General features: G+C 28.5%; 5 protein-coding genes across 12 annotated transcripts in view; 1 reads left to right on the top strand and 4 right to left on the bottom strand.

The window, feature by feature from the left end:
- The first annotated feature begins 20,569 nt into the window (after nt 1-20,569).
- Nucleotides 20,570-27,165, top strand: AGO5 (Argonaute family protein). Its single transcript, XM_012209259.4, has 22 exons — nt 20,570-21,347; nt 21,771-21,982; nt 22,097-22,249; nt 22,341-22,474; nt 22,582-22,691; nt 22,797-22,900; nt 23,397-23,535; nt 23,636-23,752; nt 23,846-23,956; nt 24,044-24,115; nt 24,204-24,326; nt 24,441-24,582; nt 24,682-24,803; nt 24,900-25,037; nt 25,114-25,256; nt 25,349-25,411; nt 25,485-25,548; nt 25,819-25,945; nt 26,028-26,101; nt 26,213-26,307; nt 26,416-26,447; nt 26,542-27,165. Exons 1-22 carry the CDS (start codon nt 20,640-20,642, stop codon nt 26,715-26,717), a joined length of 3,159 nt encoding a protein of 1,052 aa, XP_012064649.3. The 5' UTR covers nt 20,570-20,639; the 3' UTR covers nt 26,718-27,165.
- Nucleotides 27,166-28,491: 1,326 nt separating this feature from the next.
- LOC105627978 (aspartic proteinase 36) lies at nt 28,492-34,074 on the bottom strand. The gene is made up of 11 exons (XM_020676988.3): nt 33,535-34,074; nt 32,753-32,882; nt 32,387-32,628; nt 32,068-32,295; nt 31,308-31,470; nt 31,074-31,147; nt 30,878-30,974; nt 29,452-29,518; nt 29,132-29,203; nt 28,802-28,926; nt 28,492-28,698 (listed from the first exon to the last, which is right to left on the bottom strand). Exons 1-11 carry the CDS (start codon nt 33,768-33,770, stop codon nt 28,600-28,602), a joined length of 1,533 nt encoding a protein of 510 aa, XP_020532647.1. The 5' UTR covers nt 33,771-34,074; the 3' UTR covers nt 28,492-28,599.
- A 4,686-nt stretch (nt 34,075-38,760) lies between these two features.
- LOC105627979 (ATPase complex subunit) lies at nt 38,761-43,688 on the bottom strand. 5 transcript variants are annotated; one of them, XM_020676975.3, is made up of 8 exons: nt 43,280-43,688; nt 43,153-43,193; nt 42,973-43,036; nt 42,235-42,423; nt 40,104-40,175; nt 39,316-39,491; nt 39,106-39,224; nt 38,761-38,887 (listed from the first exon to the last, which is right to left on the bottom strand). In XM_020676975.3, exons 1-7 carry the CDS (start codon nt 43,439-43,441, stop codon nt 39,107-39,109), a joined length of 822 nt encoding a protein of 273 aa, XP_020532634.1. In that variant the 5' UTR covers nt 43,442-43,688; the 3' UTR covers nt 38,761-38,887; nt 39,106. The 5 variants fall into 5 exon arrangements, with proteins under 5 accessions (XP_020532634.1, XP_012064652.1, XP_012064651.1 ...); XM_012209262.4 differs by having other exon boundaries at nt 38,761-38,983; nt 43,280-43,687; XM_012209261.4 differs by having other exon boundaries at nt 38,761-39,224; nt 43,280-43,685.
- Nucleotides 43,689-54,304: 10,616 nt separating this feature from the next.
- LOC105627981 (uncharacterized) lies at nt 54,305-57,226 on the bottom strand. The gene is made up of 9 exons (XM_012209264.4): nt 56,770-57,226; nt 56,472-56,658; nt 56,248-56,381; nt 55,944-56,056; nt 55,571-55,820; nt 55,242-55,394; nt 55,072-55,151; nt 54,932-54,981; nt 54,305-54,635 (listed from the first exon to the last, which is right to left on the bottom strand). Exons 1-9 carry the CDS (start codon nt 57,178-57,180, stop codon nt 54,493-54,495), a joined length of 1,521 nt encoding a protein of 506 aa, XP_012064654.1. The 5' UTR covers nt 57,181-57,226; the 3' UTR covers nt 54,305-54,492.
- Nucleotides 57,227-63,623: 6,397 nt separating this feature from the next.
- LOC149498872 (uncharacterized) overlaps nt 63,624-66,778 on the bottom strand; it is a 3,372-nt gene continuing 217 nt past the window's right edge. The window contains exons 1-9 of one of the 4 annotated variants that reach the window (XM_089719430.1): nt 66,582-66,778; nt 65,994-66,183; nt 65,425-65,558; nt 65,170-65,282; nt 64,679-64,928; nt 64,305-64,457; nt 64,120-64,199; nt 63,952-64,001; nt 63,624-63,879 (exon numbers count right to left, since the gene is read on the bottom strand). The exon at nt 66,582-66,778 is cut by the window's right edge and continues 217 nt beyond it. In XM_089719430.1, the coding sequence (XP_089575556.1) occupies nt 63,737-63,879; nt 63,952-64,001; nt 64,120-64,199; nt 64,305-64,457; nt 64,679-64,928; nt 65,170-65,282; nt 65,425-65,558; nt 65,994-66,183; nt 66,582-66,778 (1,310 nt within the window). In that variant the 3' untranslated portion in view covers nt 63,624-63,736. The remainder of the gene's footprint in view (nt 63,880-63,951; nt 64,002-64,119; nt 64,200-64,304; nt 64,458-64,678; nt 64,929-65,169; nt 65,283-65,424; nt 65,559-65,993; nt 66,184-66,581) is intronic. The other 3 variants (XM_089719432.1, XR_016320113.1, XR_016320112.1) reach the window with 3 other exon arrangements.

The raw sequence follows: 66,778 nt of genomic DNA, 5'->3' as shown, positions 1-66,778 counted from the left end.
ATTGATTAAATTTTTTATTTAGATGTTATGAATTTAAATTTGAGTTTTATATAATATATTTATAAATTCATAATAGTTTGAAAAAAAAAGTAATAAGAATAAGACCCAATTGTTCTTTTAAAAAAATATTAATATGCGCAAGAGTTTCTAGAAATCCTCTTTTAAAATTTTATTTACCATCTAAAATTATGTCTTCAAAATTCTTAAATTTCTTTTTCAATTTTTTAAATAATATATAATTATAACTTTCTTTGGTATAAAACTTCTTATTTTTTAATCTACTTAAATTATATATATTAAAATTAAACTAAAATATTTCTTATTTGGAATTGATAGATATGAATACAAAGATTTTTATTTTTTTTATTTATTTTTTATGTTTTATAAAAATAATATTTAATAATAATTATATTATATTTTATTGTTAAATAATTAAATTAAAATAATATTTATCTATATATTATCCATATTAATTTATTTGAATCGTAAACTTTATCTATATACTTATTTCTTATAAGATATAATGTGTAATTGTTTGAATTATTATAGACTTTAAACCTAGATAGTTAAATTATATTACTAATTAAATTAAAAATAATATTTATCTATGATAAGATACAATATTTAAATTGTTTGAATTATAAACTTTATCTGAAACCTAGATAATTAAATTATATTTTAATAAGTAAATTAAAAATAATATTTTTTATAGATTATCCATGTTGAATTATTTTAATTGTCAAATTTTATCTGTATAGAATTATTTATGATAAGATAAAATATTTAAATTATTTGAATTATAAACTTTAAATGAAACCTAAATATGACTAATTGAATTTTTTAATTATCTAAAATAAGTTAATTGCGTTACAATTTCTATAACATGATAATCTAATAAATAGCCTATGGAAAAACAGATATTTTAATAATATACTAAACATGACTTATAAAATAAAATGAAAATATGCTTAAAAAAATACAATAACAATAAAATAACTTAAAGGAAAAATAGGTTTTTAATTTGTATTTATAAATTATAAACTATGAAAGCAATTTGCGCATAGCGCAAGCCTTCACCTAGTTGTTCTGATTATAATTTGAAATATTTTATTTAGAAAGATATAGGGGAGTCTTTTCTCTTGTCTCTCATGACAAGCTCTTGACACTCTTGTTCTGGTAACATGTTTTTTCTATTTTTTTCATCTGAACTATTATCTTCATCTACTACCTACATTGATCAAGCTGATAACCCAAACATGGACTTACCTCTTGTAGAAGAGGTTTATGCCAATCTCAACCTAAAGGAGAGGACCGAAAGACTAGAAGTGATGGAGGAGTCAGAGGATGTGGAAGAACTTGTACCTCAAACTGAATGGTGTGTAATAGGACGTATACTCACTGACAAACCTGTTAATAACCTGGCTTTTAAGGAGACTATGGCCTAGATTTGGAGATCCGTTATGGGACTGTTGATCAAAAAACTGGGGAACAACGCTTTTATCTTTCAATTTTTTCATCATATTGATCATGATTGTGTTGTTAACAGTGGACCATGGAACATTTCACAAAATTCACTTTTGTTAAAGGCACTAAATCCAGGGGAGAATCCACGCAAAGTTGAGTTGACAACGATCGAATTTTATATCCAAGTGCATGACCTCCCACTTGGATTCATGTTTGAGAGAATTACAAAGAATATTGGAAATTACATTGGTGAATTTTTATTAGCTGACCCAAAAAATTTTACTAGTGCATGGCGGCAGTTTATATGGATCAAAGTTCGAATGGACATTCCGAAACCATTGAAGTGACGAATGCAGATTAAAAAAGCGATTTGTGATTGGTCCTCAATTACTTTCAAATATGAAAGACTATCTACATTTTATTTTTTTCTATGGACTTTTAAGCCATTCAGATCGACTTTACGGCCATTTAGGCCATAAGTTGTTTATGACTCCAGGCATTAGTAGTGAACAATTTGCTTATGGTTCATTCATGAGGGCTGATAGCCGGTGGACTAATCAGGCCGGTGCACAGTGGTTGAGAATGGAGAGGCCAACAGAACAGGGAGCTATTGGGCGGGATAAGGCTAGAAATTTGTATGACTTTGAAATTCCTATATCTAAGGATTTCACATCAACTCAAACTCCTAAAGTTAAGGGTCAAGAAGTAAATAATAAGGTACAAACCAAGGGGAAGGATAATGTAACAGAATCAGGGCAAGATAAGGACTTTATAGAAATAGAAAATGATATGGACGGGCAATCTGAGGGATTGGTCATAACTGATCCTAAAAGGAGACATCAAGATACTAAAAATCAGAGGTCGTTAATGATTCTTTTAAGAGTGCCAATCAAAAAAACGGACATTGGGTGGGTCCTACACTTCAGGCCCACCAGACATTATGAGTTCTTTATCATGGAACTGTCATGGGCTTGGGAACCCACGTACCGTTTTCAAAACTAAAAGACATAATGCCTACTAAAAAGCCTAACCTAATTTTCTTAATGGAGACAAAAGTAAATTGGGTTCGTATGGACCAAGTTAGACTTGTGCTAGTTTTTGACGGGCTATTTACTGTTTCTCCTGAAGGCCTAAGTGGTGGTCTTGCCCTACTTTGGAAAGATCGTGATATGTGCTCTCTTATCATCTATAATAAAACTTTATTAACGTTAAATTTTCTATGCTAGGCATACCTTCTGGCCGATTCATTGGCTTTTACGGTATGTTGGAAAGACATCGTCAAAAGGAGTCATGGAAATTATTAGAGTCATTGAAAACAAAATCTAATCTACCATGGTGCATTGCAGGTGATTTCAATGACATGCATTCTTATGGTGATAAAATGGGAAAAGTAGTACAACCTGCATGGTTAATAAATGGTTTTTGGATGACTGTGGCGAACTGTGGGTTACATGATCTCAGTTTTACGGGTAATAAATATACTTAGGAGCGAGATAAGGACAGTGATGATTGGGTTTGTGAACGTCTAGACTGAGCGCTTGTTAATGATAATTGGCATTCAATTTTTCAGAATGCGATTCTTCATAATATCGAATATGCACATAGTGACCATGCTGCAATTTTCTTATCACTGGGTATTATTGTGTTTTGTTATGTTTAAAGACCCTTTCAGTTGGAGAACACATGCCTTCATGAGGTAGATATTAAGAAGACATTAGGGAAGATATTTGAATTATAAATTTGAAGAACACAAAACAAATAAATTTGAATTATATTATTTGTGCTAATATTATTTTATGCAGAATTCTTATGGAAAGAAATCGTACAAGGCAAATCCTACAAAATCCATGATGTGTGTGAAGATATTTTGAAGACCTAGTAGTTAGACATTTAGGATACATTGTAGGATAGAGAGAGAATTCATCTATAAGCACATAAATTAATTTTTTCTCTCATCAAAAATATTTTTCGGAAATTAGATTCTTCAAAATAATTTCTTTCGTAAAAATTTTTTGTTTTCGAAAATATGCTTTAAGAATCGAAATGATTTAATTACCTAAAACTAAAGAGATTTTATCTCTAAACGATTTTGGTAATAAATCATACATTATCTTTTTTCGGAAACTCCTCTAAAAAAAAAAACTTCAATTTATTCTCTTACCTAAAACGAAGGAAGATTGTATCTTTTTGTTTTTAGTAAGCTTTATCTCTTCGAAAAATATTTTGCAAATAATGCTGCCGAAAATCTTTTTATTTTAAATGAAAGTAGAATCGTCTTTTATTCTCTTACCAAAGGGATAAGATAAACTTTTGGTAACCAAGATTTTCGTATCTTCATATTCTAATTTCAAAATGAAATATCCACTTTCCAGAAACAAGAGACACGAAGCTCTCTATATAAAGGAGTGTTTCACTCTTGGAACGTGGAGGAAGAAAGAGTTTTCGTTTTAAGAGCATTCTCTCATTGATCACATCTTTTATCTCTCAAAACTTACTCTCTATCCCCATTTTTCTTTTCATCTTTATACTTCACGTTTTTATCTTTAAAGAGAAAAGAATTTTGTTAACTACTTTTGAAAAACGGTTCTGTGTTCTAAACGATTTTCTAATCTGATAAACTGTTTTTCCTGTGCTTATATGTGCATTTCTTTCTGTCTATTTAGATTCTGTAATCTATAGTAGACAGGTTTTTATTTGATAAACATTTGTGTAATAGCTTAGGTTAGAAGCTATTGTGAAAGAGGTTATCAAGCAACCTTCTCCGTGAGAGAGATTCTAATGTCTTGAATTGAGTTTTTGTACTCTGCCAAAAACAGAAAGGGTTGAAGTTAACTAGAACCTGTGAAAAATCTAGTGGAATAAAGGGTATATCTAGGTGTTGATCTATTGCCTTGTACTGTTGGTTTGTCTCTTACCCTTGAAAAGAGATAACATAGTTGAGGATCTCAAGATGAGTCTTGGGGAGTGGATGTAGGCGAGTTAGTGCCGAACCACTATAAATCAATGTGTTGATCTTTTTATTTTCTGAAGATTTGCTTGATAGTACTTTACTTACACTTCTGTTTATATTTTAGAAATGCTAAAGTTGTTAATGATTTCTGATGTTCTAAAACTGGAATAAGTCTTATCTTCTCTGAATATTAGAACTCTGGATTTCTGATAAGTAAATATATCGAGTTCTAAACAGTTCTTCTATTTACAGTATATTTCACCACTTGGGTTTCTAATTTGTTTTCTAAACCTGGTTAAGGCTCTATGAAGCAGTTCTAATTTCAATAACTGTCTCTCACACAGTTTTATATGATTTTCTAAACTTTATGAGGAAGTTCTAAATACAATAAATTTCCGTCATAAAGAAGTTCTTATATTGAATAAGACATTGTGAAGCAGTTCTAATTAATAGCTGCACTTTGCATAGTCTTTCTATTCTTTATAAATAGAACATTGTGAGAAAGTTCTAATCCATAACTTATTCTCACAAGTTCTTTATATTTTCCGCTGCACTTAGAATTTGATATTCTGTTTTTAAATTCTAAAATATTTTTAGAAAACCCAATTCACCTCCCCTCTTGGGTTGTGCCATACACACACGGGACCCACAAAAAGCAAAGGAGAAATCAGTTTCGAGATAATCTGAAAAACTGCAAGGCTCAGATGCGCAGGTATCGTTGTCATTTTGATCTAGTCTCTACACAATTATATCGAACAGCAAAAAATGCATACATGTTGATTTTATGTCAGTAAGAACTTTATTGGAAGCAAAGGGCCAAGCAACACTGGCTTCAGGATGGCGATGCCAACATAAAATATTTCCATTTTATGGCCAATTCACGGTGAAAAAAGAATTTTATTCAAAAATTGAAGAATGATGTTGGAGATTGGCTCACATGGGAATCGGGCTTAGGGGACTGGATTGCTCGTTATTTTGAGCAATTGTTTACGTCGAGCCAAGGAGATTGTGAGGAGATTTTGAATTGTATTGAGCAGCGGGTTAGTGCAAGTCAGAATGAGGTGCTATTATGTTCGTTTACAGAAGTAAAGGTTAAAGAAGCAGTCTTCATTATGCATTCGGACAAGGCTCCAGGATCTGACGACTTTAATCCAGGTTATTATCATTCTTTTTAGTATACTATTGGTAGTGATATCAATCAATCATGTTTAGATTGTTTAAATAATGAAAATTCGGCTCCTAGTAAAAATATAACCAATGTTATTTTAATTCAAAAAAAAGAAAGAATCTGAACTAGTAATCAAGCTAGACCAATTTCTTTATGTAATGTGATTGACCGTATCACTTGTAAGGTTTTAGCTAATAGAATGAAAAGTTGTTTGGATTTTCCAACGATATCTGAAGTCCAAAGTGCTTTTATCACGAGACGATTAATCATAGATAATATCATGATAGCATTCGAGGCACTTCATTATTTAAAAAAGAAGACGTAGGGTAAAGACTCGTATGCTGCATTGAAAGCGGACATGAGCAAAGCCTATGACTGGGTGGAATGGGATTTCTTGCAACTTATGATGCCCAAACTGGGATTTCACAAATATGGGTGCAAAACATCATGAGAATGGTTACTACAGTCACCTTTTATTTGTTTCATGGTGGGAAGCAATTCAAGCTTATGATTCCATCTAGAGGTCTTCGATAAGGAGATCTTCTCTCCCTATACCTTTTCTTGATAGTGGCGGAAGGATTATCGGCTCTTTTACGGAGTTTTGAATGTCGATGCCAGTTACATGGCATTTGTATTATAAGGTTAGCTCCCTCCATCTCACATCTTTTCTTTGCAAATGATGCATTTTTTTTTTTAAAAAGCTAATCTCCGTGAGACTTTTATTGTTAAGCATTATCTTGCTATCTATCAAGTTGCTTCAGGGCAACAGGTGAACTATGAGAAATCAGAAATCTATTTTAGTAAAAATATTAAAATAGGTAATGCTGAAAAAATTTGTAATTTAATGGGGGTTAAAGAAGGTGATGAATCCAAGCAAGTATCTTGGCTTGCAGTTTGTTGTTAGCTGAAATAAAACAGAAATCTTTAACTATGTTGTGGATAAAGTGTGGACAAAGCTGTAAGGATGGAAAAGAAAGCTTCTTTCACGGGCGGGAAGGCGGTACTCTTAAAAATAGTTATTGAGTCCATTTCTAACTACTTAGTGACGGTTTTCTATTACCATTGAGTATCTGTCATTGATTGAAAATACAATGAATCAGTTCCGGTGGAAAAATGATTCTAATGGTGAGTCGAGAATCCATTGTTATCCATGGGCAAGTATTATGTAGAAGCAAAGATCATGGTGGAATCGAGCTCAGATCGCTGGCTAACGTCAACATTGCTTTACTTACAAAAACAGGGTGGCAATTACTAAAAAGACCACAAGCTTCAATTAGCCAAATTTACTAAGCTCATTATTATCCAGAGTTGAATTTTCTTGGTGCGTCTCTAGGCACGAATTCGAGTTATTTATGGTGATCCATCATCATTACAAGCCAAGCTTTGTTGAAGCAGGGAAGTGTCAAACGAATTGGTACAGGATAAGACACTTTAATTTTCACTGGAGCAGGGTTGCTTAACCTGCTGGATCCATATATTCGCTCCATAAATACAACAGGTATGGAGGGAATCTATGTTGCAGATCTGTTCTTGCCAAGGCAACACCAGTGGGATAAGGAATTGCTGCATAATTGATTTGGAGCTGATGAAGTTCAACTCATTCTTTAGATCCCACTTTCTATTAATGCTCACCAAGACTTATGGAATTGGAAATGGGAAACAAAGGGGATATGTTCAGTGAAGAGTGGCCATGGGATTCTATAATCGCAAAATAATTCTCATGCAGGTACATCATAGGATATATGGAAATTTCTATAGAGTTTAACAATTCCAGCAAAGGTTTTAAACTTCATGTGGAGGGCATTATCGAATATTTTGCCAACAAAGGAGGTGCTATGTTTAAAGAGAGTTGATATCCCTGGTCTGTGTCCACTGTTTAATATTGATGATGAATCAATTTTGCACTATCTAGTTTTTTGTTCTTATGCTAAAGAATGTTGGCTGACGTCGAAGGTAGGATGGAGGGGGACAGTCTCAAGCTTTGCAAAATGGTTCCAACATATTCAGACCAATTATGATAAGAATGCATGTGGCGAAGTAGTTGTTTTAGCCTGGAAAATCTGGTGTTCACGAAATAGAGTGGTATGGCAGAATCGTAGAACTAGTCCATGGACAGTAGTATTTAAAGCTCAATAATTTTTGTGTGAGTGGTTATCTGCACAAGCTTCCAAGACATGCTATCATGTAGCTGTGGGACCAAAAGATACGTCCATATGATAACCTCCCCCACTAGGTACTTTTAAACTCAATATTGATGCAGCTTTTGATCTTGGCTCATATAAGGCTAGTGGTGGATGGATCGTATGTAATTATCATAGCTTTTGTTTAGGTGGTAAGTTAATGGATTTTGGTGTAGTGGGCAATTCATTGATGGCAGAAGCTTTATCTATTAGGGAAGCATTAAGTTGGTTGAAGGCACATATGCAATTGATGATGACATACATGTCACGTCCGACTCTAACCACCACAGGAATTGTCCGCTTTGGATCAAGCCAATTCCATCCCATACTGGATTGGCAAGACTCGCACAGTTTTGTCCCGCATGTGAAAGGGGGAACTTCCCAAGAGGTCACCCATCCTAGAATTTCCGTTAAGCAAGCAAGCTTAACCCTGGAGTTCTTCTAACTCTCCAAGCCATTCCACCAAAAGGCGCCTCTGATGATTAGTTTCCTTCTTTTCGATTTATTCCTGTGTCCCGCATTCCACTACCCATAGCTAGTCTATCATCCTAGAAGCTAGCCAGGAGCTTTACTCTACCCGCCCTCTTAGGATCGCTTTGCCGGGTCAGGATGTCACAAGCCCACCAGTTTCCGCATGGTTCGTCTTCAAATCATACATCAATTAGAGGGGGTCTGGCTCTAATACCAATTGTTGCACCCAACTCCAATCACTAGAGGAATTGTCTACTTGGATCAAGTCAATTACATCCCATACTGGATTAGCAAGACTCGTACGGTTTTGTCTTGTAGGTGAAATGGGGAACTTTCCAAGAAGTCACTCATCCTAGGATATCCGTTAAGCGAGCACGCTTAACCCTAGAGTTCTTCCAATTTAATTTTCATAACAAAATTGGTTTCCATTAAATATCATATCTTCTAATTAATAGTTCCTCATTAGCAAATTAAAGTAATTCCAATTATTCTATCCTTTCGAATAACAATAATTACCATAATAATCAGAACATTTGATACTGTTAAATTCGGCGCATTACGATACAAGTGGAGAGTGATTGCTATCAAGCAATTTAGGCCTTGCATAGATTAGATGCGGATTGTTCTTATATTGGGTCTATGGTTTTTGATTGTCAAACTCTAAATAGAGAGTTTCATGCTTTGTCTTCTGATTTTATTAGGAAATCGGCGAATCAAGTAGCTCGCTCGTTAGCAAGAGCTACTAATTCTATGTCTAGTTCGGTAGAATGGACAATCCTCCATCTTTTATTTATGATGTCTTGCTTTTTAACTCTAATAATATATGAGGCACTTTGCATTTTTAAAAAAAAGAAAGAGATGAGGAAAAATATAGATAATTTTTACTTTTTTTCTTTTCCTTAAATCTTTCATAAATAAAATTTTTAAACATTAGCAAAATATTTAAAAATAAAAAGAAGAATGTGAAATTTTCAAATAACTTATTATACACGTGTATCTTAAAGAGATAGAAATTTGAAGAAGTAAAACTTTAAAAATTTCAAATGTCTTAATTATTTATATATGTTCAAATTAAAATTGAGTATTATAAATATTTTTTAGATTAAATTTTTTAAATTATTTTAGAATATCTTAAATTTCATTAAATATATTACTGGAAAATCTATTGTCTCCTCTCCCAAATGAAGTATAAAAAAACCACCTTTCCTTTAAAACCTGAAAAAAGAATATATTTTACGTACATTTATTCCTTTTTCTTCTTAAACAAAAATTTTTAAATTATAATTAAAAATTTTAAAAATAATTATGAAAAAGAACAATGTAAAAACATTTAAATATTTCAATATCATACATAATTATTTTTAAAAAAAATAAATTTAAAAATAAAAAACTTTAAACGCTTTGAACTGCTTGATTATCCATAATTAAAATTAAATTTTATAAATTATTTTTTAAGATAATTTGGTCATGTTTAAAGTTATTTCATAATATTTTAAATTTCGTTAAGGATATTATCAAACATTTTACTATTTTTCTCCTCTCAAAAGAAATAAAAATTAAAAAAACTAATTGGTCCTTCAAAAATTTTTTAAAAATAATATTCAATCTATATTTTTCCTTATCTCTTTCTAAATAAAATATTTTTAAATTATATTCAATATTTAAAAATAATTTTGAAAAATACATTTAATAAATTTCATATATCTCGTTATCTGACATATATTATTTTCAAAAATTATAAATTTAAAAATTTTGAATTGTTTAATTATATATATATATATATATATATATATATATATATATATATATATATATATATATATATATATATTGAAGCAGAAGTAGCTGAGTCGGGTACTGGTGGAGACAAGACGCATTGCTGGTTTTCCAAGCCTTACAATCTCACCAGGTGGACCTTTATGAGTTTGGTGGCATTACAGATGATTGCAAACTCAGTCTCAATGATTTGGCTGATGTTTGTGTCATGGGTCAGAAGGCAAGCAAATAAGCCTATGTCTCTTCTTGTGTTGAAGCTGATCTAGTTTTGGACTTGCGTGTTGCTCTATAAAGCTTCTATTTTCCTTTGTCCAAAAAAAAAATATATATATTCCACTAACTGAAATGGCCATCAAAATACAAATTTTTATTTTACTACATAAATGAATAGAATTATAAAAATAATAGAATTAACTAACCTTATTATCTTATATTTTTTTTAAAATGGTTTAATATTATAATTACAATTTACAAAATATTATCTACATGTTAAATTAAATCTAAACATTGCAAATTTTAAATTATTTAACTACAAATCAATTATATAAATATTAACAATATTTTAATAAAAAATTGAGACAAAAATTTTAAAAACTAAATATTTATTAAAATATTATTTATTAATATTTTTTTCTATACTTGGCATTTCATCTCTTTTTATTAATTGTCATGTAAGTTGTAGTTGTTATTTTCAATTAATTTTCATTAAAATATTTTTAGTATTATAATTATTGATTATCATTTATTATTTCTATCATGATGTTCTTATGATTATTAGAAAACAATTTAAAAAAAAAAAGTGAAATACTAAAATTAAAATGTAATGTTAAAAATTAATATTTATTAAAATTATGTATAGCACAAACATGTGGCTAATATATCTATAATAGACAGCTGGCTAAGGTCCAAGACTTATTATAAAAGGGTAGTTACACGTTGAGCTCCCAGTTGTCTCAGATTATGAAGAGGAGCTGATTTTTATATTATTAAATTTTAAATGTGATAAGTATAAAAGAATAAGTAATAATTTATTTATTATATTAACTAATTGTAGATAAATACATTATGCTTTAAAAAAAGTAGTAATAATTATGCGTTGGAGGACTAAATTTGCAATCTTATAAGTAGCAAAAGAAAAATAATAATGTAATAATTAAGAGTTCCGTCTTTACCTTTTCGCTTCTCATAACTTCCATTTTATCAATAAATCAAAAACAGGGAGAAGATTAGGCCCAATAAATCAAATCAAAACAGATAACTCAATAAATCAATATAACCTCCGCCTATGCACAGGGTCAGGGACCAAGCTGTCTTGTGGAGGAGGAGAGCAATTGCCCCCCTCCTATTTTTTTGTTTTTTTGTTTTTTAAAACAAAAAATTCTTTAGAAACAATGTGATATAGGGAAATTTTTAAGAATTTTTAACCATTTTACCTCTCATTTTTAACATGATATTCTGTTAATAAATTTTTAAAGTTGTTTGCCCTCTTCTTCTCCAAATCCTTGCTTTGTCCTTGGCTATGCTAATTTACCAATTCCCAAATTCATCATTTTATTTTTGGTAAAGAAGCAAACTTTTTTCTTTTAGGGCTAACAAAATGACTTTGCAGAACCCCAAATATAAAAACAATAGCACTATTACTTATTTCAAAGAATTATATTTACCAACAATTATTGGATGAATGGTTCACTATTTTTCTCTCCGAGTAAGTCGAGAGTTCCACTCTCAAGTATCTATTAGAAGCATTTTATTTATTAGTGGCCATATGAAGCGAGCAGAATTTATTACTAGTCTAGTGAATTGATACATATATGATTAATTATGATATTTACTGTAAACTACTAACTCTCTAAAATAATTAATCAAATTATTTTATTAATTAGACATTGATTGAAATTTTAATGTAGAATATTATAACCCTAAAAATACTTTTAGTGCAATAAGCTAAAGCCCATTGGTATTTTCTTTTTTCTTTTTTATTTCCTTTTCTATATATGGAGCAGGCAAGAGTTCGAGACAAGTGGGATTCTTCAAAATGATGAAAACCAACAACTATTGCTTCACTATGCAAGGATAGAAAGCTTGTACCTCAAGCTTAAGCAATATGTTTATTAAGAACAACAAAAAAGTATATTAGTTTTATCTACCAAAAAAAAAATTTTTAAATATATTTAATATTTTTCATTCCAATTGTGTAGACATTTTAAAATTATTTAAATATTATTTTCATTGTTTTCTTTTTTTTTTTTTTGGAAAAATTCATTTTCAGAACTAACAGGTTATTAATGTTTTTGCAATTATATGTAAGCCCAGATTAAGTCCTTAAACGATTGGGCTTTGGTATCAAAGCTAATTCGGGCTTTTGATTTGAGAAAGAATCTACATATCCATATCCAGAATCCGTTTAATGCATCCTTTGATCTTGAATTCTATATCGTGTTGCAATTTAACTCTATTTTATTTATATTAATATCACCTTGAACTTTAATCTTGTGTTACCATAATCTTGTGTCGCAATAGTACCATCAATTGCAAATAAAAAAAAATATTAATGTGGAATATATTCTTGACTTTGGATTAATCTAATCTAAGCTTTCTTACTCGCATAAATTTGTTAAGTTTAATTATTATTTTGCACAAAATTTTTTTTTCATTCTATAATTATAATTATAATTGATTATAATTATATCTTATATTCTATTTTGATACAAAATTATTTATAAGTTTTAATAGTCTATGAGTTAAATAGTTTCATAGTACCTTTGTTTTTTAGATTTTATACTTATTTTAAAATTTACAGTAAAATAAAACGATAATAATAATTAGTTTATTGTTTAAGAGTATTATAATTTTTTTAAAAAAAAATATGTTTATCAAATAACATATTTTTATTTATTACAAACTTACAATTAAATAAATAATTTTAAAATACTAAAAAGTAATAATTGAGATTTTTTGTACTATCAATTGAAACTCCCTCACTCACATAAATGTAATCAAAATCTAAAGTCAAGAGTGAACCTCATAATAATGTATTTTTTGTTTGCAATTTAAAACCCTAACTGTATTTGAAGTGCTATTGCAACAGAAAATCAAAATTCACATTGAAATTGATATAAAAATCAAATTAGAGCGAAAATGCAATAAATATTTAGGGTGAAAATACTCATTTCACTTTTAATGAATGAGAAAAAGTATTGATAATTTTATGTGATAAATTTATAAAAATTAGAATAATACTCTCTCCGTTTCTTAAATACTCATTACATTTGGGAATACAGCACTTTGAAAATGGAGGAAATAATTAGATTTCAGTTCATTTTTTATCTAAGTATCATTTATGTGTAGTTAGAAATTTGTATTAAATTTATATTGATGACCATGAAATTTAAAATGTTAACTAAAATTTTATTTTGATAATGTTATTTGAATAGTATTGAAAATTTCATTATGTGGTGAAGTCAAATATGAGAAATTAATGAGAGAAAATCTAAAAGACTTTTCTTTTAAGAAAGGAAAAGAATCCTTCTTGACGTTTTAACTTTTTCCATCCACTGTGTTTTCTCTTTCTCTTTTCGCTATTCAACGAAACAACCCAAGTCATAAGTCAATGAGTTAAGGTGCAGTGTGAACCCACTCTGAATTCACTTTGTCGTTTCCTAGGAAGAACGCTTTTATGAGAAAAATATCAATATTTTTATTTTCCCTTTTTGTTTCGTTGTCAGAAATTTTCTTAGTTGTGAAGATTTAGCTTACTAAGTTAATGCATGAAATGAATCAAGAGTTCGAGACAAGTGGGATTCTTCAAAATGATGAATACCAACAACAATTGCTTCACTATGCAAGGATAGAAAGCATTACCTCAAGCTTAAGTAATATGTTTATTAAGAACAACAAAAAAAGTATATTAGTTTTATCTACCAAAAAAAAATTTTTTTAATATATTTAATATTTTTCATTCCAATTGCGAAGACATTTTAAAATTATTTAAATATTATTTTCATTGTGTTTTTTTTTTTTTTGGAAAAATTCATTTTCAGAACAAACAAGTTTCAGAATCTACATTTTAATGCATCCTTTCGTCTTGAACTTTATATCGTCTTGCAATTTAACTCTATTTTATTTATATTAATATCACCTTGAACTTTAATCTTGTGTTACTATAATCTTGTATCGCAATGGTACCATAAATTGTAAATAAGAAAATATTAATGTGGAATATATTCTTGACTTTGGATTAATCTAATCTAAGCTTTCTTACTCGTATAAATTTGTTAAGTTTGATTATTATTTTGCACAAAATTTTTTTTTTCATTCTATAATTATAATTATAATTGATTATAATTATATCTTATATTCTATTTTGATAAAAAATTATTTATAATTTTAATAGTTTATGATTTAAATAATTTTACAGTACCTTTATTTTTTAGATTTTATAATTATTTTAAAATTTACATTAAAATGAAACGATAATAATAATTAGTTTATTGTTCAAGAAGTATTATAATTTTTTTAAAAAAAATATGTTTATCAAATAATATATTTTTATTTATTACTTACTTACAAATAAATAAATAATTTAAAAATATTAAAAAGTAATAATTGAGATTTTTTTGTACTATCAACTGAAGTTCCCTCACTCACATAATTGTAACCCATGTCTAAAGTTAAGAGTAAATCTCATAGTAATAATGTATTTTTTTGTTTGCAATTTAAACCCTAGCTGTATTTGAGGTGCTATTGCAACAGAAAGTCAAAATTCACAGTGAAATTGATAAAAATGTCAAATTAGAGCGAAAATACAATAAATATTTATGGTGAAAATATATTAAACCTATGAATCAGAACAAAAGAATGTGAAGCTAGAAGAATTTGAAGCTAATATTAATTTATCATTATTCCTTTTTCCTAGTACAATACATTGTTCCCTGCTTGATGATTCTATTTGCTTTCTCACTTTTTTTTTTTTTTTTTTTCAAATTCCTTTATGCAATTTTCTAATCCAATCCAATTCTCATATAAAGAAGAGATGCTTAAATTCCATATGCAGGATCTCTTTTCAATCAAGAATATCGGTATAAAGTTTAAAGCTCTCAGTTAGAACTTTAAAGTAACAATAAAATACCAATAGTAAGATGAAACCAGCTCCTCATACTTTAATTTAACAGTTGAAAGTTTCTAGAGCAGCATCTAGTGTTTCTCACTTATTTTTCACTTATGCTAGCTTTTTATTTTATTCAATGCTTACGTCTAAAGCTAAGTGATAAAGTATGTTCTCAGTTAGTATGAAAATGCATCAGGCTAGACGGTATTTTTCAAATTATCATATTATTTTGTACCTCACAATATTGTTCCAACTCATTTCACTTTTAATGAATGAGAAAAAGTATTGATAATTTTATGTGATAAATTTATAAAAATTAGAATAATACTCTCTCCGTTTTTTAAATACTCATTACATTTGGGAATACAGCACTTTGAAAATGGAGAAAGTAATTAGATTTCAGTTCATTTTTTATCTAAGTATCATTGATGTGTAGTTAGAAATTTGTATTAAATTTCTATTGATGACCATGAAATTTAAAATGTTAACTAAAATTTTATTTTGATAATGTTATTTGAATAGTATTGAAAATTTCATTATGTGGTGAAGTCAAATATGAGAAATTAATGAGGGAAAATCTAAAAGATTTTTCTTTTATGAAAGGAAAAGATTCCTTCTCGACGTTAACTTTTTCCATCCATTGTGTTTTCTCTCTCTCCTTTAGCTATTCAACGAAACAAAGCAAGTGATGAGTCAATGAGTTAAGGTGCAGTGGGACCCCACTCTGAATTCACTTGGTCGTTTCCTAGGAAGAACGCTTTTATGAGAAAAATATCAATATTTTTATTTTTCCTTTTTGTTTCACTGTCATAAATTTTCTTAGTTGTGAAGATTTCATACCCAAAATTTTAAATTTCAAAACATTTTCGCATACCAAGTGGCAACTAGGAATGGCAATTTAGTAAATATTTGAGACATTTGATTTATCCTCAACAATTTAAAATTATAAATTCAAATGCTGAAAATTAATATTTTTACCTATTTAATACTTTAATCACTAAATTATGAATCACCAACAACTATCTACTGCTGTATCAAAACAAACTCCAAATTACTTAAAATTTGTAAATTTCTTATTTTTAGACTTTTGTACTATTTTTGGAATATCATAATTAAGAAAAAAAAAAGTCTAAGATTATGATTTAAAAAGCATTAAACATTTGCAGCCATTCATGCCAATGGCTAAACAAATAATATCAGTGATTCACTAGAGAAAAAACCATATATATATATATATATAATTCTGTCTGTGAACCCATAGACTAAACAAATCATAATATAAAAATTATTTTCAATTTATTTTTTTAGTGAATAATTAGAAAATATCGTCATTTTTTTAAAAAAATATATTTTTCATTAGTTTGATATATTGATGAGCTGATAGATGAAATTAAATAATCCTTAATCATTTCAGGGTGTTTTCAGCAACAGTTTTTTAAGTAGCTTTTTTAGCGTTTTAACCGGTTAAAAATTCGATGTTATTTTTTATAATATTCAGTAACATATTATTTGAATTAATTTTTAGATGTTAAATTAGCATTTTATAAAAAATTAATACATGCAATATTTAATTTTTAACGTTTCATAAAAATATACTCAAACACCTAAACGTTACTAAAATAACTAATAATTATCAAAACAATTAATTTTATCCAAGAGACGCTTGCACTCCAACATCCATAAAAGGTTTACCTGGAACTTGGGATTATGAGTCAAAATCGCATAAAAGGTCTTTCCACAACGTAGGATTACGAGTCAAAATCGCAATGGTGTCAGTCACTGGCTAGACAGTGACAAGATTTGTCTTTGGCCATGAAAGCAAAATTTGTGGTACTGGACATCCGTAGATATATAACTTGTTTTCTTCTATCTCATTCCAATTGGTAATATTATAGTCGTCGTAACCTTCTGAATTGAGATTTTTGTAGTTTTACATTGGACTAGCTATCGTTTTCAAATTAAAATGTTTTTTTCCTCCATTTTAGAGAGACTCAAAATTTGTGGGTTGGAGGAAAATTAATAAGCAATATTTTCCTTCTTTCCAAACAAGGACATAACAATTGTATGCGACAAGCAGTCGACAACCCTTTAAGCAAAGTTAATTATTTCTTCTGTCGAGATAGCCTATTGTGCGAAGTTGGCGCATGTTTTTGAAGTAGGAATCAATAAAAGATGTATGATGTCCTTTTGTGTAATTCAAACTTGAACAACCTTCCTTCACACGATACGTGTCACGGTCCAAAGAATATAGTATGTTCGCCCATTTTCCATCCGTAACCGTCATGTTTCTCCAATTACTTCGTTTGGAAGTAAGCTGGAAGGCGGGATCTTTCTGTACGGAATAGATAATTTCATTTCATTTTATTTTACATTTTTCCTCGTCGGAAAAAATAAAGATTTCCTTTTCCACCCTTTCCTTCTTCCAGTTTCTCTGTCATTTCTTGTGTGCAAAAATCTCAACCAGAAGTGGGACCAACGCACCGCACGTGGGTCCCTACAAATTACAACGCTTTTAAAATCAGATTTGATAATTAGTCAAAAGTTTAAAATAAAAATTTATGTTATGTTTGAAAAGGAAAAGGAAGTAAAATAAGAGTGCATTATTTATTTTTCGTTTAAAATAAAGTGAAAATTAAGTTAAAATATATGTAATTTACACCCTCCTTCATATTTTCATTTCAAATTAAACAAAAAATTTTAATAATTTTAAGAAATTTTTACCCTTTATTTTACATTCACCCATATTTTACACTCATCATTAATGTGATAATGCATTGGATTTTGATGATTTTTGTTTTTAAATTAATTTTTAATCTAAAATAAAATTAATAATTCAATTAATTTGGCTGATAAAAATACACTTATAACCTATTTAAGAATAGTCTACTCATAACAAATAATTTATTATTATTTTGAATAAATTAATATATATAGAACAATTTTAAAAACTTGATTTTAACATAAACAAAATTCATCTGAAAATATTTCTTAAATAAGTACAGTACAACGTAAACCACCAACCATTTAATAATTTCTCTTCATATGGCTCACATGGGTCCTACATGGATGGATTAAACTTAGATAATATTAATATAAAATAGGTAACGCTGACGCAGACCAAAATAAATAATATGTAGGGCCCATAAAGGAACTACTCCAGCATAAACCTTGGAAGGGTCGCGTGACCTGGTGGAGGAAAAAACCTCAGTAATGATGGTATTTTCTACGGGGCTAACGCCGCCTACAAACAGAAATAAAAAAAGAATATCGGTCAGTTTTGTTTTCTCGTTTTGGATGAAACCTACCCAAAAAAAACAGAAATTACTCCGTTTTGTTTTGTGCTTTTGTCGTTTTGAGAGTTGCGAGCTCGGCCTTTTATTTTATAAAATATAAAAATTAATTTATTTTAATTTATAAATATTTTATTTGATGAAATAAAATTTTAATTAGATTTGGCTAAATTTTATTTCCCTCATGTGTGTCAGGTAATTTTTCTTGTCTCGTCTTATTTGTAATTCAAAAATTAAGAAAATATTAATGAATTTTTTCAGTTTTATCCATGTATTTTGGTACCTTTTCAATTTAGCTAATTATTTTTATTTCTTTATAGAATTGATTTACCCTTATTTTTTTTTTAGAATTGACATGGTTCATTATTTTCTTATAAACTCATGTACCGGTGCAATGTGCAAATTATATAATTTATGTATTTTTTAAATTAAATTGAATGTAATTTTCAAGCAAATTATTGTAACTTATATTTATGTTGCTTTAATTTAAATGATTTACTTATTTATTTTTAATTATAAATAAAAATTATAATTATAAGCTTTTTTGAAAATTTTCAAGTAATGAACTGAAATATTAATTAGCACGATTAATCATTGTAAATAAATTATTTTAATTCAACTAATATAGTTAATTATTTTTTTTCTCCTTAAATTTCTCATACATTCAAAGTAGATGAGGTATAAGAATATTTAATTTTAATGAAATAAAATTTTAGTAAATTGAAATTAAAATTTTAATTTTATTTGTTAATGTAACTATATTATTTAATCAATTTTTATTAATTATAACTATATTATAACTCCATTATTTTTTTTATAGATAAAAACTATTTTGTAAAAAACTCAATATTTATTAAATGTAACAAATATTAATTATAATGAAATCATCCATTAAATTTATAAGTTTGCAACTCCATTATTTCATAAAAAATTAATTTTTATTAAATGCAAAAAATATTAATTATAATGAAAAAAATAAAATGACATGTCATCAGTGTAATATTCTAATATGTTGCCACATAAACAATTAATTCTTAGAAATTATATATTTATATAGATAGATAGATAATTAAATACCCCAAAATTTAATAGAACAGAGGAAGTACTAGTTTGATTTACTCCTCCATCTTTTTCTGCTTTGTTCCCACCTATTCCAATTCCTAAAATTTTATCTTTTTTCTATTTTTTTTAAACTATACACTTTTTTTATCTGTAAATATAAATCGTTTTAGAATGAATTTTATTCATATTTATCATTTTTGAATATTAAAAAGTAATTAATAATTTTTTTCTAAATTTTTATTTATACATATTATTAAGCACATCAATTATTTTTTGTAGTAATTTTTTTAAAATCATCTTTAATTAAATTAACAATGTGATATAAGAGTAATTTAATTACTCCATATAAGAGTAATTCATTACAACCCCTTGAAAGAGACGAAGCTTGAGTTCTTGAACGCTGATCAATTACCAAAGCATTCTTTCAAAATAATGATCATATTTATTATCCAACCTTCAATATGCCTAAACTAAAAATTCCCAATAATGCTTAATTCAATTTTCTGTATTACTAATAACATGCCTCTAGCGCTTCTCTTTACTACTCATTTAAATCTCCAAATCACAGTATTTTCTCTTCTATTTTTCTTTAAAATTTAAAAAATTGGATTTTTTTCTGAAAAAAATTGGATTATTATTATTATATTTAAATATTAATATTTAAATATTTTTATTTAATACTAAAATTAAAAATTATAAAGATTAAACTAAAAATTTATTATCTTTAATACTATTAAATTATAATTTAACGATAAATACATATATGCGGTAATAACGGATCCGGACTCTAATCTCCTTATCAAAATAAAAAAATTTATTGCGCTTCTCGCCTTCATACACTACCCAACGAAGCATAACCGGTTCTAAACATCAGCATTTTGCCATTTTAGTTACCTCTTCCTCTATAAATGCAAAGCAGGACACATTGGACATTAAAATAATTATCCGATGGCATAATCGTAATGTTACAGTAGACCCCAGTAAGCGGTTTCTTTGCAGTCTCGCGCATACCCACTACCACTGATCACGTTACTTTCACACGTTCTCTCTCTCCTCTACAGTCTACATCCTTCTACTATATATACATCATACATTGTCAAACCTCTTCTTTCAATTTTTCACGAGTACCTACTCCTATCTGCAACTGCAAAGTTTCTGTTTTCTATATACAATGTCTCGTCGTGGTGGTGGCCGGAGGCCGGATTCTAGTCGAGACCAGCAGCAACAACCTTCTCCCTCACCGTCATTTCAACGCGGTGGTGGCGGCGGTGAGGGAAGAGGAAGAGGTCGAGGTCGAGGTCGAAGTGGAAGAGATGGTGGTCGTGGACCTGGCTCCAATTACGCTCCGTCACAAACTTCCACGGTTCCTTCACCTTCCGCTTTCCCTCCCATATCTGCTCAGCGGGCGTTTCCGTCTTCTTCGGTTCCTCCACAGTCTACTCAAGTGGTGTCTTCGTATTCGAGAGGTCCGGCGCCACCGGCTCAGGCAGCCTCCAGTTCGTCGTCTTCGGTTCCTCCACAGTCTACTCAAGTGGTGTCTTCGTATTCGAGAGATCCGGCGCCACCGGCTCAGGCAGCCTCCAGTTCGTCGTCTTCGGTTCCTCCACAGTCTACTCAAGTGGTGTCTTCGTATTCGAGAGGTCCGGCGCCACCGGCTCAGGCAGCCTCCAGTTCGGCTTCGGTAGAGGAGCTGAGACAAGAGGTGGAGCAGAAGCTGACGACTGTAGATCCGGGCAGCAAGGCGGGACCGCCGCCGGCGTCGTCAAAGGCTGTTCGTTTCGCTGCTAGGCCAGGATTTGGTACCCGAGGGAGGAAGCTCGTGGTTAGGGCTAACCATTTCTTGGTGCAAATAGCAGACCGAGATCTCTGTCATTATGATGTAAGGTTCTTCTAACGTGAATAATCTATTTTAATCGAGTATAAAACCATCTAATGCTGTTTGGATTACTTCCGTACTGTTTGCATTGTTGAGGGTAGTGTTGTGTGTGTGTGTGTTTTTTTTTTTTTTTTTTTTGACCTTCTCCCGCTCGTTATTTACCATTTATTTCTATAATCTCTTTTTTCCCCTCTATTTTTTTGTTGTCTATTTTATTTATATCCCCTGTTTCCTTCTGTTTTTTTAATTTGCTCTGTTTTTGTGTTTTTTTCCCTGTACTTGAATGGAACTGATAAGTATGTGCAAGACCCTAACATTTGTTTAACTGCTAGTTGTAGGTTATGATGATTTTAACGTTTGCCTTGTACCATTTGGTTTGTGCATTTAGGTTGTTAATTAGCAAGTTTTTTAATGCTTCTGATACAGGTTAGCATAACTCCGGAAATCACCTCAAAAAGGTTAAATCGGGATGTAATTGCTCAGCTTGTTGACATGTATGGGGCGTCACACTTGGGCAACCGAAAGCCAGCTTATGATGGCAGGAAAAGCCTATACACAGCAGGGCCTTTGCCTTTTGAATCTAAGGAATTTGCTGTTAAGTTGGAGGAGAAGAATGATGGTGCTTCTGGTTCAAAAAAGTAACAGTTTGCTACATTTGGTCTTTTGATCTTGATTTTGCGTTGTTTTAATTATTTTGCCACCATCAATCATTTGATTTGCATTATTGAAGCTTAATATTCTCTGCTATGCAGGAGCGAACGTGGATTTAAGGTGGCAATTAGATTTGCAGCTAAGGCTGATATGCATCACTTACGGCAATTTTTAGTTGGAAGACAAATGGATACTCCACAAGAAACCATCCAAGTCCTAGATATTGCTCTTAGAGAATCACTATCTAAAAAGAAGTATATTTGAATTTTATCCTTTTCTTCCTCTGCTCTTCCAGAATAAGTTTTGAATTTATATTTTGCTAAACATTTGAAAACATTTTACCAGTTATGTAATTGCTGGGAGGTCTTTTTTTTCACGTGATTTTGGAACAACGGGTGAACTTGGTGGTGGTATAGAATACTGGAGAGGATTTTACCAAAGCCTACGTCCAACCCAGATGGGTCTCTCCCTTAATATTGGTTAAGTTTCCTTCTAGTTACTATTTTCATTTTTTTAAAAAAAATTTGATTTAATTGTTCTCATCATTGGATTTCTTTATTCTGAATTTTTAATTTACACATCACAGATGTGTCAGCCAGGTCTTTCTACGAGTCCATTTTAGTAACTGACTACGTTGCTAAATACTTTAGGCTGAGGGACTTGTCAAGGCCTCTGTCAGAACAAGATCGCTTAAGGGTAACTTCTACTGCTTAAAGTCTAATTTGAATGTATATAATCTTCCACACTGTTTCCCTGGCTTAATTAATTTTATTTAACTTTCTTTCCCCTTGCAATTTCCAGGTGAAAAAGGCACTGAGAGGCGTGAAAGTACAGCTGACTTACAGGAACTATGCAAAAAGCTATAAGATCACTGGTGTATCAAATAAGCCTCTGAATCAGACATTGTAAGCTTCTGAATTTTAGTCTCACAGATGTGTGATCTATGGAGAATTTTCTTTTGATGGTGGCTAGTAAGCAGTGTCACTAAAGCATTTGTTTCTTTTATATTTTCGTTTGTGTAAAGCCATCTTTTCCTCCCTTCTGCACAAGGATATTTGGAGTTCATATTGGTTGGCTTTTGTTATTGAAGTCTATTTGGGTAAATGCTTCAAAAGATTTCACAGAAGAGGCTGAAGTCTAAAAGTGTAGCTGACTTGTGTTAGGGTTAATTTATTGTGCATCTTTTGGACTCATTTCAATTTTTGATTTGTAACCTGGCTCCAATTAAATTTCTAAAACTTGGGTTTGCTTAAAAGCATGAAAGCAATTTACATCGCCAAAAGAAAACAAAATATGTAAAACATAGTGACGATATTAGTGTATTAGTAGTTATACTTCTTTATTAGCAGTTTTCTATTACTAATTTGTTCAGTTTCCTGCCTAATTTGTTTTCTCTTCCAGCTTCACTCTTGATGACAAGAGGACAAATGTGTCGGTTGTCAATTATTACCGTGAGAAATATGATATTGTGCTGAAACATACGTCTATGCCTGCCCTTCAGGCTGGAAGTGATTCAAAACCCATCTTTTTGCCGATGGAGGTCTTCTTCTTTTACACGAGTAGATTTCTTTGTTAATTTTGCATCTTAAGTTAGGGGCATTTATTTACTATGCTTGTGTAAGATGTTCCTTCTACTGCAGCTTTGTAAGATAGTGGATGGGCAGAGGTATACAAAAAAATTAAATGAACAACAAGTAACTGCAATGTTACAAGCAACCTGCCAACGACCTCATGAACGAGAACGTAGCATTAAGCAGGTATGACCTAGTCCTTGAAGTGCTTATTTATATTTGTCGATAATATTGATTTTTATGTCTAATTTATCATGTTCTGTACTTTATTTTTCCTAGATTGGAAGACAGAATAATTATAATGGAGATATCCTTGTAAAGGATGAATTTGGAATCCAAGTGCAGGAGGATCTAACATTTGTTGATGCCAGAGTTTTGCCTCCTCCCACGGTAATTTTGCATCACTTGCTGATGTTTCTATATATTGTCATTTAGTCCTCAATATAAAGAATGCTGTCTCGTCTGTGGTTGCTGTAGCTTAAATATCATGAGTCTGGTAGAGAATCAAGGGTTGACCCTAGTGGAGGGCAATGGAATATGATTAACAAGGTGAACTTCTAAATCCAAATGTTCGTCTAAGAAAATCAAATGTTCTCCGTGATTGTAGCCTAATGTCTTTGATTTCCTTATTTTGCAGAAAATGGTTAATGGTGGGAGAGTTGATTTCTGGACGTGTGTGAACTTCTCTTCCCAAGTCAACCGAGATTTGCCTGGTGAATTTTGTAGGCAATTAATTGATATGTGTGTCAGCAAAGGAATGGTATGATTTTGTGCTGAAATTTGGTTTTATTTACTTGATGATTGTTTTTAGCTGTGAAGTTTCATTCTTAATCTAGTAGATTGACCCTTGAGTTTATTCAATGTAATGGTTTAGGCATTCAACCCAAATCCTCTTATTCCGATACAATTTGCTCATCCCGGCCAAATTGAGAGGGTTCTTGCTGATATTCACAAGCAATGTACGTCTAAACTTCAGTTGTTGATAATCATTCTGCCTGATTTCAGCGGCTCATATGGTAAGGCACACCAGATTTAGGTTCACAATTAGAAGTCAGGGAACTGTGAGATAAATTTAAAAATAATAATCTTGCATCTGAGATCTTGCTTTTTTGCAGGGAAAATTAAACGAATCTGTGAAACAGAGTTGGGAATTGTGTCACAGTGTTGTCAACCTAGGCAGGCATCAAAGCTAAGCAAACAGTACCTTGAAAATGTTTCCCTGAAAATCAATGTCAAGGTCTATTGTTTTGCACCATAGATTATTATTATTATTATTATTATTATTATCATTTGCATTTCATTGGTTACTGATTGATGATTGGAATTCCGCTAGGTTGGTGGTAGGAACACTGTTTTATATGATGCTATTCAAAGAAGGATTCCTCTTGTGACAGATCATCCTACAATTATCTTTGGTGCTGATGTAACTCACCCGCCTCCTGGGGAGGACTCTAGTCCTTCAATAGCAGCAGTATGTGAAGTTATTTCCTGGCCTTCCCCTGTTCACTTGTTCCTTATTATCCTGATATGTTGTTGGACTGATGCAGGTAGTGGCTTCAATGGACTGGCCAGGGGTGACAAAGTACAGAGGAATTGTTTCTGCACAGACTCATCGTGAAGAAATCATCCAGGATCTCTACAAATCACATCAGGATCCACAAAGGGGCCTAGTTCATTCAGGCATGATCAGGTAAGTGTTTGGCTTGCCATCCTTTGGTACCTGGACTTGGAACTGGTTGTTTAGAATCCTTATTTCACCCGTATGCATTTGCTACTGTTCAGGGAGTTGTTGATTGCATTTAGAAGAGAAACTGGGTTGAAACCACATAGGATTATATTTTACAGGTAATGTTATTAATTGGTATGTGAAAGTTGGCATTTGTAACAGTGTTGCTGATTATGTTTAATCTCATGACAGAGATGGTGTTAGTGAGGGTCAATTTAACCAAGTCTTGCTAAACGAGATGGATGACATAAGAAAGGTATTATGGTGCTTTGTCGGTATTCTTTTTGTGCACTATTCTTATCTTTTGTTTTGTTTTTTTTTGCGGCCCAGTTTTCTCTATATTTTTCCTAAAATGACTGTAATTTTGATTTTTTAAATCATTAGCATTTGATTTCTGTTGCTTGACAAATTTTCAAAGGTCAGATTTCATTTTGAATTTGGACTATGGCTAATCGTTTTAACTCTAAAATTATTTGATACTGAAAAAGTCTTTAGGCTTAATGTGTACAACTGTCTTCTTTTCCAGGCTTGCAACTCGCTGGAGGAGAATTATCTACCACCAGTTACCTTTATCGTGGTTCAGAAAAGGCATCATACACGGCTCTTTCCTGTTAATAGCGGACAGGCAGACAGGAGTGGCAATGTTCTGCCAGGTTGCATTTTGGCTCTCAGTTGAGTAGTTTGTTGTCTTCCCCATGGGTAACTGACTGTTTCATTTTTATTTTGTACTTTTAGGTACTGTCATTGACACTAAGATTTGCCACCCGACAGAATTTGATTTCTATCTGAACAGCCATGCTGGAATTAAGGTATTTTTGTGTTATCCTGTAGAAATAAGTTGGAGAAGCGAACCTACTTGTTTGTTGTGGTGAGTGCTTGGATAAATAACTCTGCTTTTTTTGCTTCCAACTATTATTCAGGGGACAAGTAGACCTACGCACTACCATGTCTTGTTTGATGAAAATAATTTTTCTGCTGATGAGTTGCAAGTGCTGACTAACAATCTGTGCTACACGTAATGCTTTACAGTCCTTTTGTATTAACTAATTTCTCTAGGGGCACCATGTAAACCTTTGACCACCTTTTTACTAACTAATACATTAACTATCGACATTCTTTTCAGGTATGTAAGGTGCACTCGATCTGTTTCCATAGGTATATAACCCCTTTCCTTTACCTTACAAATTCTTTTGATTTATTTGTTCCCTTCTTGTGAATGCTAATGGTTAAATGTTTGTAAATCTTGCAGTCCCTCCTGCCTATTATGCCCATTTAGCAGCTTTTCGTGCTAGATACTATGTCGAGGGTGAGACATCAGATGGTGGATCTACGGGTGGAAGGAGTGCAACAGGTGGGAGGAGCAGGGAAGTCCAACCTCTTCCGGCAATCAAAGAAAATGTGAAGAATGTGATGTTTTATTGCTGAAGTTCTGGGCATCTGTTTTTGGGGAGTTCCTACTTTGTGCAGTTTATGCACATACTGCTAAGTGCCTAACTTAATTGAAATGAAGTCAAAAGTTTTGGGTATATCCTGCGGAGTTGGTGCAATTGGAAGAAACCAACGATACCAAATTGCTACCTCTTTTGCTTTTGTTTGATAGCAAACGCAATTTTTTGGGCTTTAGATTCCCGGCTTTTCGTCGCTTGACGCTATTTTTTGGCAGTTTTGGTCTCGAAGCAAATATACGGATGCTGGGAGCAGATTGTTAGAACTCCTTGTAAATTCTAATTTGCTCGACCCTTAAAGAGTGCCTAGCCATACATGATTGTTATAGTTGTTGATAATTTTGATTTCAATGGGCCTAAATGTCAGTATCTGCTCCTTAGAACAATTTATTCCATTTTGAATGAGATTTGAACCATTTGTCTTGTTATTGATTGGTTCTTAACTATGTTGGTGAATTCTATTTACATATTTCATTCGCAAGTCAATTTGTTTACAAAATATAAGCTCAATCTGATATAATTTCTATAAAATTTAATGAAATTTTTTACGTTATTTTTAAATATAGAGGAAAATGTTTTACATATTTTCTAAGTTGTACGAGCATTAGCTCGTTGATGAGACTCCATGCTGATCAGCCGTTATTTAACAGCTTCAATTCTATATATGAAACTAGTTGTATTAATCATATATATATGAATCCATGGCCAATGAGTATTGTTTATCTTAATTCAAATCAATGATTATGTTCAAGAAATTGAAGTTGCTACTTGGAAATTCCCAAATCCCAATTGGGTTTTGTCCAAATTTCTTTTCTTTTCTTTTTTTTTTTTAATCTTTGTTATTAGTTTTCTTAATTTTATACTACTATTATGTATGTGGACGATATATAACGTTGATTAACAAACATGTAATTATGTATACTAATTCAAAAAATAATCCATGAAAATTTCATTAGCAGACTAAAATAATTAATAACTCAATTATTAAGCAAGAGAATGATTGAGAGAGGAGTCTTGAGCCAAAAATATTAGAAGAGACACAATTACAATTTTAAAGCCAAAAAATAATATCCACCAAAATTCTCTATTTGTAAGCACTCTAAAAAAAGAAGCATTAAAGGGAAAAAAAAAATTAAAATAAAGAATTGAATCAAATTCTTAACAAAATATTAAATTTGCATTAATTCACAAAATTTAATTATTCCTAATTTAAATTTAAATGTTCCTAATTGAGTTTAAAGTATTTGTTCATTTCTTACACTACAAAAAAATTTGAATGCATGATTGAATTCAAACATTAATTTTCAGATATTCTTGTTTTTTCTTAACTGAGTTAAAATATTTATTTATTTTAAAATATTACTATTCAGTTTTTTTTTTTTTTTTTTTTTTTTTTTTTTTTTTTTTTTTTTAGTATTAAGATTTTTAATTGCATTCATCGTACACTTCAAAATAATACAACAATGTCTACCATCAGTTATATCTGTATCCTATGAACCCTTTCTTCATTAATAATTAAACAAAAGAATGCATAAATTCACTTTGAACTTTGCAACTTTAATTTTGAGGCAACGTAAACTTTATATATGACCTATTTTGCACTTAAACTTCTTAGGGATCAAACAGATTACCATGTCTTGTTCGATGATAACAATTTATCTGATGAGCAAGTGCTTTACCTTGTAGAAGAATGCCGTAATTATGTAAAAGAATGCCATAATTATGTCCTTGCTGAAGGAAAAATGCATAAATAATTAAACTGAAAAAATATTTATACATACATAAACTAATTCTTTTGTTGCCTCATTGATCCTGTAAGAAATGTAATTTACAAAGCTGTTTGTCTAATTTTACATGGCCTATCAGAATAAGCTTCTAGCAACAAACAGCCAACAGTCAAAGACTCGTACAAGCTCACTGTCCCTGACCCAACTAAATTGCACATTCTGCTCCGCTGATTGCTACAAATATAAACCACACAGACAGAGCATTACAATGAAAAAAGAAACAATGCTACAAAAATAAGCACTAGCCAAGTGAAAACATATGTAGAAGGAGAGCTACAGTTGTCATTTGTATAAGTTTGTACTGCGTATTTGTCAGTAAACCGGCATCACTGCTCGACTTCTCAGAACCAATAGCACTTTTCTGGTGAATTATAGTTGTGGATACATTTACTGGCGCTGAACCTAACAAGACATGATTCACCCATAAAAGGATCAGAGTTGGGTGCAGAACTAAAATCAAACTATTTGGTATATTTACTGCAGTGCATAATGAGTACGGTATTTTTATCAATCATTTAATTTAAGTAGCATAAACTATTATTAACTAAACAATCTGTTTAATTCAATTTCTAAATTTGTAACCCTCATTAATTCAATTGCTACTTACAATCAAAAGGAGTCCATCCAATCCGTTGATTAGCAATATCATAAATTATGATTTTGTCTTTTAGAACAAGATCTGCAAATAAAAAATGGCAAGTATAATTAGCATAAATGCAAAATTACTTAAAATTTAGACAAGATAAAAGAAAAGATCAAGCACAAGATAGCATGAAAGAAGATTTGTCAGTAAGGCACATGCACAGCATACATGCTAGTAAATCTGAACTTTGTACAAGGTCTGTATATTTGGTTAATTCATTATTATCTAAAATTCACCTAAGTAGTAAATCCAGATTTTTTTTTTTTTTTTTAAGGTTGCATTACCTCCTAATATGGTTATTTGTTGATCTGGAACTTTTTGAAATCCAATGCACCACACTGGATTTCCATCCTGCAATATCGATTCAATGACCCCGGTTAGATTTGCAAGAAATCAGACAAAAGTACCACACATGAAACAGAAATCTGCATTCAAATTGTTACAAAAGTTTAGGACTTTTCAACATGCTTCTATCTTTTACTAGAAACCAAAAGAAACATTTGCATTACAACAGCTAAATAAAGAAAGAGGAGAAGCCAATCAAGTGCAGTTTGATTGGTCACTTCACTCACTTTAAAGGTATGCATAGTTAGGGATGTCGGATTTGAGTCCCTTCATCCAACATTATGGTGAAAGTTTTCACTGGTTTATGGAAATTACTAAAAGTGGGAGAGCTACCCTTAATATGTAGTCTATATTGCAGTTGCTGATTACTTTGATAGAATGGAACATAAGAATACTTAAAATTTAAGTGGATTTCAAAGTCAATATCTATGGTTCCGGTTGAAACAAAAAAAGAAGAGAGGAAATGTAAGTATTTTGTGTGAAATATCAAATAGAGAAAAGTAACTGTTTTCTTGTTGACCTAAAGCATCAGGTTTTCAACACATAATTAGAAAATTATGCTTGGGTAGAACAGAAAAGTTTGGGTAGAACAAGATACGAAAACTGCCATAACAATATTATTCATAGAAGTGGGTGAACCAGGAATTTAGTTGAGAGGGGACTAAAATTCATCTCGTCGGTTTCATCATATTCTATGTCAAATGTATAAAGGGCGACACAATGCTTGAAGCATCCCAATATCAGAAATCTTTTATTGGTCATAAAAATATTAAAATAAAATAAATTATAAGTTCAACTACAAAATAAAGAAAAAAAAATTATTTTCAAGGTAATTAATTTAAAAATAGATATTTTATTCATAAAAGATAAATGGGTAATTTGAAAATATTATATACCAAAAATAATTCATGGAGTTGAGGAATAAAAGTTTGAAGATCCAAATATGTAAAAGAAGAAAAAGGTGAAGCATAAACAAGATCAAGAAACTAAAAGAGTTATAAATAAAAATTTGGGTGTTCAAATTTTGGTGTCCCCCCTAATTCTGCCATTGATTCAAAGGGCAAAAAGTTTCATACATGAGAGAAATGCAAAAGCAATATAAAAGCCAACTTCCTTACCATTTTAACAAGGACATCAGGAAAGATAACTCCAAAAAAAAAAAAAAAAAAAAAAAAAAAAAAAAGGGAGAGAAAACAATGATAAAAAGACTACTTACTCAATTCCACAAAATAAATTGATAGGAGTCTTCAATTAAATGAGATAAACACATCTTATGTCAAATTTCTTTGCAAGTCAAAGAATATATCAATATATTGTTAACAACTACGAATAAACAGTGAATGTAAAATGCTGTTAACAACTCACAATAGGACTTCTTGGCACAAGGTACTCCCGAGGCGTTAAAACCATTGATGCACCGCCAGCAAAGTTAAAAGTAACTAGAGGAAATGCAACATCAATACTGACCACAAAGTAAAAAATGTAAACCTGGGTTAGATTGTCTAATTGATTGGAAAAGTCAATCGGAAAAAAAACTGAATATCAGATTTGGAAAATGTACCTGGGGCTGATTGAGTAACATTGATTTTCCAGCATAAGAAATGTGCGAACATATTTTGCAACAGCGGTTGTAACCTGCACGATAAAATAACTAAGTACTTCTAATAAAGTTGAAGTTGGATAACATGGTAACACTGAACTTGACAAGAAATTTATTCCACATTTATTGTATATTAAGGTCCTCAATAATTAGAATCTACTAATTAATGAGGCAAAAAGTTCCTTTGGAGCTTACAGCATAGATAAAAGGATCATAAGCTGCTTCTGCAAGGTATGCCAATGTTGTCCCGGAATCAATTATGGTTCCCTGAGTGCTTGTGGTTACAAAAACTGATGGATTGATGGGTAATGTTTCTCCAGCAACAGCAATACTTTGTAGATGTATATTATAATGAGACCTGAAAGGTCAGATATACAGGTAGTTAGTGCCACTTAATGCAAAAATGAGTTTTAGACTCCATCGCTTTGTGCATTCATTTCCAAAATATCTGTCCAATCAAGAAAATTAAACTGACCCATAAAAAGCTAGCTAAGGGCTACAAGCATCATAGTCAAGTAATTAGTTTGATAAGGATGATGTTGTTGTAGCAGCAACACTACTAATGCACAAAGAAAGCTGAAATACCACTTATAGAAAGCAGAGCAAGAACTACCCTCTCGACCCTTAAACATAAGAAAACTTTTCATAGGAATTCATTATATTTTATCATTTAACAATTTCCATTAATCGTTCATTGCAAAGCCATAAATTACTTTAAAAAAAAAAAAAAGATAGTCCTTTGAGCCTGAAACTGTGGTCCAAGAATGATAAGTTACAGATAAATCATTATGAAAAGAACACTAACGTTAGGAAACCATTTGAAAACTGCACATAAAATAAAATTGTCGGTTTAAAAAACATTAAAAGCTACTCTACTAGAAATTCATCAAGTTAAAATGCTCATTATGATTTTCACTACAAAATTGAAATAGATAAAGCAAAAGCATAAACATACTGTGATGGGACAAGTGGAGTATAAACAATATTTGGCTCCAAAACTTCCCCCATAACCAATACACCGCCACCAGCATCATCTCCTTTCAAGCAATGGGAGAACACATTTGGTGTTATTCCTTGTGAAGATAACTGAGATATAACAGACATGCCCGCTCGCCCAAAACCAAATATACCATCAACTGCTCTATCAGGTTTTGTCAAATCCCCAGTATGTTGAGTGCTACACCTGTATAACAATCCACTAACTAAATTCAAAAATTCAAACTTCATAAAGATCATACAACTACTATATGTTTAGCAGATTCATTGTAGCTCACCCAAAAACAATAGGAGCCGAAGTAGAATTGAGAGCCTCAGCATACACATCCATACGCAACATATCTGACACATAATAGCCTGATGTACCACTACCATCCCCATACTGGAACGTGTAGCTGCATCGTTTTCCTGAAGCACAAACAGAATCTGTTGATTGACTTCCAAGACGGCATCTTTTGTCTTGACAGGAGATCGATGAAGCTGTTCTTGAGCTCCCAGGATCAAAGAAAGAGAGTGGAATCTGTAGGAGAACCACAAGGAATCACATCGAAAGCAATTGTAGCCCCAAATTTCTCCTATTGTTTTACAAATTTGGAAAGATTTAAAGTCAAACAAGTAAAATACAGATAAAGTGAAGAAATTACATCTAGTCCACTTGTAGTAGGGCAGCCATCACAGGAACTGCAACTGACCCATAGGACATCACTTCCAGTATCTATTTGTACATAGAAATTTTTTGGAGGAGAACCCAATTGCACTCGTGTGTAATAAAGCCTACATGATCAGAATAGGCATATATTGAATATTTTTATTAAATATGACAACATAATCTATCATTTCCATTTTCCAAGATGCAATATTTTTTTTTTGGGGGGTGCCCCGGGGGTGGGGTGGGGGGGGGGGGGGTGGGAGGTGCCGGGAATGGCTATTGGAATTAGAAGTCAGAACCTCATGGTTTTAGAGACGACTGAGCTTATTGCCTTATTGCTCCATGGATGCAATTTGAGTATATGCCCAATGCAATATATTAATATGCATGAACATTGTACCGTACAAAAGCCATTAAGCTAACTTTGTTTTTTTAAAAAAGAGAGAGAGAGAGAGAGAAAGTTAAGCAACAGACTTAAACCAATTGAATGATGAAAATTTGAAAAAAATAAAATTCAAAAATAAATTAAAAAAAAAAACAAATTCCTGTGTTTAAAACTCCTATATTGGAAATTCACACTAGAAAAAATCAATTCAATCAAAACCCATGAAATTTTCAATTAAAACATTAATACCATTAAACAAACAAAGAAACAATCAAAAGGCATTAAAATTTTCAAATTTACAAATATAGAAATGCAATTGAATATCTACACAAGCCCAAAAATACCAAAAACCCAAAATTCAAAATCACAAATTAGGAAAGAATTAGCCTTACCCAACAAGATAAGGATTGAAAGTTCCTAAAGCAGGGAAAGAAACGACTCCATCAATAGCTTGCAACATTCTTCCATGCCTAATACTGTCTCGCTCTTTGAGGTAACTCAACTCGAGCTTGTGACTCGGCGGAATCACCCTCTCTAAAGGAAGTGTCGTTGGAAAAGAACAAACCACCACAAACGCCGGAAAAAGAACGGCAGCAATCACAATTCCCGCGGGAAAAGGTGCTGCCATTTCTTTTTCCTTTGGAATGTATGGTTTGTCAAACTTGGTGATTGGCTTTGTATATGTGCGTGTATATATATATAGAGACAGAGAGAAAAAGAAGGAAAAGAAGAAGAAGAAGAAGAAATTGCTGGTTACGGCTTATACAGAACACAATGTTGTTAACGGTTCGATCTTTGCCATTCTTATTTGAAATCGGATGCGAAATGCGAGGCAAATAAATAGATTTAATGACAGAAACAATCCTGATATATGGAGAGAACTTCAGAGAGAGAAAGGAAAGCTCCAACAAACAGACAATTAGATTACGTGAAAGTTTTTAATGCCTACCTTACATATATATTTTTTATTATATTTTATCTTTATATTTTATAAAATTACATAAATTTACTCTTCTACTATTAGAAATACATGGTTTTATTCATAAACTTCTATTTTTTCCCACGGTTCTATCATTCTATAAATTTTTTATACTTTTTTGTAAAATACAAGGATAAAATAATTAATATAAATATGAACAAATTACTTAATTTTAAAACAATAATTTATTAATAGAGAAACAACAAAAATTTGACAATAAGATATACCGGTGTGACATAGGCAAAAGATAAAAACAAATCTATATATTTTTAGAATTGCATGATTATATCATATATTATGACAAAATATAGAAATGTAATCATAATTTTCTCTTGTTTTTTTGTATAAATCATTATTAGTTAATTTAAATAAATTTTACGTTTACATTAACGATATATATTTAGGAATGTAAATGAGTCCAGCAAACTATATTTGTTTAAAACTTGCTTAAAAAACTCATTCAAGCATGTTTGATAAGTTTAACGAGTCAGATTCAAATTTACTTATTAAAGCTCTTATTGAGTTAAGCTCAAGCTTAAATTTTGAGTATATAATGGATAATTTTTTCTTTTTTAATCATAAATTACAAACGAGCTTATTACAAAATTGAGTATATTTTCATTTAGTTTAGCTTAAATTTTATTGAGTTTCATTTTAATCCTTATAAAATTAATAATTTTATTTTCGTATTAGACACTATTTAAAAGTTTATTTGGAGTAAAAATTATTAATAATAAATAATTTTAGTAAAAAGAATAAAAAATCTCCAGGGACATAATTATAGAGTAGTTATTGGATTAAAGTGTAAAATTAATTTTATAATTTTTAAAAGCTAAAGTGTGATTTGATTTAAAGTATATAATAATTTTAGGAGTCTTGTGTTATTATCAAATATTTGGTATTCTATTTTTTAGAAAAAAAAATATTAAAATCATCATAATTAAAGCGCAATTTGACAACAATTTTTTATATAGCATTTTAATGTTTTGATTCAATTTAAATATTATCTTTATTATTCATATTGTTTAATGGTATATTATTCAACATCTTTAGCATTTTAGATAATGAATTATAAATTTTTTTTTTCATATTTGATGAAATACTAATAATTAAGGATATTTTGTAGTTGTTATTGTAAGAACTTCTTACAAAGTTTGATAGTTTGACTTTTCTAGTAGGTGCATCTAGAGAATTGGTGATTGCAAGTTAGGTTTTTTTATACTTTCATGTTTGAATTAGATTGTAAGAAAAATTAATTAAATAAACAAATTTAAAAACTTATATATAATTCAAACCTAAGGATTAGGTTAATAATAAATAAAAATTTATAGGTGAAAAGACTCAAATCCAAAACATCTTAATTACTCTTTACATTTTTATAGAAAGTAAAAATTAAATCACATCTGATTGACAAAAAGAAATTAATATTAATAACATACTAATTGATCTAAAAATAGAAATATATTATACAAAAATATGTGATATTTTATTTTATTAATTAATTAAAGAAAATTATCATTTATTTGAGTTCTTTTATGGATTCAATTATCTTAGTAGATGAGACTATTAAGCAACTTTTTTTTTTCTTCCCACATTTGAAAAAACAAAGCAAAGAAATTGCTCGTATATGACTGGTAATTTTTTTTAAAGAAAATATAAAAGCTTTATTAATTAAGAAATTAAATGATTTGCATTGAAAGCCTTTGCACTATTATCTCTGTCATATAATATTTGTCACATTTGAAATTTCATATCTCTTAAGATAACTATTAAATTTGTGTAAGTTACAATAATTTATTGGATAAATTGACTATATTACTGTTAATTTAATACTAATTCTCTAAGAAACCATTAAATTGAAGTAATAATTATTGGTTATATACAAAGGGAAAATATGAAAAACAAGATTTATTATTTTTTAAAATCACAAATATGATAAGTATTTTAGAACAGACTATTTTCTTAAATACGATAATTATTATGAAACGGAATTAATAATATATGTTACTAATATTTTATTTTATTAAAATATGAAAGAGTCAAAAAGTTATTAGATTTGAACATCAGAACCAATTATCTTTTAATACATTATTATATCTATATTATATAATGGATATATATATATATATTTTTTTAGAGAATTATACTGTTTAAGAAGTGAACTTCAATAATAAGTCATCTTGTACCAAACCAGGCTTCAGCCATCAAGGCCCCACCAAAACTCTCTTTCTTCAACCTTAATGTGGGCCTAGTGGGCCAATTCCTATCTTATAAAAGGAGTGTGCAAGCCACGTACCGAACTGAATGGAAAATCAAATGAGTGGATTGCATAAAAATTCATCGATTAGATTTAAAATCGAATCAATATTATCCGATTTGAATCGATTTAAATATCAATTTCGATTCTATGCGGTCTATTGTTCAAAAACTTCAATTTACATTTTTTAATTTTGATTAACCGACAGTTTGGTGATCCCTTAAAAAAGGAAGGCCCAATAGCCACTAAAATATTTGAAATAAAGTCGAATCGTCTAAGTTCCACAATGAGGTACACCTTTAGAGTACTTTAGCACAACCCAATGCATAATTATTTGTCATTTTTTTACTTTTTTTTGGTCGGTTTTTTTAAAGAAAAGAAAAATATATTGTCCACGTTCTTCATCTTTTTTACTACTTTGTTATTATACAATTATTATAATAATACTTAGGGACAAAGTTATGGCTTGCCTTTTACAAAATGACTTCCTTGCCCCTTCATAAATAAGTTTTCAAGTGTAAAATTATTATATCCTTAATAATTCATAGTATTTATGAGAATTTTAGAACATAGATGAATTAATATTGTGATATGTGATGAGCATCTCTTAAATGCTCTAATTAAAAAAATTTAGAAGAATAATTTTTGAAATTAATAAGGCTTTATTTAGTATTTTATTTTATTTTTTATTTAATATTTCTCTATTATTTTTCATTACTAATTATTTTTTAATAATAAACTGTAAACATAAAGCTGAATAAAGTTTAAAATAATAAAAAATATTTGTTCATTTAAACCAGTAACAAATAATTTCATAATTGAATTCTTAAAGGAACACCATCCAATTATAGATACTAATGTCATTTTGCTATATATAAGAAGATTTCTAGTAGCTTTTCAAAAAAAGAATATTTATAGTAAATTCAAATATAAATTGATTAAGCTTTAACATTTGTATTTATTAAATTATATTTTGCTATATATATATAAAACTATATAAGACACTAAATAAAAGCAAAAAAGAAAAGAAAAAAGCGAAAGGGACAAGATTGGTATTTTTTATAATACGATTCATTTCCCGAGGCAGTGGCATGACTGACAGCAGGGGGGTCATAAATCATAATGGTAAAAGAGGAAGGCGGGCAACCGGGCACGTACTTTGTCCTTAGCATGTTACGGATGCCGTATCCTTAGGGTCCCACAAGAAAACATCAATAGTATTAATAACGAGGGAAAACTTACATTACAATCCTTGTATTTTGTTGAAATACAATTAATCCATTTGTGTATTTTTTAAAATATATCAATTTATTTCAGTGTTTTGCTTTTGTTATTCTTCTAGGTTTTTGTCATAATTTTTATATCTTCTCTGTTAAGTTAATAAAAAAATATAAAAATCAGAAAAGAGATATTAAAATTTGTAAGTCCGTCTCTATTTTTTAAAAATATACCAAAATTAAAAGAGATAAAAAGTGATATTTACATCATTTTATAAAATATTTAATCGAAAATATATCGAAATAGGCAAAAAAAACTTTATAATTCGGCAAAAGTGAATTAGGAGATTTTTATATGTTTAAAACCACAAAAATTGATTAATTATATATTGTAAAATTTATTGACCGTACTGTATTTTTTTTGTTAGTAATAATAATAATAATTCATGTCGAAAATAATAATAATAATAATAATAAATAATAATAGTATAGTAGTAACTTTTTTACTCTTTTTGTCTGATAATATTATTACCAATTTCATATGTTTCAAATTTTAATTTTTCATTTTCTATTTTAGTGGAAAATCAAATTATATATTAAAAGAAAATTTTGTCAATAATACCCACCAAATTCTTATTATTGAATTTATGCAATTTGTCACTAACAAGAAATCACTTCCATATAAAAGACTTTTTTTATACACGTGTCCGTAACCCATTGGACTTGCGGTTCATCAAGCCAACGAAGGGAGGAAAAACTCTGCCAAAAAAAATTTTCTCCGTTACAAAAGACGTTTTAATCTCTATATTAAAATAAATTCAACTATTATTATGGAATAAAATTATTATTATTAATTTTCGATATATTTTTCGTGGGAACCAACAGATAATTTTTGAGTATATCATTATTAAAATTTTTTAAATTTTTACTTAATTTATAATTAGTAATTTATTGATTTGGTATTGGTTGATTTGTTGGTAGAATAGGTTATTTATTCATTAGCTGGTCTCTACCTTAACTTATACTAAAATAAATTATTTTTATATATAGAATTTTAAAATTAAATGTATTTAATTTAGAATTTTTTAACTTAATTGAGAATTTTCTTTCAAATATAAAACTGTGAAGTTCCAATGTGCTTAAAAAGCACTATTAAACAGGACCATTATAGGAGAAAACAAACAAGGTGGAAAAAATAGTATAACAAGAGATTATTCACTCCACATCATGAGTATTTGCAGATGCAAGAGATTATCCTACAAAGCCTTTTCAAAAACTTCAACTGTCCGGGTCTGCCGAAAAAAAACAGAGACCTGTCATTCGAACTATCCAAATTTCTCCATGCAATCCCAAAATGGCTAAAGAATAACCGCTGCCATCAGTCATCTCTTTAGCAAGCCAATGTCATTGCAAGCAACCATGGGGGAATCAATATTGCCATTTCATATTTACCAAACCAGGATGTTGAATTTCTTCAAGAAGTAAAAAATGACACTGAAAAGGAAAATACCTCATTTCCTTTCCAAAAGAAATGATGTGCAGGAAAGGAGGGAAGACAACTCCTCTTGTGTTGCCAATCCAAAGCCTTGCCATCTTATTCTACCGAATTTGTCAAGTAGAAAAATATATCTGCAAAGCAGTAACAATAACGAAGCATATTTTTAGAACTAACTGCTGCTGTTTAGCAAAACATAAGTTATGAACTGAAAAGCTTTTATACCCAGTGAGGAGGTTTAGTATTCTAAGTTCTTTTCTGAAGTAATAATGATCACCAAATGAATAAAGAATCTGCTTCTGAAGTGCATTGTTTCCATCGCCACTAGGTTTCCTCATTATTCGAAGAAGCAACCGCTTGATTGGAGTCCTACATAACAACCAGGAATCTATGAGAGAGACCTGAAAATAAGAAACTTTGATTATGAGTCAAATGTAACAATTTGAAAATAAGAAACACCTTTAATATCTAGACAATTATGAGAATGTGAAAGATAAACTGGGATTCATATCTGTTGGTATCATCCTCATGCTTTTAACTAAATGATATCAACCAAAAAGGCAAGAATCATCTTTACTAACCTAACTTTCAGGATTTTCTATGTGAGTTGGAAATGGAGAATAATCTACTGAAATTAGTTGTTACTTGTTTTGGCATTATATAGCAAGGATCAAATCTGTCTGGATCTACAGATAAATGTGCACAAATGCATGTTCAATACAAATACCAACGCCGATCCCTTTCTGTCAGGCCAGTAATTTACTAGTGATTGGTTTAAATTGTTGTTTTCTTCTGCTAATTAAAGTACTACCCCTAGAAATTTGGTTAATTGACAATAGTTTGGCGCATACTTATTTTCTGGAGACTGTTGTTGACATTTCCCAGGACTTAGAACAAATGGAAAAAAGGAATCAATAAAGTTAAATTGTCACCAGATGTTGTCATCACAGTTTTGTAGCATGTCAATTCCACATTATTATGGTAAAACAATTAAAGCAAGTGCAGTTTAGTACCTGATAAAGCTGGATATCTTTTGCATCGCAAAAGTTACTGATGAAAGGCATGGTCCAGGAGTCAATCATTGCCTGTCAAGAAAAATAACATTGCATTGTAACTTAAATATTAACACTATAATCCAACCAGAAATTTCATCTGTGGTATCAACCATGGTAGTTAGAGTCACGCTTCAAACTGTAGAAGCGTATAATTCTATGAGTCACAAAAGTGAAACTGTTCTAAATGGCACCAAGGATCGCTAGTTGGCTGGAATCGGGTAGAATTGCGTCTCGCAACGTAGAATCGGTAGAAACTTATACGATAACCGATTCAATTTACAATTGGGCTTTGTGTCATTTTTCAGCCAAACATATTTCTAGCCCAACAATTGTTGGTTTATCATCCACCACCCCAAATTAACAAAAGATGTGAAAGACAAAGAACACTAGCCAATGTGATTGATTGAACAAAGAAGAAAGGAAAGGAAAAAGAACAGCAGTGTGATAGAAGAAAGAAAGGACAAAGAAAGAAGGAGAAAGAAAGAAGCATTGATATCTGGTTCTAGTTCTAAATTTCTCTCTCTCTATTAGCTATTAATTTTTTTTTAGTTTCTCTTCTGCTCTCCTCACAATAGCATGCTGTCTTGCATGTCAATATATATCAATTCGACAATTCATGAAGTTATAATTTTGAAAGGATTCAAGTACTAAATTAAACCGAATAAAACAAAAAGATGTGCCTTTCAGTAATTAAATTAAATATTAAATTAAAAAGACTAAAAATATTAAGGAGTTCAGTAATCAAATTAAATATTAGATTTTTTATTGAATAAAAATAAAACAATAACTATAAATATATACAGACCCAGAAGTGAAAATTGATACTTTATGATTGATTGAATACACAAAAAGCATGCAAATTGTCATGTGGATGATGATTGAATACAACAAAGATGGTTGAATTTGAGACGTGTACTTGGTTGGCATTTTTAGTGGCAAAATTTTAAGTTTTAGCGGTTTCTGTTTGCAAGAGGTAGAATCTTAATGTTGACTTATGATGTTACCAATTTACAATTTTAGGGTCTTCAACCGTTTCGTGGTAGAATCTATGACTCTGACAACCTTGCTATCAACATTTTCAAGGGGGACATACCAATAATGAACAAGAGAGATCTGATACTCTTCACCTAGGAATTGGCGAGTTGGCATACAGTTCCTTTATAATGTCTAAACCCTCTAAGCATCAGACGACAGCTAGATTAAAAATATAACAGCAGCAAAAGGAATGATTTAATATGACCAAGACATTCTGTCATGCTACTCAGGAAGTTAACCCTAATCATAAACTCTATCACCAAAAATTCTTCCAAAATAAAAATTTGTATCATCTTTTTTTGTATACTTGCCATAATCTGCGTTGCAGATTAAAGAATGGACACTGGATAAAGATACCAATGGATTAAACATCCCAACAACATATGATAATCAAAAGGAAACACTTAAGATGCTAGCAGTCCGGCTCTCTTTCTCCACAAAATAAAGCTCCAAATAAGGATAGTAGAAGACGAAGAAGGGAGCAGCTTACTTTTGGGACAAATGACCAAACCTCTAGGAGAAATAAAGCCATCATCCAATCTTTCAAACAAAAGCATATTCAAACTTGAGAATCTTGTAACGAATTATCCAATTGTAATCAGTGTAGTAGTTATCTAAGCAAGTATTTTATTTTAAATTTGCTATTATGTACAGCAGAATTGACATGCATGGGAAGAAATTAAGGCTGAAAAATAAGCAATATCCTGAGTGCCACTACACATCTTCACAAGTGAACTTTTTCATAACCAATAGAGGTACATTTCACCTTTCCTTAGCATCATAAGACAGCTTATTTAAAGTTTAATACAATTGAATTATTCGTATTCAGATTTTATTAATTAACTTCCTCATTGCTTATCTTTCCTTTCAACTGCTCTTTTTACATTTTTCACTCATTTTCAGTACTTAAAATTGCCTTACTTGCATTGTTAGCAACTCTAAAACCCAAGAGATTGCAGTCAAGAATTTTTCATAATGTATAACACATTAAATGTGCAAGGAACATATATCATATAAATGTAACAAAAACAAAAAAGAGGTTGAAATCCTATACCTGAGAGCTTGCTCGAAATGAAAGACATACTAAAGATGCTTTAGGAGTAGTGGATGCATCAACATCACCTATATTTCCATTATACCCAATGGGCAACTTTAAAGTTCTGCCATCTGAATAGTTTACTTCTATGTTGGGAAACTTCACAGCTGCCACTGCAGGAATTATAATTTTATTTGCCATCGCAATCTGCACAAGCAATAAGCATCTATCACAAACTAAAAAGTTCCCTTCTAATGAATGCTCATAGTGTAATGCAATGTTCAGAGTTACCAGGCCGCTCATGCCGCAGGCAGAGGTGGTGCGGGCTCAATTTACAAGTTTTCGTAATTAAGCTCCCAGCATGAAAATTACTTGCAGGCAAATATTAACTTAATTTGACAATCTTAGGCAGCAATCTAAATTAGATATAGACAATATTATACAAGGTGAATTATTCAAAACATTATGTAAGACTGATGATCAATCTTATTGAACCAAATCTTGTATAGATGATTACCCTAACAGATAAAACCAACAATAACATTCCATGGATCAATTATCAGAAAATTGACGATCATATTCAACTTCATTATTGATAAAAAATCTATTGATCAAATACTTATATATGCATTCATAATTGCCAATGCCAAACATACAAGCAAACAAGAAAAGAAAGCAAAATGAGCAGAGTGGAAGCTACAAAATTGGGCATGTTCATTAAACAAAACCTACATATGTTATCCATAACTTTCTTACCTTGCCACCATGTTGCTTGTACTCTGCCATATCAGCAAAATAACCCCTATTCATCTCATCTTTACTGCCCTAAATCACAACACAAATACCAAACTAAATCTGAAAACCCAACCCTCATTTAAATTAAAAATAGAAAGAACTTGCAAGCATTCACATAAAAAAGAGATAAATAGCACTTACAGCCTTTCTCGCTCTTTCTCAATAGCTGCTTTGTTTCCAAGCTACAATTTGAAAAAAAAACTCAGCTCAAACAATGTAAAAAAATTTCAAAGATTAATTCTTTCTCAAAAAAGGAGAAATGGGTTACCTGGTAAATATCCAAAAAGCGAGTGGAGGTTTTCTGGAAGAAATGCATAGAAGGAATTGGATCAATGAGATTCTTCTTTTCTCGTTGCTGTTTTTGACATAATAGAAGTGACGCTCGGGTCGAATTACTATTATTTTGTATGAAACGATGTAGTCTCAACATTTTCTGATAGAGATTTTTCTTTTCCTATTCGAAAAACCCTAAATTCGTAGCTTGATCCCTGGTCTCTCCACAGAGAAGAGGATAACGGTGGTTTCCGTCTAAAAACAGTTGGTGGCAGGTGGTGAAGGTTGCTTAAGGCACTGGCCCAGGGCCCAATTTTATTTGTTTTAACGAAACGTTTATTGAAAAGCGGTTGCCGCCAAAACGACAGGATGAGTCTTAATGTCGTTAGGATTGATGTTTCCAGATTCCAGTGGTCCAAGGAATAAGGCCGTAATCGAGATAACTGCTCATGAGCTACTCGAATCTCGACTCGGTAAAAGCTCGCTCGAGCTCGTTTAATGAGTTCATCAAACCGAGTCAAGCTTAAGTCATTATCTAGCAAGACAACTTTATATTCTATCGATGTCAAGACTTACAATACACAGTCAACTATACAAACTTTAAACTATTCTAGGGAATTCGCTATAGTCTAGTAGTAAAGACTTCCCTGCACTTTTAGGAGTGCTAGTTCTTTTGTGACGTGTCATGTAACATCTAATTGAAAAAAAAAAAATAATGTTTTTGCTTTTCTCTTTAATAAAATATATAATTTTGTTATTAATTAATTATATAAAATAATTAATAATTTGCATTTATCATATTGCAAAATATTTTATAATTTGGCGATGCTATGATCTTAATAAATCAGGACTTGCTCTATATAGCAATAATATAAAATATAAATTTGATATTCACATCAATTATTTTTATTAGATAAATTTGAGCTTAAATTTTGTCAATAGTATGTAATATTTTAGACTCCATATCTTTTATAAAAAACCTAAAAATAAATTGCTTAAAGTTATTAGCTCCATATAGGGATCAATATGCAAAAAATAATATTGGTAATAGAAGATCTTTTATCAAGTCTATAGATAGATATAAATGAGATTACATTCAAAAATTTCAAAGTCCTATATATTTATTTAAAAAATATTTGAAAAAAATTAAAATCTCAAAGATCTAATTATCTTTATAACTAATTTTCAAATTATTTTAAAAATACATCCAATTAAATTATAGAAAACTAAATGATATTAGTCAAATATTATAATTTTATACTTCTATTAATTTTGTTAAATTAGAATTATAAGAAATTTTAAAATACAATAATGTGTAAATAATCTAAATACGTATAATTTAAAGAGAAAGAATATATTTAAAAATTTTATTTTTTAAAAATTATTTTAAAAAATACATCCAATTAAATCATAAAACATTAAATTGAGCTATTGAATTTTCTCTTTATTTCTCTTTAATATAAAAAAAAATTAAAAATAATAAATGATAACAAATATGTAAATTACCATGTTTTCATTAATTCAAACTTTTATAGTTTTTTTTTTCAAAAAGATTTTATTAGACTATAAGACTATAATAAGGAACAACTTTCGTATTTGATATATTAATCAAATACTATAATTCCATATATTATTATTTTTGTTAAATTAGAATTATAAAAAATTTTAAAATACAATAATGTGTAAATAATTTGAACATATGTAAATCAAAGAGAAAAAAATATATTTAAAAATATTTTTTAATTTTATTGTATTTAACAAATAGACTCTAATAGTAAATTATTTGACCATCAGAACATAATAAATTAGAAGAATTTAAGTTTATTTTAAATACTTCAATTTCGATTTACGTCCTAGAAAGTAGTATCACGTAAGAACCTATAATTAAGAACATCAAAATCTATTAATTATAAAAATCATTAGACAATAATATTACAAGATCAAAATAGACAATAATAGATAAATTATAGATTTGTTGAAATATTAAGATACATTAAAATATTAATTTTTGCTGTCTTAATAATAAATTACTAAAATTTCTTACTTTATTTTATAAAAAATAATTTTAGAATCTAAATTGAGTTAAAAATATTGTCCTCTTTTTAAATATTAATTTTTTTAATTAAATTCAATATTAATTTTTTATTTTTTATTCATATAATTATTCTTTCATTTCTGTATGGATAAAAAATTTTTTATTGCAATGATCGATTATGCATTAGTGATATATTCGTAAAATAGAGAAAAAAATTTTAAAATAAAGAATTGAATTTATTTTTACATATATATCTTTCATTCTAAAGGATAATAATAAAATAAAATAAGAGATTAATTATGTACAGATAGTCATTATATATTATATTGTTATATTTAGTTTATATTTTTATTTTTTTTCTTTTTTTTTGAAAATTCCAAATCAATAATGACTTTTTTTTTTGAATTCTAGTGATAACGTTAATTATTATTACTATGAAACTATAAAAACTAAGTATCAATAATTGTTTTCAAATGCAATTAAAAATAATAGTAACATTCTTAATATTTTTTTTAGTTTCCAAATTAATTACTTAAATCAACAACATCAATTAAAAATAATTATTATGATGAATGTTACTATTTATATAATTAATTATTAGTGTGAAATATTAGTTTACTTATTTATATGAAATTTATTATTTATATTCTAATAAAAAATGACAAGTTATTATATTGTACATATTAAATATAATTCGAATTTATTATTTATTTTTATTAAATTATTATGTGAAGGTGTTATAAGAAATAAAAACAAATGAATTTTCATTTAAGAATTTATTCCAAACACAGTTTTGTGAAATTTAATTGAATTTCTTATTTTAAATTATAGCATACCAAACATGACCAATTTATTTACAAATGAATTCTATAACCATGATTCATTTGTTCCAAACGGACAGAAATTTTCCAAAGAAAATAAACAAAAATGAAAAAAAAAAGTAAAAATAGTTGAGTTTGTAGTGGAGGGTAATTTTAGCAATAAACATTTCAATAGTCAATTTTGTGAAATTCATTTACAAATTCTATTAATTTTAATGTAATTTGAGTTAGGCATACCCAATTCCATAGAATTCAATTTGTAGAATTCAAATCTGTATTTTTTTTTCGTTCCAAACATAACATTTTGGATTTTCAAATGAATTCCATAAAATTTTATGGAATTCATTTATTCCAAATGGGTTCTTAAGTGTTGCCTTTAATATAAAAATTGAAAAAACTTAGATATAGATAAAATAGTTATAAATAAAAAAATCAAAATTTTAAATGTGATATATATTATAACGTGTGAAATAATATTTTTAATAGAGTTTTTTTTTTTATTTTGAAGTTTATTTTAAAATTAAAATAAAAGTCTGTGTATAAAAACATAAATAATCAATGATTGAAAATTCAATTAGCATAATATATTAAAATAATATAATAATATATTAATAAAAAAGTATTAAAAATTTTTTAATTTATTAGTTATTAAAAACTCAAGTTACTTAATGAATTGAAACTACTATCAATTATCTAATGACTAATTATATTTTAGGATTTCTAAAACTTTTCACTAAGGTATTATAGGTAATCCTATTATTTCCCAATTTCCATATTTATATATAATTAATCTTTTCTATGAGGTGCATTGAACGTTGATTGTACTCGTTCAATTTTTTTACGTTATTGTTCACTTTTTTATACTTGTTTTTATTTTTTTAATATTAAATATTGATTATAATTTTTATCTTATATTATTTAATTTTTATAATATTAAAATAGAATTTTATATGAGATTAATGCGAATATAATGGTTAATTAATAATATAGCAGTGTGTATATACACACATATTTCAGTTCAATTTATATCCATTTATCTAAAATTCGTTATAACTGTACATCTATAATTCTATAATATCAACAAATAAATATGTTTCAATATATGTAGATACATAGATGTAACATATAAAATATTGTATATATTTTTAAAATTAAAATTTTCAACTGTTCCTCATTCCACACACATATGTTCATTTTATTGAAAATAAAATTTATAAAATAATAAAAATTTTAAAATACTTAATTATGTATGTTCTATTTGAAAATTTATTTTTTTACGAAATATATCCAATCAAATTATATAAACATAAAGAAAAAAAATATTAACAAAAATTACACTTTTTCTTTTTTTATCTCTCTTCTAAATATAATATTTTAAATTGTAATAAATCATAATCAAACATTTCAAAATAAATTTAAATAATAAAATATAAAAATTTCAAATATCTCATTATTATATATATTTATTAAAAATAAATGAAAAAAATATAAAACTTAAAATTTTGAAATGATTAATTATCTATATGTATTTATTTAAAAAATAATTTAAATAAATTATATCCAATCAATTAATAAAATATAATTTTCTGATTGGTCATTACGATATCCAGATTTTATTAGGGGGTGCTATCGAAAATTTTATTTTTTTCCCTATTCCTACATGTATATATAGCATAGATAAATTATAGATTTGCTGAAATATTCAGATATATTAAAATATTAATTTTTTGCTGTCTTAATAATAAATTACTAAAATTTCTCACTTTATTTTATTAAAAATAATTTTAGAATCTAAATTGAGTTAAAATATTGTCCTCTTTTTAAATATTAATTTTTTAATTAAATTCAATATTAATTTTTTATTTTTATTTATATAATTATTATTTCATTTTTGTATGGATAAAAAATTTTTATTGCAATGATCGATTATGCATTAGTGATATATTCGTAAAATAGAGATTAAAAAATTTTAAAATAAAGTATTGAATTAATTTTTTACATAAATATCTTTCATTCTAAAGGATAATAATAAAATAAAATAAGAGATTAATTATGTACAGATAGTCATTATATATGATATTTATTATATAACTAATTGTATACATATTCTTTACTCATTGCCATTCCATCAGCAAATGTTGATGAAATGAGTCCTTTTTATGCAATTCCAAATAAAGACTTCGTATCTTATTAATAAAACTTACTATTTGAAATTTAACATATTTTTTGTTTTCGTCTTTTTTTTTTTTATTTTTTTTATTTTTATGAAATAACCGAACGATAGGTATAAAGCGGAAGTCAACTATTCCGTTCTAGTTAAGAAGGGAAAGAATTACAGAGTAACTATCCACACTATTTTTTTTTTTTTTTTTTTTTTAAAGAACACAACTTGGCAATGCTTGTGCCCCCTTGTATGTCTCTCGCTGCACCCTAACGCAGGTGCCCAAAGCCTTTTTTTTTTTTTTTTTTTTTTTCCATCGCAAGTCCAATCATATAATATTTGACATAACCGTAACCGGTTCAGAATAAAAAAACGCTGAATGAAAGAGGGGATTTCTACTAGGGTGGCCATTTCACGACTTTTGAACCAAAACCGTAAGTTTGGAATAAGTGAAAATCAAAATTAGAATCGGATCGAACTAAATCGAAATCGAGAGTTTACGATCTGGTTTCGATTCTAATTTTTGAGGAACCGTGAACGAACGGTTCCAAGAACCTACTGGAACCGGTGGTTTTTTCAATCGGTTAAAATCGGCGGTTCCACTCAATTCCTATAATTTTTTTTTAATTTTTTCAAATACTTTTGTGGAAGCACCAAATTAACTCTTCTAACAACTATATAACGATTAATTTTAAAAGTATCGTGGAAAGTTGATTTTTTGAATTTACTATAAATATCCCTTTTCATTTAAAAAATATATTAAATTCAAGCCTTTTTCTAAAAAAAAAAAATTAAATTCAAGCCATTTTCTAAAAAAAAAAGTTTAATCCTTTTTTTTAAACAAATAAATTTAAGTTAAAGTCTTTTTAATAATTTTTTCTTAAAGTTTTTTCTAAAACTTATTTCATAAATATTTAAATTTTCAACAAAAAAAAGTGTTTTCTAATTTTTGATTATAATTATGCGATTTGCTGAAAAATCAATCGTAAAATCGACCGGAACCGCTAATTTTAAACTGTTAAAAAACTGAAATAAAAACTGTAACCGTTTGGTTTCAAACTATAACCGAAACTGTCAGTTTTCGATTCGATTTTAATTTTAGATTTTTTAAAATCGAAACCATCTGTTCCAGAACCGAGGCGAATCCTAATTTCTACCTAGGAGTATGTCAGGTGAAGGGATAGAGATGTCCTTTTTCTACTAGACTTCATGTCTTATTACATTAATGTGAAATTCAATAAAATTCAAACTAAGTGGAGCTCGAGTTTTTTTTTAATGGACGTAGCTCCAACATAGTTTTTCAATCTGAAGCTCGAGTATAGTTTTAACGAATCTAACTCAAATTTCAAGAAAGTGCTATCCTCCTCGTTGCCATCCCTGTATACAGACGACTGCTTTTGTAAGGCAATGATGAGTCTCCAGAACCTGTGAATTTTATGGCTCCATTGACTCCAAAAGTACCAAAAGAAGTTTCCAACTTAATTATAATAATAATAATATATAAATGGCCACCACACCTACAATTGCACTATTGCATTGCCATTTGTAGGCCAAACGACCAACACAACGCTCAATCAATTGGAGCACATCTTTCATCATCAAACTTTGAAAATTATATATTCAATATATATTATATAAAGTAAGCCATACGTTGTCCATCTTCTATCAGCTTTATAAAAGTCTATACATAATACATGATGCTTAAAAACAGAAAAATTATAATTTAGGGTTTACAATTTTAGAGTTTAAGAATTTAAATTTTAGGGTGTTACTGTTTAGATTATTAGGATTTTAGGGTTTAGAATTTAAATTTTTAGAGGTATACAGTTTTATTAGGGTGTAGGTTTTAGAATTTTAGCATTTAGAGTATATTATTTTAAAGATTATGCCTAAAATTTCAGGATAAAATCTAAAGTTTAGTGCAATTTTGTTATTTTTAAGGACTCCCATTACAATAGAAGTCTCACATGTATAAGTTCTTTTTTTTTTCTTCGTCAAGAGGTCTAATAATCGAAATAATACTACGGCTACACAAATTGGTGAAAACATTTATAGTCAAGAGGAATCGAACTTGATACCTCTTACTCCTCACATAATGTATAAGCACTCTTTGAACTTTTCTTGTTTCGTACGGTATATATTAAAAGAAGAGAAAAATTTAATCACGATTAACATATAATTTTATTTTCAAAATTATTTCTCAATATTCTTTTTATAAGAAAAGTGTGCATTTCAAATTATTAAAAAAAAAAATCATTGTTTAGATATAATTGAACCAAAGAATATCTATGATTATAAGTCATAATTTAAAAAGAGAACTATTCTAGTTGAATGAAGCTAGTAATGGCTAATAGTACCCAATAGAGAAACTAAGTATATGTATATGTAGTGTTAATGGCGTATCAAAATGATAAAGTGGTCCTTAATGCATGCACCCAATGATCCAAATTATATTATTAAAATTATAATTGTAAATTAAAGTAATTTTTAATTTTTCTATAAATTTAAAATTAAAATAACTGTACTGATAAAAAAATTCTATTGGAAATACTAAAACCGTATGTAGATATGGGCTGCATTTGTCCACCTTATATTATATGTATAAGATATTTTATATTTTAAAATATAAATATAAATTTTTGCTTCAAATCTTTCCTATACCAACCAATTTACCGTAGAAAAAATTTTAAATTTTTCTTTAAATTTAAAATAAATATATTTGTAACGTTATGTTGTACTATAACCTATTTTGAAAGAATTGTTTTATATTAATTAGGCGTTATAAAATAGAAGAAGAGAATGGCATGCTATAGCGTAGGATCTAATATTATGTTAAGTCTAACTCGTTCTCCAAAAACTAATTCAATTAGAAGAAAATTACCAAATCTTATATTTTGAATAATGAACTGATACCAAACCAATGTGAAATAACATTGGGAATTATAACTCTATAAATGGAAGAAGTTTTATCATATTATAATTAGAAATTATACTTATTAGCCAATTAAAAATCATATTATATTATAACTTTATGGTATATGACTACTGTATATATATATATGTTTTACTTTATATCAAATAAGTTTTATTTACTTTTACTATCTACGTGGATCTACAGTTTTCTTTTACCTTTTATTTATTTTTGATATTTAAAGGTGTGTCGAACACTTGTTCACCTTATTATAATTAATGGCTGAGGTATTAATTTTGTTTTATGTGATTATCTTGTTTTAAACTCGTTACCTTGTAGACAAAAGCAACTCCAATATTAATAGAAAGTTGAAAACTTTGTTAATTGTTAAGTAACACTTGGGATATTATTAGTTACTTCAATTAAAACAAGCCTTTTGTGGCTTCTAAAATTTTCCTATCCCTTCTTGCTCCAAACCATCTGAGTCAATTTGTCCATTATTTTTGTTGGAATTAGCATAATTAATGACTATCATAGTTTTATCTCTTTTTTTTTTTAATTTATGAATAATATTATAATTTTTTATGTATTCAATAATAAAATAATAAAATCGTTATTATTATTTATACTAGTTTTTTTATGACGTGCGTTGCACGTTAATTATGCTCATTATATACTTATTTTTTTACACTCTTTTAATGTTTTATCTACATTAAAGCATAAATTTTTGTTTAGATTAAAAAAAAAATAAAATTGATTAATTTGTATTAGACTTTACCGTAAACTTGTGATGCTACTTCTTATGAAATTATTTTATTTTTATATAATGGAAGTGGTCTCAAAATAAAGTTTAATCCAAGCTTTGAACTTAATCTTTCAATCCCTAATTTACAAATGCAGATTCTTAAAAATCTTAACCAATGCCCAAAAAAAAAAAAAAAAAAAAAATCAAGCCATCACTCAACCTCTAACCCCCTGCCCTCAACTCTAAATCAATATTTATATGCAAATACAATAAAAATAATAATAAATTATTTTTTATTCCCACATAAAAGAAAAGAAATGAGAGGGTTATCTAAATTGATAATAGTAATCACTTTGGCTATAGTAATATGATTACTTATCAGTGTATTAGATAAAAGAATATATGAATATATACACAAATTCTTGAAACTTCAAAAAGCGACCTAAAACATAAATATATAATTCTAGTTTTCTTCCAGTTTCATAAACGTCATTTTCTTTAAAGTCAAACAGATTTAGAATATAAGAGAGAAAATATCAAGAAAATTAAAAATATTTAATTATCAAAAGATCATCTATTTATTTGATAGGGAGAAATAAATATCTTACTAAGTTAAAGTGCTAGTAGTTAAAAATTAATTTAGTAACAAAAAAAAAATTATTATTAAGATTAAAACTCTTTTCAGAACTCAATATATAACAAAAAAAAAAAAAAAACAAATGATATTAAAAAAAAATATCAAAAATCAACCCCTTCTTTAACTGAAAGGTCATGATTTAATGAAATTTGATGTTGATAGACAAAAAAGAAAGATTACAAAGCAAATCATGCTAGAATCTAATATTAGCCGGTTAATAAGTTTACTCAAATATTTTGTTTCTCTATTGTTCTAAGTTCCAAATTTAAAATAAATAAATAAGTTAATTAATCAATTAAAAAAGAATATTACAAAAAGAATATACTTTTTTCTTTTTTTATCTCCCTCCTAAATAAAATATTTTAAATTACAATTAAAATAAAATCAAATATTTAAAAATAAAATATATAAATTTTCAAATGTCTCATTATCATTTATATTTATCAAAAATAAAATTTAAAAATATAAAACTTAAAAATTTGAAATTCTTAACTATCTATATGTTAATTAATAAAAAAAAGATTACATAAAAGAAACATTTTATCCCCTCCAAATAAACCCTCAATTTTCCCTACAACCATACCAATTTTTTTTTCATTTTTATCTCTCTCCTAAATAAAATATTATATATATTTTATTTAAAAATATATTTTTTAAAAAATATATCTAATAAAATTATATAAACATAAAGAAAAAAGAATATACTGATTCTTTTTTATCTCACTCGTAAATAAAATATTATAAAATATAATCAAAATAAAATTAAATATTTAAAAATAAAATATAAAATTTTTAAATGTCTCACTGTCATATATATTTTTTTATTAAAAATGATATAACTTAAAATTTTGAAATGCTTAATTATCTGTGTATATTTATTCCAAAAATAATTATTATAAATTATATTCAATCAGCTAATAAAATGTAATTTTTTAATTGACTATAATTAAGATTATTTTAGAATATCCAAATTCCATTAAGGGCACTATCGAAAATTCTATTATTCTCATATTTTCATATTTATATAGTATAAATGGATAGATAGATAGATTGTTGACTTAATATTTTATTATTCTATTTTTATTTAAGTTTTATAAAAAAGAACATGAATGTGAAAGAAAACGAAATTGGTGATGTTAATGATAAAACTTCTGCCGATACCCTTGAGGTATCCTAAATAAAGAATGGAGTATTAGATAATACTAGCCGGTTATTAGGAATAAATATTCGTTTAATATTAATTTTTCTTTAAAATTTATGAACTATTGCGCTCAATTGCTTTATAGGGAAGAAATTTTCAAATACTCTTTTGAGAGAGAAGACTTAATTATCTCATAACTGATGGAGTTAATTAAACCAATGTTGCTTATCCTAATGTTCAAGAAATTAACGTTGGAATTGCAATATCTTAGTAAATTTTCTATGCTCAAAGAGCATGAAATGATAATTCCACAAGAAATTTTGATATATAACTTCAAAATATTCAATGATGTGAAGGACAAATGCTAAATAAAAAAATAACTTATTATCCTTTTCTCAATAATAAGTTATCCTTTTCTCAATAATTTATTATCATCTGTATTATAATTAAAAATATCATATTTAAAAACGTATAAAAAATAAATAACGAGTAACTGCAACGAGTCATTTTTTCAACGTGCAGTGTATGTTCATAAATATTAGTATAATATAAAAGAAGAATAGATAAAATGCTATAATTATGACCCCTTAGATAAAATTGGGCAATCATCTTGCTACCTGTTGGAAATATAATATGTTAATACATAAGGAGAGTCATTTTTCTTACAATATATGATTTTGTAGCCACCTTCTTGGTTATAATATATAATATTATAAGTTTTAATATAAACTTATAAAACATCAAACACTAGCTAGTACTAGTTTCTGTCTTTGAGTTCAAGAAGATCAGTATAATACTTAGAAATCCAGCCTTGAATTATTTCCACCTCAGTCTTTCTTTGCATCACTAGCCAATTTGGATCACTTGGCTTCTCCTTTTGTATATCCAAGCAATGAGATCCTGCAAATATACAATATATTATTGGTTATTAGCTTCTACCATTGGAGACTTGATTTGCAGTGCATATTTCTTAGTTTTCATCCCACTTGCAGTTAAATCTATCTAGAGTAGAACTAAATCCTGTTTACACCAGGTCGGCTCTTTAAAGGGTAAAGTGCTCCCATCGAATTTTTTCTTCATCCATGAGGATCGAACACTCGATCTTACTTAGAATGGAGAAAAGTGTCCAACTACTCATTGTTGCTAAAATTTGTTATTTCTGTTATGTGTATGAGAGAGAGAAGTGAGATGAGTACCATTAACAGTAGAGATTGCAACAATACTATCTGATATATTCTCCAACACTCTGCAATACCCAAAGATGGAAAGATAAGTTAAATCTTTTCATATATATATATATATATAGAAAAAGAATTAATAAGGAGACTTGGATTACCCTCCAGTGCTATAAGGGTCTCTGAGTCCATTAGAGAAGATAATGTTGCTAGCAAACCGATGAAGAATCAATTTTAAATCCTGCCATAGTTGTGGAATTAATGCGATAAGTATAATTAAAAATCAAGAAAGGAGTAGAAAAATTTTTGTAGTTCATTATTATATACATACTTGGCCTCCATAATAAGTTGTGACCCAGTGAGGCTGAGGTAGGATTCCAAATAAGCTTTTGCACTCCTTGATATAGCTCTTGAGATTAAAAGGTGCTGGTGGGAACATAGTGTTTCTATCATGGCCTATGGGCATCACTAGCTCACTACATGTCTGGACATAATATAATATATATTATTGCAATTAAACACACAATAAGATATAAAATATATATAATATATATTTTCATTTCATATGATATTATTAGAAGTGTTCAAATACCTATATATCTCATAGTGCATAAGCAAAAATTTTGGTAACTTTTTTTATTTTAATGGGAGGTTAATTACCTGCCATCTCCATGCAAGAGATGTTTGATCAGTTGGGTCATTAAATTCATTCATATCGTAGCAAGACTTATGACCCATATAAGCAACAACACCAGCAAAAATTCTGCCAAGAATATCAGTGCCTTCTGGTGCCCTATCAATTCCATCACACACAATGCTAACTGGATAGTTTGGTGGATCATTGTATTGAGCTGCTTCAGCATATATTGAGTCTAAGTAATCCTTTAGTTCAAATGTTCTCTTCAATGGACTAAAACAAGAAATTAAAAAAAACAAAAATTAATACGCTATATTATGATTGTCTATTTACTTACATGCAAGTCTTATTTTCCAAAAAAAAAAAAAAAAAAAAAAAAAAAACACCACAAATTACCTGCAAGTATTGAACTTTTTGCTTAGAATTGAAAGTCCGTTGGGCTTTGAAGCTGCTTTTTCAATTTCTGCCCATGATTTGCTTATAGTTTTGTAACAACTCTCACTTGCTTCCTACACCATTTCATAATATAATAATTAATTGGATAAAAATAATGAAGGATTATTAGTTTCTCGCAAAAGAAGTAATTAAAAAGTTGAAAGAAACTAAGGCTCCATTTGTTTCTTTAAAATATTTTTCAAAAGTAATATTTCCCGAAACATATGGAGCCTAAATAAATAATTATGATCTCTCTTTCACTTACTTTAAAATCCTTTGTCACAACAGAATAGTAACCATTTCTTGGTGCAATTTCATCAAAATAAAGAATTGGAGCTGATGAAGCTAGAGCACCAAGAGCAACATGGGGATATTTTAACCTAAACCATGAAGCTAGCACTACAGCATCAAGAAACAAAAATTTAATTAACAGAAGTTAAACTAATATTATATATAATAAAGCCTCAAAATAATTTTGTTAGCACTTACTTCCACCATAGGATCCCCCTATCACAATTACTGGAGAACTTTTTGCAGAATACTTTTTCTTGACATGCATAATCACTGAAGCATAATCTGCTAGGGCTTGAGCTGAATTGAAATAACCAAGAGAGCTTGCATTTCTTAAGGCTTCTTTGCTAGATCCAAATGGTATCGATTTTCCATAGTAACGATGCTGTCAAAATTATTTAATAAAATTTCCATGTAATCAAAATTAATTAGAACTTATTACTAGAGCTTGTTTAGCATTAAGATTGATTTTTTTTTTTCTTTTTTGTTCTTTTACCTCTATATATAAAAGGAGAGCCTTGAAATGAGAAGCATTATCAGGAAGGAAGCCAATCCCACTAACATCATCATCTATATTCTCTTCAGCACCAAAAAATACAAAGATTGGTGCACTTGTATTTGGCCCACTCCAATACTTGAAATTCATAACATATCTTTGCTTGAAAGTGGTATAGCTTTCTGGTTTATAATTGAAATGGTCAAGTGTTTGGGTGTAATAAAATGTCTCAAAATAATTTGAAACAGAATTATATTTTATGGTACTTTGGGGTTCAAACGTTTGGCTATGCTTCCTAGTTGCCCCAAGCCTAGGAATTCTATAAGATTGAGTTGCAAAGACATGAAATGAGAAAATTAGTACAAGTATTGAAAGAAATTGATGAATGGAGTTTCTAAGATTTGTGTCCATGATCTTAGCTTTCGGCTTTTGCCTTTTAGCTTTTGAGTTTGTATGGTTTCATTTATGACCTATTTATACTACAAATTTGTAATGGTAAGAGACAAGTGATTGTTTTAGTGGATTATGGGACAATTCAGGTGGTCAAAATAGTACTGCCTTTCTATCATATTAACAAAGACTAAGATCTGTTTCTAAGATACGAAGGAAAATATGTAACTTTTAGTAGTGGTTGGTGAAAGTAGTATCAACATCCAAACAATTCATGACCTAGATGATTACATAAGCCCATTACAATTTGCCTTGGTGTCAAAAATTGTTAATGAACACTGAGACAAGAATTTTTGTTAACTACTTAAATTTGAGAATAATTAGAAAGTTATTATTCCTCTTAGTTAAATTTGATAATTTTTCATTTTTCACAAGAAATAAAAAATGATTGGATTAGTCTAATTCTATAAAAAAAAAAAAAGGTGCTCGTTACGTTCCACTTTAATAGTAACAAATGAACATTTTACTTTATTACACTTTAAGTTCTCATTTAGAATTTTGAAAATATATTACTAAATTTTACCGATATTTATTAAGTGTAATTTATTTTTATATTTACATTTATTTTTCTTTTTTTATCATTACTTTAATTGCAGTTAAATTTAAATTTTGACTACACATATAACTAAAAGTTTTTCATTATATCAATACATGAAAAAGTGAAATGGAAGTACTACTCTAATAGTGATGCTTTAATATAAGACAAATAATATTGATTTTGTACTAAATTAAATGAGGAATATTTATTTTTAATAGGGTAATTTATGTATTCTACTATGTATTTTTAGAAAAACCAATGTGTTCCAATCATTTTCTTAATTCTTGTGAAAAGATGAAATGTTGCTATTAAAGTGGAACAAAAAGAGTAATTAACTAAATTATCCTTTAATTAATACTCATTTAATTGGGATAAAATTTAGTATAGATATTTAGACAAACGTAAAGTTGGAAAAAAATAATTAATGCTATTTTGATTTTCTAAAACTATGATATAAATAGAACAAAAAAAGTAAAAAAAAAAAAAAAATAGTACTTCCCCGTTCCACTTTAATTCTTTTCACAAGAATTAAGAAAATGATTGGAATTCATTAATTTTTTAAAAATACATATTACCTCTGTTCTACAATACTTGTCACATTTAGAATTTTAGATTTCTTAAAAAAACCATTCAATGTGTCTAAGTTATAATAAATTATCGAATAAATTGACTATATTACCCTTAATTTAATATTAATTTTCTAAAAAAATCATTAAATTGAAATAATAATCATTGGTGATATACAATGAGTAAACATGAAAAAAAAAACATTTATTACTCCTTGAAACCACAAATGTGACAAATATTTTGGAATAAGCTATTTTTTCAAATGTGATAAGTATTATAGAATAAAGGTAGTTGTATAATGTCTAAATTGTCCTTTTTGAATATAAATAGAAAAATAAATTATACCTAATAAATATAGTTAAAGTTGGAAAACATAATCAATATAGTCTTAAAATTCTAAATGAGCATAATAAGATAAAATTTCTATTTATTACTATTAAAGTGGAAAGGAGGGAGTATGATGTTTAAGGAAACAAGGATGTAATAAAATTGAATTTTCCATTCACTCACTTTTGAAAGATTTGATTGATGGAAAAAAAATTATGGTTGGAGTACTCAGACCTTTAAAAAATTTTATATTTTTCAAATTCAAATCTAATTCATTTATAAGTCTACTTATAGCCATTGACAAGAGGCGTATGAGTAGCCACTAATTTTGCTTATTGCCCTAAAATCTTCTAGGTTTGCTTTAATATTGGAAGTTGAGTTGGAACCAACCGTATTAACTATAAATGGAAAATTAGTAAAATTATCAGACACGTGCCTTTTTATGCCAATACATGATTCATTTTCTTGATACTCTCTTGTTCTATTTTAATGGCAATAAATAAAAATTTTATATCGTTTTATTTTAAGTGCTCATTTAGAATTTTGAGGGTATATTAATTATTTTCTTTTTAATTATGAGTATTTATTAGGTATTTTGTAGCCAAATTAAATGAGAAATTTTTAATTTAAATAAGGCAATTTAGATATTTTTATTATATATTTTTAAAAAATCAATGTATTTCAATTATTTTCTTAATTATTTTGAACAGATCAAATGTTGCTATTAAAGTGAAACGAAAAGAGTACATAAAATGTAACTTTAATGGCCAGCACACCAATGGATTAAAACCAAATCATACACATGCCCACTCCCCTTAATGGAGACCTAATTTTATCTCCTTTATTCCAAATTTTAAAGCCATAATTTCATTGTGGAAAGATTCCTAGAGAATGTTTGATTTTCTACATAATATCATACTTAACATTTTCTAATAAAAAAAATACCATTACTATAGCAGTTCAAATCGATTCATTGCTGAGTGTGAACAAGTTATTAAGAAATAATATTCTTTCTTTTCAGACTATAGATCTCTCCAACCCATTGTATGGTGGCTAATCCTGTTTGTACTGTTAAACTCTTAAAAGAAAAATACTCTTAACGAGAATTTTCTTCATTCTTAACGATAGAATAATCGATCATCTTATTTAAGAGATTTGAGCCTTTTCCACTCAGACTATAGTTGATAGTTGTTTATATAGAAGTATTCAGTAAAATAACTATTTAATTAGTTATTTAATTTAAAATGACATTAGTTATTTAATTAGCTGAATTAGACCAAAAATACAATGCATACGATTGTCAACAAAATCTAATTAAAAGTTAAAAGTCAGACGATAGAATATTTAATATTTCATAAAAAAACTCTCTTAATCTCTAAAATTATTATAAAAATTATATTATCAAGGTTAAAATTAAAAATTCATTTAAAAGTTATTTTTCAGCATTCCCTCATAAATAGTTGTCATGATTGGAATATAAAAAAGTAGAAACCGTCTTATTTTGTTTAATCAATAAAACAATGTATTGGAGTGATTGCTATGCAGGTGTGAACTGATCTAGGAGCCTTTATGGGATATGCATGATTACAAAGAAACACTTTCACTCCCATTGAATAGCACAGTGGATAATACTGGACCAACACACAATTAAAAATAATAAAGTTATTCTAGCAATTGATTGAAGTATTTTTATTTTTTTAATTAAGTGATGAAATAAAGTTTATGATGCCTAGGAAACACGTATGAACATGATGGGAGCAAACACAAATTGAAAGTCAAATGTCTATCTAAACACAGACCATGTGAAACCCATGTACCAATTGAAAGGAAAGGTAATGATGATAAATTTAAATTGTGCCCACATTTTTTGAGTGACACACCACTAACTATAATATATCAAAATGAAAATGATGTTCCTTGGGGCTATGTGTCTACATGTAACAATTTTTTCTATGTAGCCACTAAATTTTTTCTTTTTTCTTTTTTTTTTTTTCATTTGAGTATGCTTTATTTCATCATCTTAATTTTATTATATTACTTAGATTTTTAATAAAATAATATTAAATAAATAATTTTACTGCCTTAATTTATATGTAAGATGCATAAATTTAGAACATCAAAAGGTCATATATTTTTAGCATGGATCTTTCTGGAGGGAATATATCGAGTACAATTTTGGTTCGTCACGTTGAACAAGGAATAGTTAACTGAGGAATCCTACCAAATTATAGGCATTGCTGGAAGGCTCGCATGCCTTCCCTTCAACTTTATTCTAAAGGACTGGAATTATTTTTTTAAGGTTTAGTTATCTTTTCTGTTTTCCAACTATAAGCTCTTTTCTGACCTCAACAGTATAAGGGTAATTTCTTCTTTCTTCTTTCTTTTAAGTATAGCCACTAGCTTAGCTAGCTTTCGTATTCATATATTGGTAGTCTCTTTCATTTTCTTTGGCTTGGATTATAGATTGGACCAAATGTTCGTTGCTTCTTAAAAGCCAAGAAATACAATAATTACTTTGAAGATGAATGGAAATTCTTAACTTTAATCTTAAAAAAATAAAAATAAAAATAAAAAATTGTTTTAGCTCCTTGCTTTTGAACCAATTAAAAAAACTGTTCACATGGAATTTCTATGTCATGCCTGATGAACTTTTCTCGATACCCTTATCTTCCTCGAGCCACATTTTGGTCTTAAAATCTTAACGATCAAGAGAATTTTGGATTTTATTTAATTAGGATAAAAAGACACGAATATCTTTTATGAAACCTTTGCAAAATTTATACTTATTAAATACTTCAATTTATACACTGAATGATTCTTTTGAACGTTTCAATTTGTAAAAGTTGATGGATTAAATACTTATTATATAGTTGCCAAAATGAAAATTATTACTGTGAACTTATACTAATCACACAAATCAATATGTTATATATAAAGATTAAAAACTCTAAAAATTATTATTGCTAATATAGAGAAGCCTGTTATGTTAATAAAATTCATAACTTTAAAGTGCACAATAAGAGTTTCACAAAATTTGAAGTGCCACGAAATGTTTTTTAAAAATACAAGGTGAATTTATCAAGATTAAGCTTCTTAAAAATTATAATTGCCATATTACTAAATATTAATTTTAAATGGAGGTCTAGTCTATTGAAATGGATGCAAATTTATAAATATATAAATAGATAATTTAATTTGTTAGAAAAAGCAAGATTGGAACTTTAAAAGTTATAAAGTTTATTTTATATATATATATATATATATATATATATATATATATAATTAAATTTAAAGAAATAAAGAAAAAAAGTCAGAACTTTAAATATAGATATCGATAGTATAATATTGAACAGAGCAGATTATACTAGGTTTCAAAAAGCTATCATCATTATTATTCTAAAAATTTCATTCAAACTTAAATTGAGAAAAAGCTTACTTCAAAAAAGAGATAGTAATTAGAAAGGTTGTGAAAGCTAATTATATATATGAATGGAGATATAGGTATAAATAAGAAACAATGTAAAATTTTCAAAAGTCTAATTATATTTAAAATATTTTAAGAGCTTCTAAAAAAAAACAAAAATCAAATCCTAAATAGATTAGATCAGTTGATTGAATTAGATTAAATTTTAAAACTTATTGTTATTATTACTAAATATTGATTTTAAATTAGAAAATATTTAATCACCCTATCAAAACATATAATTACTATTGGGTACAATTTGAAATTAGAGGGCTTTGTAACTAAGTTTAAAGTTGAGGGTACTAGGAGAAGAAAGCTAGATTTAAGGTACAATTAAAATTACTCACAAAATTTGGGTTTTTTTTAATGATTTAGCCATGAACTCAACATTTTTTGCTTCAGCTTTACTATATACTATATTAGTCGTGATTCAATACTTCACACCCTTTATTTATGTGTTCTTTGAATAGTTATTACTCCCTTCGTCCTATTTTGTTTGTTTGTTATTACTATTTGGAATGTCGTAAAATGTTTGCAATATTTCTAAATTTGTATATTTAAATAATTATTTTTTCATAATAACATTTATGATTGTTCATTAAATGAAGTGTTTTTATTAATATTTTAATGAGTGAAGGCAAAAAAGGGCAAAAGAATTTTTGTTGACTAAATTCTTAATATACGTATTTTATCAAACTATGCAAACAAAATGGGACGGAAGAAATATTATTATTAAATTATTTTAAAAATTTTTTTATTTGTGATTTTTGAAATCAATATTAAAAATAACTGTATCATTATTTGAATAAAAGTTTTGTTTTAATGGTCTTTGCACATTTGATCTTTTAATTTTTTTTATATTCTTTATATAATTATTTTTATTGAATCAAAATTTATTAGATTTGGCTGTCTACATGCTACAGCCAAGTACCTTGTTGCTTCTAAAGTTTGGTTGGCTTCTCCTATTAGGTTAAGGGTGGAAGATATTAATTTATTGCTTCTTGCTTTGAATGAATAGCTCGAATTTTCCATGCATGCAATAGGTATGTGTGGGATATCATAGCCATGCTAACTTGGAGTATATGGCAATAATGTAACACATAAAGAATAATGTAAAACCATAACTTGGAATAGTTTCTGGATAAAGCTAAGTTGAATGTGGTTGAGTGCCAAAATCTCCAATTAGCAAATATTTGGAAAACATAATTAACAAGTTAGGCAGATGGCACTCGAAAGAGAAAAAAAATTCCATGAAATGCCATCATATGGGGACCCAATCCAAGTCCACATGTATACATAGCTAAAGAGACATGACCATGGCCATTATCGTAATGGCAAATCAAATATATAATTGCCAAAATGCTTTTCAACTAGTGTTACCTCCTGCTCACAGACCACTCAAATTAGAGTGCATCAACTCATATATATATATATATATATATATATATATATATATATATATATATATATATATATATATGCACTTATGAAAAACTCTACAAAATAAAATTTTGGTGACATTATGTTTTTCAATCACTATTATATATATTAAATAAATTACATATTTGATTTAACTTATTTTCAAGTTTTTTTTCCAAATATTTGTATTATACACATTATGGTTATTTTGAATCGTTGAAATGAAAAAGATCAGCATAGAACTTAGAAATCCAGCCTTCAATTATATGGACCTCACTTTTCCTTTGCATCACTAACCAATGTGGATCACTTGGCTTTTCCTTTTGTATATCCAAGCAATGTGATCCTGCAAATTAATTTCGTTACGATTAATCAACAATCTCCTTATTAGGAATTTTTAAGGAAAGAGAGAGAGAACCGTTAATTGTCGATACGGCAACAATACTATCTGATATGTTCTCCAGCACCCTGCAATTAATTAGAGGTAAAAAATGACTTGTAAATACTAATTATTACACATTTAGCACATCAAAGAAACATATTATTAAAACATAATTATGTTTTTTTTTTTTTTTGGAAGTCTTACCCTCCACTACTATAAGGATCTCTCAACCCATTTGAGAAGATAATATTGCTGGCAAACCTATGGAGCATCAATTTCAAATCCTGTCATATATATAGTTTTTCATTAATTTATAATATCAGAAGCTTGAAAAATAAATTTTTAAAAAATAAAAATAAGCACATATTGTAAAATATGTTTAGACATACATGGCCTCCATAATAAGTTGAAATCCAATGAGGCTGAGGTGAGACACCAAATAAGCTCTTGCAATGCTCTATGTAGCTTTTTAGATTGAAAGGCGTTGGTGGGAACATAGTGTTCCTCTCATGTCCTATGCGTATCACCAGTTCACTACATGTCTGTAAATATATAAATATAAGACTACAAACTTAAATATAAACATGCTTTTTCAATATTTTAGTTTTGGTTTTTCAGAAAATGAATATGTTGTTGCACGTTCCATAAATTAATATAAAAGGTTAAAAATAATCCTTTTCTTTTGAAATCTTGAAAGTTAAAAAAAAAAAAAAAAATAGAGGAGGGGGAGAGGTTTTTGAAGAAGAATTTGAGGAAGAGTTACCTGCCAAATCCACGCAAGAGATGATTGATCATTTAGGTTATTATAATAATTGATGTCATAGCAAGAATATTCCCCCTGGTAAGCAACAACACCACCAAAGATTCTTCCAAGAACATCACTTCCCTGTGGGGCTCCATCAATGCCATCACAGACAATACTAACCAGATGTGAAGGTGGATGATCAAATTGAGCTGCTTCAATATACATTGAATCTAAATAATCTTTCAATTGAGAACTTCTCTTTAGAGGACTGAAAAAAACATATACATATACATTATGAAGTGGTTTGGATTGATGAAATTTAAACGATTTAATTGTACACTAAAAATACTTTATAAATCTATAAATTTTATATTCTAATCAAATGATCAAATGCCAAATTTCACAAAGTATGACACAATCCATGAATTTTACATTTTACAGATTTTGTGAAATCTATAGATTTTCACTTTCCATCAATTCAAACCAGCACTAAAAGGTTTTGAACTTACGTGCAAGTCTTGAATTTCTTGCTGAGAATTGAAAGACCATCAGGGTTTGAAGCCACTTTTTCAATTTCAGCCCATGATTCACTTATAGTTTTGTAGCAACTCTCACTAGTTTCCTGCATCATAAATTGACAAATAATAATTAATTAAGGCTAATAAAAGACACAGTAGAAATAACTAATTAAGACACTAATTACTGTAGAAAAAATAAAAATAAATGGTATCTAACCCAATAATAATATAGAATTTTCTATTTACTTTAAAGTCCTTGCTGACTATTGAATAGAAACCAACTTGTGGTACAGTGTCATCAAAGTAAAGTATTGGAGCTGATGAAGCAAGAGCTCCTGAAGCAATATGAGGATACTTCAGCCGGAACCATGAAGCTAGCACTGAACAATCACCAATAAAATTATTTTTATTCTATATTATTGTTCCAATAATAATAATTAATGATTTCAGTATAAAAATAAAGATTTCTTGATTAAACAAAATGAAAATTCTTCCACTTAATCCAACCTTGTCAATTTTTTTTTTTAATATATGGAAGCTTTTATAAAGAAGAAGTATTTTTAAATATAAATTACAAGGAAGATATTCGATTATTAAGATAAAAATGACCTCTTTTTGTATTGTGCGTTGTATTTTAATGTAAGAATTGTACACTAGAAAAAGCTTTTCCTTTTTCTTTTTCTTTTACAGGTGTATATATATATATATATATATATATATATATATATATATATATTTGAAATAGATTAATATATATATATATATATTAGTTAATGCATGATTAGACAATAAAAAAGAGAGATGAAATGTTTTACATCCACCATATGATCCTCCAATCACGATTACTGGAGAATTATCTGAAGAATACTTTTTCTTGACGTGCATAATTATAGCAGCATAATCTGCTATGGCTTGAGCGGAGTTGAAGTAACCAAGATAGCTTGCATTTTTCATGGCTTCTTTGCTAATTGATCCAAACGGTATTGATTCCCCATAGTAACGATGCTGTAAGATCCATATAACATATCTATCATTTGAAAGTTTAGCTGTTTTAAAAAATACGACTAAAATTAATGCATTTCATTTATTCTATTATCAAGAATGTGTAATTTGATTGATTTTTCGTACTCTATAAATTATATAAAAGGAATTACAAATCCGAATATCATTTAATTTTATTATAAGAAATATTAAATTAAAAATGATAGTTAAAAACTCATAAGAAGTGACTCAAGTGGTAAGCTACATTTGAAATCTCTATAAGACGAAGCGTTTACTTATAAGAAAGAGATTCACGGATCTCCAAAACAAGAAATCTCATTCCCAAAGAAGGTATAGCAAATACTGATGGGTAAAAAAAAGCATGGTTAAAGAAATTGACTTGACATGATAAGCATTTTTACCTCTATATATAAGAGGAGAGCCTTGAAATGAGAAGCATTATCAGTAAGAAATCCAATCGCACTAACATCATCATCTATATTCTCTTCAGCACCAAAAAATACAAAGATTGGTGCACTTGTATTTGGACCACTCCAATACTGGAAATTCATTACATATCTTTGCTTGAAAGTAGTATAGCTTTCTGGTTTATAATTGA

This window comes from Jatropha curcas, chromosome 1 (assembly GCF_041381405.1).
Source record: "Jatropha curcas cultivar XTBG-Jc1 chromosome 1, XTBG_Jcur_1.0, whole genome shotgun sequence".
Lineage (NCBI taxonomy): Eukaryota > Viridiplantae > Streptophyta > Magnoliopsida > Malpighiales > Euphorbiaceae > Jatropha > Jatropha curcas.
The sequence above is the reverse complement of the archived record's forward strand: the minus strand, read 5'-3'. Positions and strand labels throughout refer to the sequence as shown.

Coding starts and splice junctions, on each gene's coding strand:
- AGO5 (XM_012209259.4), top strand. CDS start 20,640: ATGTCTCGTCGTGGTGGTGGCCGGAGGCCGGATTCTAGTCGAGACCAG. Junction 23,753..23,845: donor GAGAACGTAGCATTAAGCAG/GTATGACCTAGT, acceptor TATTTTTCCTAG/ATTGGAAGACAGAATAATTA. Junction 25,549..25,818: donor AGATGGATGACATAAGAAAG/GTATTATGGTGC, acceptor CTTCTTTTCCAG/GCTTGCAACTCGCTGGAGGA.
- LOC105627979 (XM_020676975.3), bottom strand. CDS start 43,441: ATGTTGAGACTACATCGTTTCATACAAAATAATAGTAATTCGACCCGA. Junction 43,194..43,279: donor GCTTTTTGGATATTTACCAG/GTAACCCATTTC, acceptor TTCAAATTGTAG/CTTGGAAACAAAGCAGCTAT. Junction 39,492..40,103: donor AAGATATCCAGCTTTATCAG/GTACTAAACTGC, acceptor TCTTATTTTCAG/GTCTCTCTCATAGATTCCTG.
- LOC105627978 (XM_020676988.3), bottom strand. CDS start 33,770: ATGGCAGCACCTTTTCCCGCGGGAATTGTGATTGCTGCCGTTCTTTTT. Junction 31,471..32,067: donor ACTCCACTTGTCCCATCACA/GTATGTTTATGC, acceptor CTGACCTTTCAG/GTCTCATTATAATATACATC. Junction 28,699..28,801: donor AACTTATACAAATGACAACT/GTAGCTCTCCTT, acceptor TTATATTTGTAG/CAATCAGCGGAGCAGAATGT.
- LOC105627981 (XM_012209264.4), bottom strand. CDS start 57,180: ATGGACACAAATCTTAGAAACTCCATTCATCAATTTCTTTCAATACTT. Junction 55,395..55,570: donor CTCTTGCATGGAGATGGCAG/GTAATTAACCTC, acceptor TATTATGTCCAG/ACATGTAGTGAGCTAGTGAT. Junction 54,982..55,071: donor GACCCTTATAGCACTGGAGG/GTAATCCAAGTC, acceptor TGGGTATTGCAG/AGTGTTGGAGAATATATCAG.